The sequence below is a fragment of the Pelobates fuscus genome, chromosome 7, assembly GCF_036172605.1.
Source record: "Pelobates fuscus isolate aPelFus1 chromosome 7, aPelFus1.pri, whole genome shotgun sequence".
Lineage (NCBI taxonomy): Eukaryota > Metazoa > Chordata > Amphibia > Anura > Pelobatidae > Pelobates > Pelobates fuscus.
The window spans coordinates 22,965,602-23,037,690 of record NC_086323.1 but is presented as its reverse complement, the minus strand read 5'-3'; the positions used below and the strand labels follow the sequence as shown (position 1 = coordinate 23,037,690).

Sequence of the window (72,089 nt, the reverse complement as noted above, 5' to 3'; positions counted from 1 at the left end):
CTCAGTGATACTAAAAGGTTGCCTACCTCTGATATAAAATAATACTGTACTCCTTTAATACAATCAGAGACTGGGGATCCTGCGCTACACCTGCACTTGATATGCCCATTTGATGTTTTTAATACGTGAGTGAATAAATAGTTTTTTTTACTATATGATCTACACTATGTGTCTCCTTTCTCTTTCGTTACCTACTTGGAAGGAAGATCTGCCAATCTACATATCTGGTCTTCTGAGAAGGAAGCTTATTCACTCAGCACTCAGTGGTGAAGTCATGCTTTCCTTTTACCCTTAAAAGTACTATAATGGTGTGTGCATACGATTCAAGTTCCTACTACTTCTAACAGTCTCCCCATTGGTATCTCCTATACAGGCTGTGCTGCAGTCATGCACATTTAGCTTCATTCATTGAAAAACACAAATTAAAAGTTTTGTTCATGACATTTCATAAAACTAATACCAACTTGCCAGTTGATCATTTCCATATTCCATAAACCCTTGCTGTGGAAGAACTAAAGGATCCAGCTACTTCTTACACACCAACCACGGGAGAATGCTGTGCCCACAATCTGCAATTTAGGTCACTGATTAAATTGGCCAGGGTTTCACCAAAATAGTACATCATGCTCAATATAGCACATGATGCTCTTCAAAGACAGGGGACTGTCTAGCTCATTTAAAGGGAAAAGTACAAAGACCACTTCTACAAATTGATATTCTAGGTCTAATTATAGACCAATTTTAAACTTTCCCCTTTTACAACTAAAAATGGAAAGCCTCCTGGAAGTGTTAATGTCCCCTGCTTAAATTATCCTCTTTTTTTGGACAGCCTCTAATTAAAGTATTTTTTCTTTTCTTGATGTGCAAAGCCCTACTCGTGTGATCTACATGTTTGTGCCGCTCTGCGCAGAAATCCTGCCATGTCATGTAGTAACTCTTGCTGCATACTGTGTTTTTTAGAAGGAGGAGGACATATGTAAGAGGTGGAAATTCTACAGCCAGTTCTCTAATTTATCAGATACACTCTGCATCACCTTAAAACTATCTTACTCCTCCTGTACTGGATATCTGTAAAATGATGAATTCAGTACAGAGTTGGGTTGCTGCCCTTTGAAGACTTTACACAATAAGTAGTCCTGATGCAGTATGGTTTAATACACTGCCCAGTGATCCCTTCAATTAGCAAATTAATTACATCTCAGAGTCGTTAATAATTTGATGCAGAGTTTATGTTACACTGTTCCAGCTTTGTAGAACTCAATCATCTCACTAGTGATGTCCTGAACTGTTCGCCAGGAACCGTTCGCTGGCGAACATAGCTTGTTCGTGGCGAACGCGGCGGGCGAACATATGCGATGGTCGGTCCGCCCCCTATTCGTCATGGAGGTGGGAGGGTCTGGGAGGGAGGGTCTGCTGCTGATTGGCTGGAATGTGTCTGCTGACTGTGAGGTACAGGGTCAAAGTTTACTCAATGATGACGAATAGGGGGCGGACCGACCATCGCATATGTTTGCCCGCTGCGTTCACCACGAACAAGCTATGTTCGCCGGCGAACAGTTCGGGACATCACTACATCTCACAGTAAAAAGACACTGAAGGCTTTATGACCATCTACTATGACACAATAACAGAGGCCACATTGGGGGAAACGCGCCAAATGAATTGGAATAATGATTTTTAGGGATGTGCAACGGTGAAAATTTTGTTTTGTTTCATTAATTTTCGAATTTTGATTAATCTGAAATGTCGTAATTACCCATTCGGAACAAAATGAAATTCTGAAATAATTTGTTTGCTTCTGCAATTTGGAAGCGCTATGGAGGCACTGTTTAGGGGATAGTTCCCTAAATTGGCATCCTTAACATTGTAATCCCACTTAAGAGCACCCAATGAAGGAGCTATATACTTTAACAGCAGAAAAATAAAAAATAAAAAAATGGCTATTCTTAATTTCGGTCTTCCAGCTATTTAGTAGATAGCGCTCTAATTTGTTATCCAATGAAAGCATCTGAGGGTTAAGGTCCAAAAACCAGGCCGGGGTTATGATAACACTATGACAAAGTACCATAACAACTGAGCACAGGTGGTTGGATGGCAAAAGGTTTTCCCAGGAGTTACCATTGCAGGTGTGTCCCTGGATTATCCCAGGTCCTCGTCTATTCATGCAAGAAGTTAACGGTGTTCTTGGCCGATGCGCACGGATCCCAAGTTACACAATAAAAAATGATTATTTGGTTCTGCACAAACAACAAGTCTCTTATTCGAGCTGTGGTCACGTAGATAGGCAGCCAGGTACATGATGATGGATATAGACACAGGAATGACAGTTTATCTAAATTGGGCTTTACCAAGTTACAGAGATAAATAGAGTGAAAAAAAACCATACTAAGCATTCACAGAGCCCAGAAGATTACACGCAATGATAATTAATGATGTGATTTTGTTTTCTATGCAGATATGTTGCTTTGCAACGCTGGATATTGTGGTTGGCAGAACACATCTAGTATGAACAGCTGTGCAAAGAATGGCATAGAAAACCCACACCAATAAGGGTTTGTATTCAAGTCAAGCATGAGATTTTATGTTGCTGAAATGGATACGTATATGTATCATGCATTACAATGCAGAATAACAAGTGAATTAATTGGACTTTAACAGGGAAACATCCCAGGTCTAAATCCAAAATGGGAGAGAAGAAGAACTGGTGATACTTGTCTCATCGTGTGTGCTTGTGTTTGGTTAGGCTCCGTCCAAAAGAGAAGGAATGATATAGGATCTATCATATATTATCTAATCTACCGCTCTCTCATCTATCTGTCTGTCTGTCAATCTAAGAAGCTGTGATGGGGCATGATTAAAGGGATTCTATGGTGCCAGGAAAACAAACTCATTTTCCTGGCACTATAGATTTCCTCTTGGTAAAGGCCACCTCCACTTGAATCAACCCCTTCAGTCACTTACCTGGTCCAGCGCCGATGTCCCTCGGTGCTGGCTCAGCTCTGCCCATGCTCCTCCCCAGCCGACGTCCGCTGGCGGGGGAGACCTAATGTGCATGCGTTTGCATTAGGATCTCCCCATAGGAAAACATTATTCAATGCTTTCCTATGGTGAAAATCTAAAGCTGGAGGTCCTCATGCAAGGCGTTAGGACGTCCAGCATCAGATAATAGACGAAAAGTCCATTTCAATTCTGGAAGTCCCTCTAGTTGCTGTCTGGTAGACAGCCACTAAAGGGGGGGGGGTGAACCCTCAGAGGTAATTATTGCAGTTTATAAAAACTGCAATAATTACCACTGCAGGGTTAAGGGGGATGGGAGTTTGCACCCAGACCACTTCAATGAGCTGAAGTGGTCTGGGTGCCTACAGTGTCCCTTTAATACAGACAGGTGTATGCAACAGGTTGAACATGAAAAGTCTGTCAAGATTCAACAGTCTAGAAAGAGCTTGAGTATGATGAATAAAAGCAAACCGTATTGGATATTTGGATATATTGATGATCTCTTATAATTTAGTTGTCAACTTTTTTAGTACATAAAATCTAAATAGTGTTACATACCTTGTCAGTTCTGCCATAATTCGTCCGCATCAATGAAGAACCAAAGTATGAGTGAGCACAAGAGATATTCTCTTAACAATCCATATGTGATGATGTCATAAGACAAGTCCGACTGGAAATAATGACATCACTTCTGTTGCTAAGCAACACATTTTGTGTTTTAAGCAAAAGGTCAGTCTGGAATAAAAAAAAATATTACATATGTGGCGAAACCGACCTCGCCACGTGTTCTTGGAGGGGGCTGCTTGCCCGCCTCTTGCCTTTGGACTATGGACCCGACTTTATGTGAATGTGTTAACCCAGATAGCTATGCCATGGAGCCTATTCGTGTAGTTAAAGACTTCGGCTCCATGGCAATTGAACTGTGTGAATAGGATCTGAGTGCTATTTGGTAGTTTTGTGCGCTCAGATCCCACATGTCTGTGTTTTATGTATAAAATGTGACTTTGTATATTTTATAGTATTTTAATGCTTTGTGCTCACCATGTGCATAATGGAGTCTTGTCTCTGTCCTGGGAGATAATTTAATTACTTCTCAATTATTTCCAGGATAGAAGACTCTGAAACTGGTCTGGGCCGGAAAGCCATGCTGGCAGGGGTTTTTAAAAGATACTTTACTAACTTTTGAACCCCTGGTCTGATTCATGCCATTTTTTAATATGTTGTTCCCCTGAATGGATTGATTGTGAATTTTTATGTGAATGTGATGTATGGTTTTAGAGTTATGAAAGTTGGGTAAAAAGTATGTTTTAACTGTATGTGTAATTGAGTTTCCTCTCAGGATAAGGGGAGGGAATATGTGGGATGTAACTGATATGTGATTGGTTGTTTTATACCTCCTGTGGGCGGTCCTGTATTTGAGAAGACTGTAATAAAAACCAGGCTGGGTGTGCCAGCACAGTAGTTCCTGTTTAAACCCTCAAAGTGAAGTGTCGTCTCATTCTTGGGGGAGAATTTATTGCATGCTGTTTCAGTTTGACTGCTAGGAGTGCAAACCTATTCGTATGGTTCCTATTCAACTGTCTACAGCATTCAGAGGCTTGAGAGGATTTATCTGCTTCTCAGATTCGGTGATTGTGGTGTCTGCCAGAGTGCTTGGAGTCCTCAGGAAACGCTAGGAGCATCCTTTAACAGAGGTACCCAGTCGGGGTGCCAGGCGATCCGTTACAACATAGTCTTCTATGTAATATAAATAGACAAAAAGATTTAGCTGAATATCTGAATATTTTTTTTTCAGTGGGGCTTTTTTTACCCTAACCTTTTAAATTTCTTTGTCAGTTTCCAATATGTTACAATTTAGTGAATACAACCTTTGTATTTAGCAATAGATTAGTGTTTGTGAACATATTTATGAGATACTGCTCATCTCAAGACATTCTAAAATGCCAACAAACACAAATGGAAAATGACTAATTTAATTTTAGATCCACTTAATTCATTTTTGAATGGTGCTATGTTGGATCATTTTCGTTTAAACAGGTGATACACTCGGAGCTTCAGTTTAATAATAGTTTGGTGCTATATTAGACCTCTTTCAGCAATTATTCATAAGGTAATATATGAGAAGCTTCCTCTAAGTAACTTTGATGTTATACTCATTCCCTAGTTTATGGTGAAAGTAGATCCCCATCACTATCGCTGCACACATTAGCTTATAAATGCAGAAATTTGCAAAAACAATTTGCTGCAGCTATAAGACTGCCCATTCTGTACCCGACGTCCAAGGAGGTATCGTAAGTTGTGTGTTGTTTGTGTGTTCCTTTAAGAAACATGCCTCTACATTGATTCACACAAGGTTCCATGTAGTCAAGACTCAATGTCTTAGAAACTGATTTTCTTGTGTATTCATGCTTAATCCTTTTTAAATACAGAAGGTGCAAATAGCATCTTTAAGCTGTTTGGTGGAAATTATGTCCCAGGCCTTTTCAACACGGACAGGGGTTAGGCGTCTTTAGTGGGAAGAACAATTTGCGACCTGATAACTAATTAAAATAATCTAATTGAATCCTTCCCGCTCCCTGCTATAGCTCCGATAAGAAATATTGTAACGTAATTACAATAGGACGTAACATATGACACAAGGCCCGCAGAAACACAAATACTTAATGATCTCCGGATATTTTACTATTAGTTCTGGGGCCGTGGGGAAAAATAGAAGAATTACTAATTTGCGTTCTCTGACAGTCTCTGTGTATCCACCATCCCGCGAGGGTATTTAATTGCACTGTAAACTTCAGACTTAAGTATTTCTCAACAGCTAGAGTCAAGATGCTGTTTCAAATGTGAAGAAAAAAAGCGCAGTTGACATGTTTTTTAAATAGTTCTAACCACAAAGGATGCACGCGTTAATATTTTCTATATAAATTAACTCACAGACGAAATGTAACCGCGATACTCGTTTAGTAAGAGGGAAAAAAAAAAACATCTAATCACCCAGGCCATCCTGACACGATCATTACATATCAACTTAATTAGTCGATCTTGCATAAATTAATTTACATTTCAATTAATGTCCTTAGCAACCAAATGCTGCTATAATAGGGTAATTGCCTGCTAGGGAATTAGTAGAGAAAGAGCCACATTCTTGGGAAGAATTCATATTTTCAATTTTTTTTCCTATTACTATAAATTACCAAAGTAATGATTGTTCATTTGGGCAGGTCCTTACTCCCTTCTGGGTCTAATTACAAAGAGTTAGTACCCCATTAAGTAAAATGGTTTTGGAGTCACAGGAAAACATTACTCTGGCCGAGAATGATTACTTTGTGCAAAAGGGGGAATGTTGCATAAATCGACTCTTTTAGTTCCAAGGGTAAGGGAAGGAATCTGGAATATTTTATCATAGATTTCATAATCTGGTTGTTAACTCACCACAACCAACCGGTTTATAAAAAAGCACCTTAAAATATATATGTATTTATTTTTTAATAACAAAATATATAACTGATATTATTAGGATTCAACACATTTCCATGATTTGTGTTAAAAAATGTATTGTTGTTTCACTGTAAATTGTGTATATTATTATTTTTATGTGCCTCTCAATATTGCGTCAAAGATAATGTATGCCGGATTGTTGGATTATTGTTATAATCTGAACTGTTTTATGCATATTGTGCCCTCAGCGACGGTGTCGGGCGGCACTATTGGTATTGTTATTATTTTGCTGTAATCCATTTATAAAAATTAAATATATAAAAAAAATCTTTTTACATGCCCCTCACTCAAAATGGTGAGGCTCATTATGATGATAAAATAATGGTCATATATAATGAATGTAGAATTAATATATTTACAGGGAAAGTTAGGGTACAGTTGGATTTGGCGATAGATTAGGGAGATTCTGTAGTGTTGGGGGTTGTTAGGGTTAGGAAAGTTTACATTAGGGGGTCTTTATGGTTAGACACTAACATTTAGTCTCTATAGTCTTTCCTGCATGGTGCAGGGTAGTGAAGCAGGGAAAATCATAGAGATTAATGATTTTCAAACACTATATGACCCAACGTACATGTATATGGCTGAAGGGTCCTATCATATACTAAAAGAATGGAGAATGTTTTTCCTTTCAAAACTTGATGAAAGATTATTAGATTCAAAAATAGTTTTGAGGTGACGGTTGACATGTAAAGTTTGTATCAGAGGGTCACATGTATTATTTTTAAAATATAGACGTTTATATTCGCTAACGCTAAGGCAGTAACTGGGGAGTTGTTTAGGTCAATATAGCCAAAAAAGATAATTACATTTCCAGCTCAGCTATTTTGTCTTAAAATTTGAATTTAAGTAATTAACGGTTTAGTAAACAAAAAATATATAGTTTTTCAATGAGCAATACAATGTGTTTAAAAGCAGCATATGTTTGTTTTTGTTTTTTTTAAATATCCAGCCTACTAAACTAATCTAAATACTGCCTCTGTGCCTGGATGAAGAGCTCCAGACTTTTCCAATACACAGCAAAGAACATGTACCCAGCAGTAACTTGGTATACCAGATAATGTAGATTACATTTCCTGTGACACCTCGGCTGGCTATTAGCTCAGGCAGCCATTTTAGAACTCACGTTAATGTATCACGTCAATGTATCCTAATCTTTTCTACATTTTTATTTTGCTCTCTATTTCAATTTTGAGAAATGATAGCTAGAGGATAATTGTCACCTCAAAAATATTAATTAATATAAAAATACTTTCATCAAGTATTAGTTAGTCTCTATGGTCTTCCCTGCTTGTGTGCATGGAGTGAAGCAGGGAAGACCATACAGACTAACTATTGGTTTCAAACACTGTCTGACACAAGGTGCATCTCTGGGACACATTTTTTTCTCTCTCTCTCTCTCTCTCTCTCTTTTTTTTTTACATATACTTCATTATAAACAATCTATTTCCATACATGATAAAAGGATTATTATGTTAAAAATATTTTAATTGGACAAGGAACCCCAATTTTATTCTCGTGGAACCATAGGGTTCTGAAAACACAAAAATTGGGAACACTGCTTTAGTGAGACACTCCACTGCCCAAATACAAAACTTTAAAAACGACTATTTAGTAGATATACCACAATTTAAAACTTGCATGATATAATTATGCATATTTTCATTGGAGTTATATCTAAAAACAGCTTTTAAAAACTGCAGATTTCTTGTCTGCAGCGTTTGTAAGCCCTCCTCTTCTAACCCCGCCCAGACTTTCTGTGACTGTCCAATCACAGACTTCCCAATGCAGCTCAGTGAGAAATCTTTGCAAGGCTGGTGCTCTGGGCAATTGCTGCCTCTTGGGTTCAGTGCAAATAAGCCAACCAAACCTGGAAGTAACATGAACTGTTGTCTGCTCGAAATGCCAGGAGGGTATAACCAATATCATTTATAAAACTGTCAATTTCTATTGAAATGTGCACTATTTCCAAAACGAAAATAAAGAGTACACACTCTTCACACATAAAGCTTTTGAGCAAGTTAAAGTGCTTTAGAGATCTGGAGTGTCTCTTTAACACCTGTAACAAATGAAATCAGGCCGAGCAGCTAGAATTGTCATGGTGATCTAAAATTAACACGTCAAGGCTTTGCAATTTGTTATTTATTTCTAATATTTTTTGCAAGAACAAAACTGTGTGCTGATCCCTATTTTTGTATTTTGCATCAACAGCTGCCTGCCTGACATTTTTAAACCCCTAATACAAATCAACAGCAATGACTTTTTAAAATATAGAAATTGGCCTGGTATGCAAATGAAGCAATTCAATAGGAAAGAATGAATTTACATAATTAACATAGGAAATAATGAATTAATAGAATGTGTTGCCATCACCAGGAACTCGCCACAGCGGGCATGTCTGTTCAGTTCCCCTCCAGGGCAGCCCATACCCCGAGCCTTGCATAAGAAGTTTTGTGTGGGGAAAATGCAAAACAAGCAAATTAACTTACACGATGGACCTGTGTGACAGAAGCTCCCATGACACGACCTTTTGGAGAGTCTTAAAGGCCAGGCTCATGTCCACAGATAATTAAAAAATTGCTTCCTTCAAGTAGCAAGGATAAGCTGAAATATACACTACAAATAACTATTTACCTTACGTACAGTATGCAATACAAAATGATACATGCACACTATATAATACATGTAAACTTTTATTTCGATAATAAAAATTACAGTTTTGCTTTAATATGCTCAGCGTTACTGTACACGATGGGAAGACATTGGAAAAGTATGGTAAGTTTTAGCAATGCCTGCTTTTTAGTACATCTTAATAAATCCGTCCCAGAAACATTATACCTGTAAGGATGTTCTCACTGATTGATACATCTATGCTCTGGTCCTAAAGGGCAAAGACGAGAAGTATGAGATAAAGAGATGAGATTTTTTTTCATTTGACTTCCCTCGCATATATTTTCGGGCTGCATTGAAACGAAGGGACAGAGAGAAACAATGATATCTATTTTATCTGTGCCCTGGGATCATCTATTTCCTGAAGTATCATTAATTGCTACATTAACTCTGTGAATGTTCCAGCTACACACCAAAGATTCTCCCAATCGCTGCTTTAATTCAATGACAGCAAGTTATACTGTTTCCATGAACAATTAAAATGTGAATTCGATTTAAATAGTATTATATGTATAGCAAAAATAATACAGGGAAAGTAAATATATTGTGCATTGCATGTTTTTTACTTGGATCAATTCATTATGCTTTCAATTAAGGTCTACATATGCAGGAATCCAATAGTTTTAATAAAATATATTCAAAGTAAAATTCACTCTTGGCTAGAAACAATGGATAATGGACAATCTCAGGTGACGTCTCAGATCTCAAGCATAGCAAGGAACGTAGGAGATCTGGAGACATCCTTCCTCTGATGGGTAAAACAGCATATTGGTGAGATATGACTCATGCATCTAGTGGACAGAGACAGAGGAGGACTCTTTTCACTGAGCTATAGCTCTTCAGTATAAATTTCAAGTCCTCTACTATGCATCCCATCCTATCTGGTGGAACCAAGTGTATATCACTACAAGGTGTTCATTGGAGAAGATACTAGTGTCCCCAAAGTACCAAGCAGCCTGAGAAATTCATTCACATTCTTCTTGGTTCTCTAACACAAGGAAACATGGAGGCGTTGGTCAAGGCCACCCTCACACCAGAGTTATTAGGCAATTTTATTTTTCATCATGGAGCTTTTATAACTCCACTGGTAGCACTCTATGTTTCGTAAATTTACTAAAACTGTAGGCAAATCCATTACCATAGTTTGTCTGCTGACAACCTAACAACAGTTATAGTGAAATGCAGGCTGCTGCAATCTACATTAAAAATTATTTGAAGTTTGTTGAAAAAGAAAGCAGAAAAAGTAAGATCAATGACCATAAATAGAATAACACAAAAATAGAATATTTTTGAATAGATCAGTCAATGCAATCTAAGTTATCCTAAAAGTGGGATTGTTCCAAACATGTTATTCTTACTGAGCATCAAGTTGCTCTATCATACGGGAGTGTTATTTTTTTAGTGTCATATATCATTTTATAATCTGTGTTTAGTATCAAACCTAAAGGAACACCGTAGACACCATAACTGCTTCATCTAATTGAAGTGGTTATAGTGTCTGGAGCCCTTTAGCGCTGTCCTTCCAATCATTATTAAATTATTTTTAATGTTTAATGTTAACAATAGTCCCCAGCAGCCTATCCCCTCTTTGCTGCTTGGGCTAATAATGAAGCTATAGCCTAAGCAGCAATGGGTGTCTGTGATTGTCTGAGAGTGTCAGCTGAAAAAGAAAGCAGAAAACGTAAGATCAACGACCATAAATAGAATAACACAAAAAAAGAATATTTTTGAATAGATCAGTTAATGCAATCTAAGTTATCCTAAAAGTGGGATTGTTCCAAACATGTTATTCTTACTGAGCATTAAGTTGCTCTATCATACGTGAGTGTTATTTTTTAGTGTCATATATCATTTTATAATCTGTGTTTAGTATCAAACCTAAAGGAACACCGTAGACACCATAACTGCTTCATCTCATTGACCTGGTTATAGTGTCTGGAGCCATCTAGCACTTTCCTTCAATCCATTATGAAATCATTTTTAATGGTTTAATGTTAACAATACTGCTTGGGCTAATAATGAAGCAATAGTTTAAGCAGCAATTGGCGTGTGTATTTGTCTGAGAGTGTCAGCTGACTGCATTCAGGCTAGCACACAGCCTAAGCAGTTATGAATGAGTATGGTTACAAGGAAGTGTATGATCTCAACCTTAGCCACACCTCCAGTATGGGTCGAGCCTAGGGAAGCCATGGGCCCTCATTCAGTGCTAAACTGCTTGAAATTGGTTCAGTAGCGAATGGAGGGACAGTGCCCGCAGACTCCAGGCACCATAAACACTTCCATTAAGATTACATGGTTATAGTGTCACACTGTCCCTTTATAGGAATGCTACAGCCTTGATACCCCTTATCAATTTAGAAAGGAGATTTCATCTAAGGCAAAGGAAAGGTTTTTTTTTTACAGTAAGAACAATAAGGATGTGGAATTCTCTGCCTGAAGAGGTGGTTTTATCAGAGTCCATACAGATGTTTAAACAGCAATTGGATAAGTACTTGCATAAACATAATATTCAGGGATATTATTTTTAATTAGTGGGGTAATAGTTTCCTTATCCAATGAGATATCTTGTGGTGGAATCTCGGTAAAAATAAATTTAGTAGGCCGAGATTACCACGTGGCATGTGTACGTGCATATGCTGACGTATCGATCAGTTGGTTGCACGAGGCAAGATACGATCAGTAGTGTACGGAGCATGTGCAAGAATACAGGATGTAGTATTCCCCCTCCTCCATTGTGCTGGACAAGCCATGCGGTCAAACAGGAAGTTAATTCTTATTTGTATTGATTGGTTAAGAGAATGTGCGGGTGGAGCTTAATATGGGAGGAGTTATGTGCCTATATAAGGAGCCTGCACTATTGTCCGGGGCTCAGAACTTGCTGTATTTTGGTGACGTTAGTCCCTCTGAGTCCCGATCGGTGATCCAATAAAGAATCTCTTCCTTCCTGAAGAAACCTGTGTCCATCTCTCTGTGCTTCGCTTCCGTCAGTTTCTCCGGTATCATTTGGTGCATTGGCCGGGAAGCTCATCGTTCAACGGTAGCTGAGAGGCAGAGGCGTGAGACGGTCTATCTTTGCCCACGTTCTCTACGGCTGCACCCCTGAACTTCTGCGTGGACCTCCCTTCGTCTCGGCGCCACTGGTCTGTTGTCCAGGAGATCATCGGCCTCTACGTGAGAAGTGCTGGGGTGTCCCCGTCGATGAGTGTGAACTCAGGTTCAGGAACGAGGAGGTAAGACAACTGCTGTTTTAGACGGCAGAACCCACTAGGGGTATACCGATTGTGCGGTAGGCCCAAAGGGGTTTGAATCTGTGTATCTGCCCCCTCTGTCGGAGGGAAGGAGCGAAGGCGCACCGCTCGATCGAACGCTCTTTAGTCAGACCGTTTGATTTTGTTAGTCAGGCGGGGTCCTGGTGTAAATAGCCCTAGCCGGACACCGGTGTCTTGTCTAGACTAGCGTTCTAGGGTGTATATTACGTTCGCTAGGTCGGAGGGACCGGGAGACTAAGCGGTGCCTGTGTAAATTCGGTTCGCTAGCTCTCAACCTATCTGGGCTAAGTGGGAAGGCGTGTAAATTTGGAACCCACTAGACTTTTGATAGTGCGACTAAGAGGCGCCTGTGTAAATTCGGTTCTCTAGCTCGCTATATGTGGTGATTGGGCAGTGTGGCTAACCAAAACGGGTGTATATAGTTTTAGGTAGTCCATTCAAGGTACTGGCCAATAGTTTAGTTGGGAATTGTAAATGTGATAAAGATTGTTTAGTAAAGTGTATATCTTGTTAGATAGCGCGAGCTCAGCCGTCTAGCGAGAGTGTTAATAGTGTGTTGCTGTATCATAGTGCACGGTACCATAACCCTGTATATTTACTGACACTGTATATAAGTACTAATCATTGTCGTCCATTGCATGTTTAACACCATAACCACTAATAATTGTATTGTGACCTTAACTTGTGCTTTGACCTATGCTAACCGTACTGTAACCGCTATTTGTAAAAGACGATGTTACTGGGGTGTGTTATAGACGGGTAATTCGTATATAGAGAATTATAGCGTGGGTGACTGTATAGTTACGCCAAAGGGCATAATATTGATTAGCTAGTGACTGGTGTAACAGCTGTGTGTGTACGGGAATTCCCTGAGTGTTTATTGTGTTATTGTGTACGTTTCACTTGGTAACCGTACCACGTGGTGCTGTTGCCAGAGGAAACGGGTGTGACTGTTGAATAGTACGCGTGTATAGTATTCGTTGTCGACGACGTTCCATTGTTAAGTATGGGTGCGTCGCAGTCAACGATTCCGGATCCCTTAGGTTGTATGGTGAAGAATTTTAAAAAGGGATTCAAAACTTGTGATTTTGGGGTTAAAATGTCTCCTGTACGTTTGGTCACTTTGTGTACTAGGGAGTGGCCTACTTTGGTTGCGGCATGGCCGCCACGTGGCAGTTTGGATCCAACTCTGGTACAGCGCTTACACGTGGCTGTATCAGGTAGGCCTGAACTTTACGGCCAGTTTCCTTATATTGATTGTTGGAGACAGGCCGTAAATGACTCGCCAAAATGGCTCCAGACATGCCACGAGGAGCAGTGTCGCCTCATGGTAGCTAGGACTTGTTTGTCCACTAGGACTGGTGTTAGGCCCATTTTGGACACGCCCCCTGAGTCCGAGATCCCTTTGCCGCCCCCTTACTTTCCGTTAAGAGGAAGTGACGCAAATGCAGGAAGTCCTGCAACCCTCCCCTCATTACCCCATCCACTTCCGCTTCCTCCTCCAGTACAGGATCCACCCCCCCTCGTACTAAATCTCCCCTTCCGGAATCAGAACCAACCCCCATTAAAAACGAATATCCTGATTTGGCGCCACTTCAGACTTCCGGTCAAGCTTCATCTAGCTCGGCTCGAAGTGTTTTATTTACAACCTTTTCCCAAAACCAAGCTCCCACATCCCCATACCCTATTTCTCCCCGACTGGAACCTATGACTGACGCCCCTCCACGTAGCCCCATACAGACCCGACAGTTGACCGGTGCCCAACAATTAAAACACTATCAGATGCCTCTTCGTCTGAATCCTGGGTCAGCCTATATCGATGCCGCAGGCCAAATGGCACATGCTGACCCAGTCTTTGTATATGTCCCATTCACGACAACCGATCTCTTAAATTGGAAGACCCACAATTCCTCGTATACTGAGAAACCACAAGCTATGACTGATCTGTTCACCTCAATAGTACAGACACATAACCCGACATGGGCTGATTGCCAGCAGTTATTAATGACTTTATTCAACAATGAGGAAAGGACAAGAATTAATCAAGCGGCCATTAAAGCACTAGAGGATAAAGCCCGTACTTTAAACCAAGCCAATCCATCAGCATGGGCCGCAACACATTATCCCAACACCGATCCCGATTGGAATGTAAATGGTGCTGATATGGTTCAACTCAGAGCCTATAGAGACGCTATAATTGCTGGCATGAAAGCCGGAGGAAAGAAAGCCATTAACATGTCGAAGACAGTTGAGGTGATTCAGAAAAGTGATGAAGCGCCCAGTGTCTTTTATGACCGATTATTGGAGGCATACCGCTTGTATACCCCCTTTAATCCGGAAGACGCAGACAATTCCCGAATGGTGAACTCCGCCTTTGTCAGCCAAGCTTACGGAGATATTAAGCGCAAGCTACAAAAGTTAGAAGGGTTTGCAGGTATGTCCATCACCCAACTAATGGAGGTAGCGAATAAGGTTTATATGAATAGGGAAACAGAAAGTAAGAAAGAGGAGGAGCGCAAGATGCGTAGAAAGGCTGATATGCTAGCGGTAGCAATCGCAGGCGTAGATAGACGGGGCCCAGATAGAGGCGATAGTAGATGGAGTAGGGAGCCTTTGAGTAGGAATCAATGCGCGTATTGCAAGGAAGAAGGGCATTGGAGGAACGAATGTCCACAAAGAGAGCAGTACGAGAGAGACCAACCCAGGGCAGGCTACGGAAACTTTAGAGGCAGAGCGAGAGGTAGAGGAGGCCCCGGAGGGAGTAATGGTAATAGAGGGAGTAATGGGAACAGAGGAAGTGTTAGGGAAGACAGGTATATTCCAGCAGCGCAAAGGTCCCGCGATAGAGAAGGTAGGGACTTTGTAGGATTGGCTGACACGGTCATGGAGGACTATTGATACCGACCGGGCTCCATCCCCCTTGGTCGAGCGGAGCCTATGGTCGATGTATCAATAGGGGGAAAAAGGAGTGCGTTCATGATCGACACTGGTGCTGAACATTCAGTGGTGACTAATCTAGTTGCTCCTCCATCTGGAAGGACTATTACTGTGATAGGAGCAACTGGAAGAAGTGCTGAAAAACCGGTTCTTAAAAGTCGACTCTGTACATTGGGAGGCCACGTAGTAAAACATCAATTCCTTTATATGCCTGAATGTCCAGTCCAATTGCTGGGACGTGATATGCTATCTAAGTTACAAGCGCAGATTACGTTCCTACCAAATGGAACAACATCTTTAAAGTTTAATGGACCTTCAGGTATCATGACATTATCCGTACCAAAGGAAGAAGAGTGGCGACTTTATACAGCGTTGACTAGCCAAAACCCTAGGAGTGATGAGACATTATTTAACATACCAGGAGTTTGGGCAGAGAACAACCCACCAGGACTGGCCCGCAATATTCCACCTATAAAAATTGAACTAAAACTTGGGGTTTATCCAGTGAGCCTAAGACAATACTACATCCCGCAGAAGGCTAAGAAGAACATCCAATCCTATCTGGATAAGTTCATACGGTATGGTATCCTAAAATTCTGTACTTCCCCCTGGAACACCCCATTGCTGCCTGTTCAAAAGCCCGGTACAGATGAGTATCGACCTGTGCAGGACTTGAGAGCAGTCAATGATGCGGTTGTTAGTATACATCCAGTTGTACCCAATCCATATAACCTGCTTGCTTTAATTCCGGGCGGGGCTACCTACTTTACAGTCTTAGACCTCAAAGATGCCTTCTTTTGCCTCCGAATTGCCGCAGAAAGTCAATGTATTTTCGCTTTCCAATGGGAGAACGCTGTAACGGGCTCAAAACGCCAAATGACTTGGACAAGACTGCCCCAAGGGTTTAAAAATTCACCTACCCTATTTGGTTCAGCCCTAAGTCAAGATCTATTGGATTTCGAGTCCATCCCAGGAGAGTGTGTATTGTTACAATATGTAGATGACTTGTTGATAGCAGCAGTTACAAAAGAAATCTGTCAGCAAGCAACGCACGATCTACTACACATTCTATGGAAGGCAGGATACAAGGTGTCTAGAAAGAAGGCTCAGTTGTGTTTGCCAACTGTCAAATATCTGGGATTCCATATCTCTGAAGGTCAAAGAATTATGGGGCCAGAGAGAAAAGAAGCTGTCTGCCAAATACCGATACCCAAGAATAGAAGACAAGTGCGAGAATTCTTGGGGGCAGCAGGCTTCTGTAGGATATGGATTCCCAGCTACGCGATACTGGCAAAACCTCTGTACGCAGCTATAAAAGGTACAGAGCACGACTCCTTCTTATGGACCCAAGAACAGCAAACGGCATTTGAAGATGTGAAGAAGGCTTTGATGAGTGCCCCAGCATTAGGTCTACCTGATCACACACGACCATTCTACCTGTATGTACATGAGCAAAGAAGAATGGCTGTGGGAGTATTGACACAGTACTTGGGATCATGGCAAAGACCTGTTGCCTACATGTCTAAGCAATTGGATGCAGTGGCCAGCAGACTTCCACCTTGTCTAAGAGCCGTAGCTGCAGCCGCCCTGCTAGTAGCTGAAGCCGATAAACTCACTCTGGGTCAAGAACTTTATGTACGAGTCCCACATGCAGTACAGACGTTGTTGGATTACAAAGGAAATCATTGGTTTAGTAACAGCCGTATGACCAAGTACCAAGCAATGTTGTGTGAAAACCCCAGAGTGCATTTAGAGACTGTAAACACCTTAAATCCAGCTACCCTTTTGCCACAACCTACTGAAAGTCAACATGATTGTTTGGAAGTAATGGATGAAGTATTCTCAAGTAGACCAGATCTTCGTGATTTTCCCATCCAGAACCCCGATGTTCAATATTATACCGACGGCAGTAGTTATGTGAAAGAAGGGATCCGCTATGCAGGATATGCAGTAACAACAATAGACAAGGTGATAGAAGCTCGGCCACTGGCGAAAGGAACATCAGCACAAAAGGCAGAATTGATAGCACTGACACGAGCGTTACAATTGGCTGAAGGTTTAAGAGTGAACATCTACACGGACTCCAAATATGCGTTTTTAACCACTCATGCCCACGGAGCTTTGTATAAAGAAAGAGGACTACTGAATTCAGAAGGCAAAGAAATCAAATACGCAGCTGAAATCCTACAACTATTGGAAGCAGTGTGGGAGCCGAAAGAAGTCGGTATCATACATTGTCGAGCGCATCTGAGAGGAGATGGTGATGTAACCAAGGGAAATCGGATGGCAGATAGTGCAGCCAAGCGTGCTGCTGAATCAGGAAGACAGGAGTATGTGGGGCATATAGCTGCTCTTATACCAACTCCACTGTCCCAATGGACTCCAGTTTATACAGCTCAAGAAGAGGAGTGGTTAAAGACTGAACCAGGAAAGTATTTGGAGAACAAGTGGTATCAGCTAGAAGATGGAAGAATAGTCATACCAGCATCACTAGCGGTAGAAATTGTCCAAAATTATCATAACGGGACACATTCTGGGAGAGACAGTACTGAAGAATCTCTCAGAAAACATTTCTACATACCAAGATTGTCCAACTTGACTCAGGCCATTGTACGAAGATGTGTAACGTGTGCTAAAAATAATGCAAGACAAGGACCAGTAAAGCCACCAGGAGTCCAGTTTATGGGGGGACTCCCCATGTCCGATTTACAAATTGACTTTACAGTGATGCCTAAATCGGGTGGACATCGTTACCTGCTGGTAATTGTGTGCACCTATTCAGGCTGGGTAGAAGCATGTCCTACTCGTACAGAGAAAGCAGGAGAAGTTGTGAGATTCCTGCTACGAGAAATAATACCCCGATATGGACTACCCTGTTCTATAGGATCGGACAATGGTCCAGCTTTTGTTCATCAGTGCCTACAACAACTGACTCATATGCTTGGTATAAAGTGGAGGCTTCATACAGCATATAGACCCCAGAGTTCTGGTAAGGTAGAGAGAATGAATAGAACTATTAAGAACCAGTTGGCTAAAATGTGCCAGGAAACCCAACTTAAGTGGAACGTTCTCTTGCCCATAGCTCTATTGCGAATCCGCAGTACCCCTACCAGAAGGATGGGCCTCTCTCCTTTTGAAATCATGTATGGGCGACCACCTCCCGTACTTGGTAACTTAAGGGGGGATTTGAGTCAGTTGGGAGAAGGAATTACCCGGCAGCAGGTTGTAGAGTTGGGTAAGACTATGGAGGAGGTACAGAAATGGGTACAAGATAGATTACCTGTGAATATTTATCCCCCTGTTCATAGTTATCATCCAGGAGATCAAGTGTGGATTAAAGAGTGGAATAATGTACCGTTAGGGCCCAAGTGGAGAGGTCCTTATGTTGTTCTTTTGTCTACCCCTACAGCGATAAAAGTAGCCGAAGTGACTCCGTGAATACATCACTCCAGGGTTAAACCAGCAGCAGTCGATTCTTGGCAAGTTACAGCAGATCCAGAGAATCCCTGCAAGATCCGGTTAAAACGCACTACTCAGTCGGAGTAACGAGGAATTATTGTGGATTACAAATTTTATTAATTTTGGGATTTGGTGCGTGAGTGAGAAGGCCATAATAAAGCCTGTCCGCCCACCGACGTATAGTTTATAAGCCAGGGAAAGTCTCGAAGGGACTCCTGTGAAGACGAGCAGAACTCCATTCCCTGCAGCCCTTACATCCTGGAAGCTGAGGTGCCTTCGCACGGACGAAGACTGAGGATGACGGCGAAAGATGTGTTTTTGATAGTGTTTATTTATGTGTGTTTTTATATTCAGGAAGGTAGAGGTACCGACACTCCTAGCTGTGAGGTATGCATTAAGACTACGAGAACAGGTAACCATATTTCCCAAACCCTAATTTGGCATTCACAATACGAGTGTAAAGGAGATGTATCGAGATGTAGATACCTAAATATAGACTATAGTGTGTGCCATTTAGGAGTAGGAGAACCTAAGTGCTTCAGTCCGGAGTATCAACCTCGTACAATTTGGTTGACTCTCAGGAATGGAGATCCTCAGGGGACCCTAATTAATAAGACGGTGTTAGAATCCGTACATTCTTCGGGTGTTCTGCTATTTGATGCGTGTAAAGCGATATCGAGTGGTAGAAAGCCGTGGAATGTATGTGGGGATCTTAGATGGGAGAGGACGTATGGGTCTAATGATAAATATATTTGTCCCAGTAGTAAAAATAAATATGTGAGTCCTAGATGCCCAAATAAAGACTATAACTTTTGCCCATATTGGTCTTGTGTGGGGTGGGCGACTTGGGGACAGACAGTAGACAAAGACATGATAGTGACTAAGTTGCCGACTAGCCCATATTGTAAGTCTATAGAATGTAATCCCATCCATATACTTATAAATAACCCCGATAAGTTCTTAGACAAATATGGCAATTTATTTGGGTTTCAAATATACGGGACGGGTTTAGATCCTGGGACAGTATTATTTATAGGGATAGAGACTGATACAGTATCCTCCCAAACTCATCAAGTATACCATTCCTTTTATGAAGAGATGAGTATAGATAATAAGATCCCCCATAATGCTAAAAACCTGTTTATTGATTTAGCCGAAAGTATTGCCGGTAGTCTTAATGTTACCAACTGCTATGTGTGTGGAGGTACTAACATGGGAGACCAATGGCCTTGGGAAGCAAAGGAGGTAATGTCCGGTTCTGAGGCAGTTGACCAACTAATATCTACACAAGCCGATTATCATATGAGTGTTAGAGGTAAATCTGAGTGGAGATTAAAAACCTCCATCATAGGTTATGTTTGCATAGCAAGGAAAGGAATAATGTATGATACTTCTGTAGGAGAATTAACTTGTCTAGGGCAAAAAGCTTATGATGATGATACAAAGAATACAACTTGGTGGTCGGCTTCAAATGTCTCAGAACCATCTAACCCGTTTGCTAGATACGCCAATTTAAAGGATGTGTGGTTTGACCTATCCATCACATCTACCTGGAGAGCCCCAGCAAATTTATACTGGATCTGTGGTAAGAAAGCCTATTCGGAGTTGCCACAGGACTGGGAAGGGGCATGTGTGTTGGGTATGCTCAAACCATCCTTCTTCTTGTTACCGATTGAAACAGGTGAGACTTTAGGTGTTAAAGTGTATGATGTGAATCATAGGAAGAAAAGGGGGCCCATAGAGATAGGCGCCTGGGAAGATGATGAATGGCCTCCCCAGCGTATCATAGATTATTATGGGCCAGCCACGTGGGCAGAAGATGGTACCTTTGGTTATAGAACCCCTATTTATATGCTCAACCGAATTATAAGATTACAGGCGGTGGTTGAGATTATTACTAACGAAACATCACAAGCGCTCAATCTTCTAGCGAAGCATAACACCAGGATGAGGACAGCAGTCTACCAAAATAGATTAGCCTTGGATTACCTTTTGGCAGTAGAGGGAGGTGTATGTGGGAAGTTTAACCTGAGCAATTGCTGTCTTCAAATAGATGACGAAGGGCAAGCAATAGCTGAGCTTACTAGCCATATGGTTAAACTAGCGCATGTGCCTACTCAGGTATGGAAAGGGTATAATCCAAGTAGTTGGTTTGGTAGCTGGTATGAGTGGTTTGGAGGGCTTAAGGCAGTGGTAGGTGGAGTCCTACTGATTTTAATGTTGTGTCTACTCCTGCCGTGTCTTATACCCTTAGTAGTTAGGTCTGTGCAAAGCCTGATAGAAAATATAGCAGAGAGGAAGGCTGCTGCACAGATAATGGCGATTTATAAGTATAAGGCTCTAGATCAGGGAGAACCAATGCAGGAAGATGAGTGTTGAAGATTCACATCATAAGATAAGTCTGGTCTGGTTCAAGGTAACTTGCGGTGTATGCAAACCAAGGTTAAGTGATGCCTCAAGTAATTGTGAAATATCAAGAGGCATCAAAGGGGGGAATGTGGTGGAATCTCGGTAAAAATAAATTTAGTAGGCCGAGATTACCACGTGGCATGTGTACGTGCATATGCTGACGTATCGATCAGTTGGTTGCACGAGGCAAGATACGATCAGTAGTGTACGGAGCATGTGCAAGAATACAGGATGTAGTATTCCCCCTCCTCCATTGTGCTGGACAAGCCATGCGGTCAAACAGGAAGTTAATTCTTATTTGTATTGATTGGTTAAGAGAATGTGCGGGTGGAGCTTAATATGGGAGGAGTTATGTGCCTATATAAGGAGCCTGCACTATTGTCCGGGGCTCAGAACTTGCTGTATTTTGGTGACGTTAGTCCCTCTGAGTCCCGATCGGTGATCCAATAAAGAATCTCTTCCTTCCTGAAGAAACCTGTGTCCATCTCTCTGTGCTTCGCTTCCGTCAGTTTCTCCGGTATCAATCTGACTGCCATTTTGGATCAAGAAGGATTTTTTTCCTAGTTTGTTGTGAAATTGGAAAGCACTTTGTGGCGGACACCCAGGTAGGAACAAGGGTTTCGCCGCCAGAGATATTCTTTTCCCCCTAGTGTGAGTGATGCTGTAGTAATCCCAAGCAGAGTTTCCCAATAGCGATAATACAAAGCATATATATATATATATATATATAGCAGGTATAGTGTTCCCCCAATGACATTAGCCGAGACTGAATGCTGGGGTGAACTCATTTATTGAAAGCCGCACACTGCCTTTTATGCATTTATGCAACAGCCCCTGCAAGGGGTTTCCAAAGCAACATAACAGGGTAATCCACCCCCTCCCAAAGCAACATAACAGGGTAATACCCCTGGGTATAATAAAAAAAGTGAATTAAATTAAAAGAAAATTACTGATTCGCTTTTTTCTCCAGAGCCGAGTCTTCTGTTTTTGGGAGGAGCGGTGGGGAGGGGGGTAGGACTGCAGGCACAATAACAACTTCTATAAAAAAAAGTTGTTAAAGTGTCAACAGTGTCCCTTTAATACTAAACACCACCTCCGTATGCCTATTTCCTCAATATATATGATCCCATCTATCTGATTATGAAGACATGGACTATTCTTTTTATATAGATCCATTTGAAAATGAAAAAATTATACCATCCACTATACCGAGCTCTGAGTTGCTCTAAAAGTTGTGGCTATTTGGAGCTTCATTTGGAATGCCAACATTTTGAACAAAAGCTTTAGACATGGAGATAGTTTAGATTCATAGCTGGTGTTCCTAAATAAAAAGTAGAAAGCAATCACCATGGGAACCAGCATAGCCATGGTAATTGCTCCACGTTTACAACTTTTTTTACTTGAAATATTTCTTATAAATGTCCCTATAGTGTGAGCCGTGCACCAATGGAATTCATTTTTCCAGTGCCATCCACAGTAGTTTTCATCATATTCTCACTAAGGAATAGCAAGACTTTGTCATCACACATCTAAAATATTAATTTCTTCCGGTGGCGAAAAAGTCACCTTCAGCCCCCACCATCTAAAATTCGCCTTTGAGCCTAAAGTGTATTTATTTTTCAGTGACAGAATCTACGATCTGCAAATACTTCTGCATCTCAAGTGGGCTTTGTCGATATTTAATTTGTAAATCTGGCAGCCTGACCTTAGCACAGCAACCAACGTCTCAAAGTTCTTAGAAAGGACATTTTAAATGACAGGACTTAAAGATCAATTACAGTATTGTTTCTGAAATGTCATGTGTTAACCAATTTCTGATGTCCAGACCTTATATTGCTCTGACTTTCCTGCCTGCTGGCTGTGTTTCTGTGATTTATACTCGTACAATCTCATAGTGTTGCTAACCTTTTTACTGTGTATTTTTGAGCTTAAAATAATGTCTCGAATGGCTTAACCACAGCTTTTAAACATGGCAAAAAATAACATGTTTTCCAGGAGTATTGAAATAACTAGTGCAAATTATGCAAGCATACAATTTTGTGCACGGTTAAATTATGTTTCACCCACACTGAAAGTATTTATATTAAATGAGGAAAATAATGCCATTCCATGTTGGACTGTGTGTCCTAAACAGGGACACTTGGTTAGTGTTAATTTTACAAACTCTAAAGAGGGACTGTGTGTCCTAAACAGGGACACTTGGTTAGTATTAATGTTACAAACCCTAAAGAGGGACTGTGTGTCCTAAACAGGGACACTTGGTTAGTGTTAATGTTACAAACCCTAAAGAGGGACTGTGTGTCCTAAACAGGGACACTTGGTTAGTGTTCATTTTGCAATTCATGGTGTAGAGATATAAATGAAGTGCTGAGAATGTAGAAAGGGAGGCATGTCCCATACATTTAATAAATATAAACAATATAGTATGATTGGCAGCCATGGAGGGCCTGATTAACCCATTTCCTGCCGGTTGTGGACCGCTGTATGGCCCATCCCCTGGTTACTCCCCATCCTGTCTCTGATCGGGCTGTCTGTGTCCCAGACTCGGGTCTCAGCCGAGGGTATAACGGATTTACCGGTCCCTGTGGTGTCAGCCCGTCCGCCCCGCTGTGGGTGGAGGCCGAGGCCTGCTACATCCCGCAAGCCGGGGCCTCGAGTACACCCAGTCCCCGGGATCCTGCACGGGTAAGCCCGCCTGACCTGGGGGCAATGCAGACCCCACCACCATGTAAGGAAAGCAACAGAGAGTAGGCCAAAGAGGATACCCCGCTGACACCAGTCTGTAGGCGGGAATAACGCCATCATTCCCATCATCCTCAGCCACCCACGACATGATGGGAATTGTAGTCCCCCATACCTAGACTGACTGCAGTTACAGTTAGCATCACCTGAGCAGGTATATCAGGATTCATTTCAGGTATCTGTGCAGGCCACAACTAGTACAATTTATATTATTATTATTATTATTATTATTATTATTATTATTATTATTATTCTATCCCAGGTCCTTACTTGTGTTTGTCTTGCTTTAAATAAGGTATGTAAGAGCTACTTGTCTCTTTTTTTTTTTCTTAGGTAAACCTGAATGGACTTTATGTTATAGCCGCTGATAATCTTCCTCCCAGTATAAAATGTATTTATTTTAAAAGACCATCTTTGGGAGTGAGAGTTAATGAGCTGTAGATGAGCTGATTGATGTGTTATGGCGTGATTTAATGGCATAGGATACATGTGATGAGCCTACCAGTGGCATGAAACACTACATGATATAGATATGTCCCTAATACGGTAAAAGTGTATTTTATTATTTGCCGTTTCGTTCAGGTGTGATTAAGTGGCAAAATAACTAACTCTAAATAATAAAATACACTTTACCCCCACATTCTAGGTAAGACAAATATTATATGAGTTAGTTATTTTGCTCAAATCACACCTGAACGAAACGGCAAATAATAATAAAATACACTTTAATCCCTAATGCTATCTTTTTAATAATAATAATAATAATAATAATAATAATAATAATAATGAACTTTTTTCAAAACATATCTTTATTTATGGGCTGAAGTTGGGTGTTTATCAACTGGAATTAGAAATTCCCATTTCCACTGGACACACATTTTATGCCCCACAGTATAAGTAAAGTAAATATTGCCATAAGAAAATGATCACAGAGGAATTCTGCAATGCATAGTACAGGGCATCACATTTCATGCACTGCCCCAATGTGTATCCAGCAAAGCAGACCGGTTTGGCAATCCTACATGGGATAGTGTTTTAGCACCTTCATTGTACTTCCTGTAACAAATGTGTAGACCGGAATACATTTTATTTAACAGATTACCAATTCGATAGCTTGAGCAGTTCCAAAATGTTACCCATTATTTTATGAGCGTATGACAGGATCAGACAAAAACAAACACTGCTGTTAAATGTTAATCTGAATGTTATCTTTGATTATCCAGCAGGGGAAAGCAAAAGCCACCTCCAAGGCAACAAGACAGAATTAAACAGAGTCTGTAGCAACCGTCACATATGTACTACTAAGGCAAAATGAGGAGTGACTGACTACTTGTGATCTGCCCTTGTAGCCTGACTTCTACCTCCATGCTATGACCTGTAAGTACATTCATTATTTAGGGCTTGATATCTTTTTGGTGCTCATTGAATGTACTGCATATACAGGGGAGAAGGGGAGACTGTCCTGGATGTAAGAGGGGCACCTATCTTCTGTCCAGTTCTGCTTTTTCCTATTTTGGCTACTTATTCCCTTATTTGAGCCAAAATATTTATTGTTAATAATAGTTATAAAGCGCCAACAAGTTCTGCAGGGCTGTTCAATGGCTGGACTAACAGACACATATTTGTAACCAGATGAGTTGGAAGCACAGGAACAGAGAGGTTTGAGGACCCTGTTCAAATGAGCTTACTTTCTAGAGCAGGGGTAGTAACCTTTTAATACTTACCACCCACTTTTGTATCTTTGTTTATGGTAACATTTTCTTATCACCCACCAGTGCTGCAGTAGCCAATTTTATATTGCAAGGTGGATAAAAAAAATACAAATAAAATATTTTTTCTATTCTACGTTGTGTGTGAGAGGAACTGTGTTAGTGGCAGTGTGTGAGTGTGTTTGTGATGGAGGCTGTGTGTGTGGGGGGCAGTGTGTGTGTGTGTGTGTGTGTGTGTGTGTGTGTGTGTAGAGTGCATAGGGTCTATGCTGTGTGTAGGTGGGTGAGATGTGAAGATGTGTGCTATGTTTTTGAGATAGAAGTGGCAGGATTTGGCAAGCAACTAGACATGAGAGGTTGAAGAAAACACCTAGTTAGCGGGCCTGCGAGATAGAACTTATGGTAGTGCCATTGACATTAGAGGGAGACGGGGACAGAGCCAGCATGATTCAAACACAGCCCTGGCCAATCAGCATCTCCTCATAGAGATGAATTGAATCAATGAATCTCTATGAGGAAAGTTCAGTGTCTGCATGCAGAGGGAGGAGATACTGAATGTTTAGATGCATTTTAGGCAGCTATGACCCAGGAAGGATCTCTAACAGCCATCTGAGGAGTGGCCAGTGAAGTTATCACTAGGCTGTAATGTAAACACTGCATTTTCTCTCAAAAGACAGTGTTTACAGCAAAAAGCCTGAAGGTAATGATTCTACTCACCAGAACAAATTCAATAAGCTGCACTTGTTCTGGTGACTATAGTGTCCCTTTAAGGAAGTGAACAGCCATCCTGTTAGAAATAGCTTAGAGACGAGAGAGAAACAAGTCACTGCGAGAGATTAGGAGAGGAAATATAGAAGTTGTTGATGATCAAAAGTGTCGAAAGCAGCAGAACGGTCCAGGAGAATTAGGATAGAGTAGTGACCACCAGATTATGCAGCAATCAAATCATGGAATACTTTGGTCAGGGCCATTTCGATAGAGTGACGAGCACAGAATCCAGACTGAAGTGAGTCAGCGAGTTGGATTCAGGGAAGTTAGTTAATGCCACATACACAACTCTCTCAAGGATCTTGGTGGTTAATTGGGTATTTGGGGTCAAGGTTGGGCTTTTTTAGACTTGGGGTTACAGTCACCTGCTTGAAGGATGACAGAAATGGGCCAGAGGAGAAGGAGACAGAGCATGAATAAGATGTGAGGGAATAGGTGGTGGGGCGTGAGGAGCAGACCAGACTGGAAACCTCTTCTGTCATAGCTGGTTCGAGTGAGCATAGAGTGAGTGGGGTTGGGGGAAGTATTGATGGGGGAAGGTGAGAGATTTGAAATCTCTTGTCATTTTTTTTTCCTGTTAAATTTTTTGTTTTTCTTGTTCACAAACTTGTTGCTTCCAGTCTATTAAACATAAAAAACAAAACAAAAACAAAAAAACGATGTAGAAGTGCCTTTTTCTTTCCTAAGTAATTGTCCACTACTGTTAGAGTAGCAGTATTGTTGTAACCGGTAAACCCTTTTAATAAGCTTCTTCTTTATTGTTTAAGAAATAAAAATCTTTCAAATTGCAAATACTACTAATAATAATTTGACTTATTTGTGGATGTAATGGTGATCTCATAAAAAAGTAATATAAAGTAACAGAACGATGGATTATTTTGTTGTGTGAAATAAAAAGTCACCAATGTGTGAAGGGTAGATTAGCATTTCTATATGTAAGAAAATGGTAAACGCGCACGTAACGGACACACAAGTGGAAGCAAATGCGGCAGTTTTCATACATGACGTCCATTGTGTTCAGAGCTCATTTTGAGCTAGGTTGAGGCACAGGTTTAAAACCATTGCCTTGGGTTACAGACAGAATGTCTAACAAACATTGATTTGGGATATTAATACTTTATAGTCTAGAGCAGGTGTCAGGATGGAGAGTCTATCTTTCTGTGTGTGTGGATGGCTCTGTGCAAAAAATCCGGGACTTTGCATTTACTCGTATGACCTTTTTCTGCAGACACCCATCCACATATCAGTTCTCCCCGAGTATTGTGGGGTGGCGATATCGCCCTGGACTTGATAGTAACGTAGAGGTTCTGCGTACCTCCAGTAAACAAGACATTTTCTTGTCTATTGGAAATCCTCATAGCGATATCACGTGCTTTTTGCTATTAGGATGTCTTAATAGTGTTTCTCTAACAGGACTTTTCAATCTGTTGGCCAGTGTTGATACATACATATCTCAAAAGCAGATTTTATTTGCCAAATATATTTGTCATATCGGGGTTCTGCCTGTTTTTTCTAATTTCATGGAGTTTTCAAGTATGGATGCAAAAGGCATACACTCATTACTATCATAACTCTTGGTGTCGATTTTGATCAACCTTCTCTGACGTTCCTCCAGCATTTACTTTTTATTTTTTTTTATCTCTAATGTTCTTTAGTAACTTTGTAACTATCAATATGTATTTCTACTATTTTGTTGCAGCATTTATCATGAATTAATTTGCCTCAGCCTTTAGATGATTAAGTAGATTTTGATTTACCTGCAACATGATTGGTAGTGAAGCATAAAGATGTGCACCATTTAGGAAGTCACTCAATCCATCCATCCACCCCCTACTTCTCACCAACACCCCTTTGGCTTTAGAAAGTTAATATTGTATGATTTGTATCTCTGTTCAAGCTGGGAATAAGCAGCTATATACGTTTCTAACTGCAGCTTGAGACATAATTTGTCCTAAGCAAAAAGTCCTTGAATAAAATTTTGGAATGCATCCCATTAAGCCTGGTGCTCATAAATACAATTTGTACTGAATAAAATGGCACTTGAATTAAGTGCTGTTATAGATATATATGCATATGTCATTATCAGTAAATGCAAGATTTATGGTCTAAGAACCCATTACTGGATTATACAGAAAGTTTTACGGGGTTTTCAGTGACATTACAGAATCTAAAGTTTGATATAATACTTCCTTGGCGTGTATTAATATTAATATTAATATTGCTTTTATTTATGTTTAAACATTTCATTGGTAAAGATATGAGCATTTAAAGGGACACTATAGTCACCAGAACAACTACAGCTTATTGAATTTGTTCTGGTGAGTAGAAACATTCCCTTCAGGCTTTTTGCTGTAAACACTGTCTTTTCAGAGAAAATGCAGTGTTTACATTTCAGCCTAGTGATAACTTCACTGGACACTCCTCAGATGGCTGTTAGAGATCATTCCTGGGTCATGGCTGCCTAAAATGCATCTAAAACATTCAGTATCTCCTCCCTCTGCATGCAGACACTGAACTTTCCTCATAGAGATTCATTGATTCAATTCATCTCTATGAGGAGATGCTGATTGGCCAGGGCTGTGTTTGAATCATGCTGGCTCTGCCCCTGATCTGCCTCCTTGACAGTCTCAGCCAATCCTATGGGGAAGCACTGTGATTGGATCAGGCTACCACTTTTGATGATGTCAGCAGACTGTTTGTTTTTCTAGGCAAACAGCATGTAGATCTACTGCTTCTGACTTGAATACAGTAAGATGTTGCTATATTTATGGAGGCATCAGGGGCAAGATGGTGGTTTTAACACTATAGGTTTAGGAATACATGTTTGTGTTCCTGACCCTATAGTGATCCTTTAAAAATGTATGCATCTTAAAGGGACACTGTAGGCACTGTAACTGCTTCATTTAATTGAAGTGGTTATAGTATTAGGTGTCACCTGGCACTGTACTTTAATTCAGTCTTAAGCCATTTTCTAATATTTTTCAGATTTAAGTTTTGTTTATTTTGTTGTATGTGCATAAACATGGGTGATGGGGAAGGGTACAGAAGGAAAAGGGGAAGGGGGGTAGGGGGTATACATATTTTTCCACATAAACAGTCTCGAGTCGCAGCTCGCAAGTACCAATAACCGTATGCTCTTTCACATGAGGCTATCTAATACATCCGGCACTCCTGTTCTGCATGTCCCATAAATTCAGTCAATAATAGCATTGTAGAATTACAGCGTGTACCTCACATCTAGTTACATTCACACTCCTATGTATCGGACTGATCAGTGTATGCTTAATGGGTGTCGGCGATATAATGCTGTTGTTGTGCTTATATATGGCCGTCCAACTGTTTCTCCCAAAGGCTTGTCCATTGTGCCCATGAAACTTGGAAGGCTATTCTTTGTGGGGCAGTGGTAATGGACATATATTCGTAAGTATAATATTGGTGTATTTTGGTTAGGAGTTGGGATTTAGACGGGCATTGGGGTTGTTTCCACTGAGTTGCGATAAGATTCCTTACTGCTAGTATGATTAAAGCCAACTTGCGTTTGACATGTTTTGGGGTCATTCTTGGGAATGAAAGGAATAATCCCGTGTGTATGTCTAAGGGAGGTGTTGTGATGTCTATGGACTCTAGTACATTTTGTGCCGCCTTCCAGAGGGGTCTGATCCGTGGATATGTCCACCATATATGCAGCATTGTACCCGTCGCCGCGCTACACCTCCAACAATGTGGTGGGACGGTTCTGTATATCGTGTGTAGCTTTTGGGGTGTTAGATACCACCTGTAGATCAGTTTTTTGTGGGCTTCAATGTGTGAGTGGCATTGTGTGAGGCCTTTCAGTGCCTGCGTGGATGCAAGTATTTCTACATCAGTTAGCAGTGTTCCCTCGTCTGAGAGCCATTGGGTGACATAAGCAGGAGTGTGTGGTGGCATCGATTTTAAGAGAGTATGATAACATAGCGCAAGGGTTTTGGGTTTAGTTGGTGTTTGCCAACATCTGTCATACAGCAGATCTATTTCTTTGGAACCCATGCTGTTAGCCGCTGGTGTATGTGCTACATGGGATGGGATCACGCTCTGGAGTTGCATGTAGGGAAAGATTGAGGAGTTGGACAACTGAAATTCCCTCTGTAAATCTGGGAATGGTTTGATAGTGCTGTTCTGTAAAATTTGGTCCATTGAAGTGATACCCAGTTTCGTCCAGGACTTCATTGAGAGCCAGGGTGATATTGCCCTCAAGGCTGTCAAAGGAGTGCGGGGGTGGAATTTGTGTGTGGCATTCTGTGTGCGCCGTAACATGTCCCACTGAGAGATGGTGAGCAATGTGGTCGGGAAAAGGTTCCCTTTTGTGGGGCGAAGCGACTTTGGAGTCCATAAGATATCTGTTAGAGGCGTTGAGCCTGCTTGGGTTGTTTCCATATCTACCCATTGGAATACACCTTTGGGTGTGTGTAATTTAACCGCGGTTTCTAAGATAGCCGCTTTGTAGTAACTGTATAAATCCGGTAGGCCTACACCTCCATCTGCAGTGCGTTGTTGTAGGAGGCGGCGGGCTAGTCTGGGTTTACGAGATTCCCAGATGTATGAGGATAGGGTCTGTTGGAGCTTTTTAAAGAATGCGAGTGGAGCCTTCAGTTGCAAGAGGCGGAATACATAGAGCAATTTTGGGAGTAGGGTCATTTTAATGGTGTTTATTCTACCTAACCAAGACAGTTTGACTGGCTTCCATTGGAGGCATATCGACTTACAAAGAGGGAGCAGTGGTTGGTAGTTGTAGGCGCTATTTTGATCCCTAAGTAGGTAATGTGATCCTTTCTCCAGTCGAAGGTATATGTTTGAGTGAGGTCTTGGATCAAAGAGTGTGGTAGACCTATAGGTAGGGCTTGTGTTTTAGATTGGTTTAGTTTGTAGTATGCGAGTGTGCCATATGTGTCTAATAGTTGTATTAGTGTTGGTAGGGATGTTGGTACATCACTTAGTGTTAGGAGAATATCGTCCGCAAACATAGAGAGTTTGTATTCGGTGGAACCTATCGACATTCCTTTAATATTTGGGTGGTGCCTGATGATGTGTGCCAGGGGTTCCAGGGAGAGGACGAACAACAGGGGAGAGATGGGGCAGGCCTGCCTAGTTCCATTGGTGATGTTAAGAGGCGTGGATATGAACCCGGCGTTTGCCACCTGTGCTGTGGGGTTATTGTACAGAGCCATTATGCCCGATATGATTGGTAGGGTGAAACCAAACGATTGCAGGACATGCTGCATATAATCCCAGTTGAGCCTATCAAAGGCCTTCTCGGCATCTAGTGCCAGGAGAAGACCCTTGGTTTGGTGGATGTTCGTATGGGCAAGGATATTCAAAATTTTCCTGGTGTTGTCCGAGCCCTGTCTTGTTTTAACAAAGCCAGATTGGTCGTTATGGATTAGTGTAGGGAGGATTTCGGATAGTCTGTTCGCAATTAACTTGGCATAGAGTTTGGTGTCTGTGTTGAGTAAGGAGATTGGCCGAAAATTAGGGCAGTGTGTGGGCGCTTTTCCCGGTTTTGGGAGTATAGATATGTGAGCTGTCAACATCTCAGGTGGCAGCGATCCCTCAGAGAAGCAGTGGTTAAACAGTGTAGCTATATGTGGGGAGAGGATCGGTGCAAAAGATTGGTAATAGAGATTTGTGTATCCGTCTGGGCCCGGTGCTTTGTGTTTGGGTAGTTGTGCAATAGTTTTTTCTATTTCTTGTATGGTGAATGGTGCAGATAGGGCCTTAATGTCTGCAGGAGTGAGTTTGGGCAGGTTTGCTTTGGCTAAAAAGGCCTGAATAGCGGGGGATTGGGGTGGGGTGATCCCAGGGTCATCCTTAAGGTTATAAAGGGTACTATAGTACGAGGCGAATGCCTCTACTATATCCTGTGGGTCGGTAAGTTTTCGCTTGGAGCTCGTACATAAGTAGGCTATCTTTGAGTGTGCGACACGTGTTTTTATCTGCGCTGCTAGGAGCGCCCCTGCTTTGTTGCCTTGCACGAAAAAGTTATGTTTATAGCGTCTGAGCATAAAAGTCGTTTTTCGTAGTTCCAGGTCGCGGAGTTTGATTTGTAGTGTCAGAATTTGGCGTTGGAGGGATTGTGTTGGGGCCATTTTATTTTTGTGAGTAAGGGTTGTTAGGTCTGAGATTAGAGCGGTATATTCTCTAAGTCGTTCTTTTTTGGCGAAGCTACCTGCTCTAATGAGCAGGCCTCTAATGACCGTTTTGTGCGCTTGCCATACAGTGGAAATGTTCACTTCGGGGGTCATGTTTGTTTGGAAGTAGGAGATCAGGTCCGCTTTTATTTGATCATTAATTTTGGGGTCCGTTAGGAGGCAGTCATTTAGCCGCCATGACCCTTTCCCTGTAGAGGGGAAGTGTTCTTCTAAAGAGATCGTGATCGGTGCATGGTCCGACCAAGTGATCAGGCCTATTTGGGCTGAGAGGACCTTATGCATTGTCAATGCCGGTAGAAGAAATCTGTCAATTCTTGTATAGGTATTGTGAGCTGGGGAGTGAAAGGTGTAGTCTCGTTCTAATGGATGTAGGATTCTCCAGGGATCTAGAAAGTTGTTTTGTAGTATATGGTTACATAGCGCTGTTGTGGTTTTATTTTGCTTGCGGGCTGACGCAGAGGTGAGTTTGTGGGTTGATGTTGTATCTAATGAGCAGTCTAAAAGGAAATTGGTGTCGCCTCCTAAAATGAGTTCCCCAAATTTATATCTGTTGGTTAAGGCAAAAATATTGTCCATAAATTCCGTTTGATTTGTGTGTGGGCCATAAAAGTTAAGGAGAGTATAAGGCTCATTATTAATGTAGCATTGTATCAAGAGGAATCTCCCTTGTTTATCTCCCACTTTTTTGACTAATGAGAATGCCACAGCTTTGCTGATGAGGATGGAAACACCTCGTTTCTTTTTCTTGTAGCAGGAGTGATAATCGTGGGGGAACGTTGCGGAGTGGAATTTGGGGCGGTTTCCCCACTGAAAGTGGGTTTCTTGGAAGAAAGCGATGTGGGATTTGTGTTTTTTCGCTTCTTCTAATGCCAATCTCCTTTTGTGTGGGGAGTTAAGGCCTTTGGTGTTCAAAGATAATATCGTAAGTGTCATTTATATTGGTGGGGCCAGATAGCTATTTGTGAGGCGGGATAACCTGGTTTGAGCCTCTTACTTTGCAGATTTGTATTTGTCTTCAAATATCTCCGTGAGATATGAGGGTTTGTACTCCTAAACGACCCTGTGTTTGGATTTCCAGTTGCGACTCCACAGCCGTGCGCGCTCTTAAACTGAGCCGCATGTGGTAGTGTGTGCTTTATGCGGTTGGGTAGGTGTGTAACCAGGGATGGGTAACAAATACATCGGGTATAGTGGGGTAACTGGGTGGGGAGAACTATGTACAGGTGTCTGTCTCGGCAAGAGCCTGGGGGGGGTTAGCAAGTATCGAGACATTTGACCCTCTATGTCTGGGCATAATCGGATTTGCCCTAGGTTTCTCCATCTCCCTAGCTGTGGATCACCCAAGTCCATGTTGCAGTTTCAGTAAGCTGCCTTGAAAGGTGATTCACCCATATGTACATGTAGTTCCCCCTTCTTTTATTTATGTATTTATTTATATATATATATATATATATATATATATATATATATATATATATATATATATATATATATATATTTTTTTTTTTTTTTTTTTTTTTGGCAGTTTTATTTATTATTTATTTTTTTTTTTTGTCAATCTTTCTTTTATTGAGGCAGGAGTTAAATGGGGTACAGAATAAAGAAGAGGGGATGCACAGTATTTGTACAGAGTGGGATTGCTTTAACACAGTAGTACATCTCCTTCGAATGACAGCCTCATCTTATATTTTATATTAAGCAAACTTTTCAATAGGTTAATAGCACGCATAAAGTAACAGTTATCAAGGTAGTTTTAACTAAACGATTGTATCATCAAGAGTTAAATGAATTAAACAAATGTAAAACAAATGAAAAACCATCTACGCTTGTCGTTGCTAGACTAGTTATGAGAAGTAATTAAATCTAAATATGTAGGTACATTCCAGCTTAACAGTGTTGTCAGCTGCATATTTAAAGTAATAAGATCGATATTTCGACAGCTTATGTTCTCGTTTGGTTTAGATGAGTTAACAGGACGTACAGATCAGGTAAGAGTATGCAGAAGAGTGACAAAGAAGGACACCCTGAGATGTACATTTCAAATATAAACAAGGCTATGCAGTGCATGGTAAACTATATGTGTGTCCAGAGTGTGACAGGAGATCAGTGCACGTGTTATATTGTAAAATAATGCATAATACGGCAGATTTTTAAACCCCTGGCAACGGTTATAAACAAAAAGGTAAACGTTACGTAAAGCGCAAGTGTGTTTAGGAGAGTCCAGGTATGGTTTAAGCATTACAGCCCCACTGCGTGTAAGGCCAATTCAGCTGCATCTCTCCTGCAGGTCGATCATCCGATCCCTATACGCAGCTGGGTGTAGGAGCAGTTGAAGAGGCTTATCTGGTCAGCCATGCAGGCCTTCGTAGGCCTGGCGCCTCCTCGGCCCTGGATCAGTGTGAGGGCTGGTACCTTCAGGCCACGAGCCTGGGGTCCACTTGGGTCCAGGGTCTTTCCCGACGAGCGGGTGCGGCGGGCCTTGCGTGTATCTGGCGCGGGCCGTCGTGTGGGTTCTGTAGCCCTCCGTTTGTGTGGCCGGTACCTGCGGGTTGGTCCCCCCGTTGCCCTCTGTCCAGGCAGGCGCTTCATTTTGGTTACTGTGGATTGGCGTTTTTTTGCGCCCATCAGAGGTTTCCCGGTCCTCCCAGGGCTGCTGGTTTGCCTTTTAGGTGGGTCAGGGAGTGGTATGACTGTAGCTGGTCGTATATGGGCCATTAGCTGGGCCCAAAACTTATCAAAAATGATGTCCAGAGAGTCTCTCGCTTTAGGAGTGGGGTAATGTGATGCATGCTGCTGCTGCATGTCACGAGTGCAGTCGTCGCTTTTGGCCGCCATTTTCAAGGCCTTCCCCTCTGGTCCGTCTGCTTGAACCGTCGTTTGCAATAGCAGGTCAGTGACCGGGTTGGGTCTGTGTGGCGGGGACCGGGATGTCCCCCACCGGTCCAAAGGGGGGGGGGGGATGTTCCGTGCGTGCTTGTGGCTCGGAGTGTTGAGCGGGAAGCGGCCGCCTTCCCAACTCCCCTTCTCTCACTTGCCTCGTTCCGCCGTTTCGGGTCCCGAGCACCTATTCGGGTTCCTCCATCTATTGAGCCCCCGTTTGTGGATTTTCCCGGTATGTGCGCCCTGATTTTCAGCGTTAAATTTCCCGTTCAGCGGGAGCTCGAGCTAGGCGAACGGGAGTGACTCAGAGTGGGTCATGAATATATACATGCATTAAACAAACATTTTGTTAAATATAATTAGAAAACATATAAGAGGTGGAACTAAGATCGGTTCTCGTAAAATAGAAAGGTGGGTTATCGTGCCCATTATCGAGTAAACAGGCGCCAGTGTGGACAGTGTCACTTAGCTGTAGCGACTGCGTTCCAGTCGCTTTGGACCTTCTGCGGCGGTCTGCGTTGCTCTTTGCGCTCTCCCTGTGGGTGTTCTCGCGGCAGAGCAATGTCCCATTCAGCGAGAATCTTCCTGCCGTCGTCTTCGTTGGTGATGTGCCGGTCTGTGCCGTTGCGCCTGACAATCAGCCTAGCTGGGAAGCCCCATCTGTAGAGCACATTAGCTTCGCGCAGGGCTCTTGTTATCAGGGAGAGCTCTTTCCTCTTCAGGAGAGTGGATGCAGAAAGGTCAGTGTATAATTGAACCCCTTTGAATTTCTCCGGTAAGATTAGTGCTTGCCTGGATGCTCTCATGATCTTTTCTTTTGTTGTGTAATAGTTTGGCAATTGCATCTCTTGGTGTTGATGCTGGCAGGGCTTTCGGTTTTGGCAGCCTGTGGATCCGGTCAATGAGGAAATCTGACTGGGCGAGATCGGGGACCAAGTGCTGGAAAAGGTCAGTGGCATAGGCCTGGAGGTCTTGGGGGAGAACCTCCTCTGAGATGCCGCGGAGGCGGATATTGCTGCGCCGGTCTCTATCTTCGTGGTCAGCGACTTTTTCCGTCAGGCGGCTTAGCTGGGTTTGCATGTCTGCATAGGCATCCGCCAGGGTGTTGTGAGCGGAGATGATTTCCTCTGCTTTGTCCTCTAGGCGCGACGTGCGATCTCCGAGCGCCTGGATATCGGCCCTGATGTCTCTCGCCATTCTAGACAGATCAGCTTGTAAGGAGGTCTGCATGGTTTGTAGCATTTTGTGGACCGAGAGGTCCGTAGCTGGAGCCATCGACGGTTCCGAGACTGAGGTGGTGTCGCTGGCGTCAGAGTAGGCCGCTGGTGAGCGCTGCAGGTCGGCGCCATCTTGGGCCTGCGAACGTGGCGTCGTCAGCGCTTGTATTTGCAGCACGGATTGCTTCTGTTTATTTTTTTTGGCAGATTTGGATGCCATTCTTGTGGGAAACCTGATGCAGGTTTAGTTAGTGAATTTGGGCAAAATAAGCTCTATCTATTAGCTGTCTAGGGTCAGTTCATGGAGGAGCTAACAGCTCATGCGACCGTCCGGTTGAGCAGTCAGGCTAATATTTTAATGTTAAACAAGAGTCCCCAGCAGCTCCTCTCCTCCGTGCAACTTGGAGTAGTGAGAATGCATTAGCCTGAGCTAGAATGTGTGGCTGTGATTGGCTGGAAGAGTCTGCTGATGGTTTGAGCCTGTCAAAGTGCCCACTGCTATGAATCGGTATGGCTAAAAGGAAGTGCGTAATCTCTGCCTTCGCCATACCTCCACAAGGGACTCTCATTCAGTGTGAAAAATTCTTGAAAATGGTTTAACACTGAATGGAATGGAAGGACTTAAGGCACTATAACCAATTCAATCAGATGAAAAATGCCTACAGTGTCCATTATTACTGATAAAAATCCAAAAATCATTGATCTTTGGCAACATAGGCTCTCCATTCTTGTATTCAATATAGTGTCAATTATAGTGTTGGTTAGTGCGGCCGGTATCCTGTGTGCAAAATGGTGGTACAGAAGAGATTTGAACAAATGGCATGGCCTTAATGGGAGTTGCTGCTATGGCTATTTTATTTCAAACTGTATTCATCCATTTACTAACGTTGCATATATTGGTGTAGTCTTATTCATTTCACCTTTTGTGGAGGCTTAATCACAGTCCATCACATTTTTTTTTTTTTTTTTTATTAGTTGGGCAGTCTAGACTTTTAACTCCATATTTAACCCCTTAAGGACCAAACTTCTGGAATAAAAGGAAATCATGACATGTCACACATGTCATGTATCCTTAAGGGGTTAAATCAATATCCACCCTTTTGATCATAATTGTCTGTTTGAAGCATTATGAAAAACTGCGCTGTTTGGAATGTACACATTTAAATACATTTTCTGTTCGTTTTTAAAATGTAAGGTATACTCAGCAAAAGCATAATAGGACATTCTAAGAATCCTGTCTACCAGAACTTATTACTGTGTTTATGGTGCAAGGAGGTTTACGTAGAGGCCTGCATTTAAAAAAAAAAAAAAAATTCTTTCACCAAATAGCGATTTTTACAACATTCAGGTCTCGCAGGCTATCATTGCCATTTAAATTTGGATGAACTATGATTAATTCCTGGTTATATCTGTAGCAGCAATAGGTCCTTTTCGGTTCCTGTAGAGTCGTGGTTTTTGTTGTTTCACTCAAATATTGTTTAGACAGAAACCAAAACGACTGTACCCATATCATCCTGTCACTAACTAGTACACTAAGTGGTAAGGGTAACGGTGTTTAGAGTGTACCTTTAAATTACTGTGTATTTGATGGTATGCAGCTTTTGCATTATTTGGGACGTGGTGTAACTTTAAGTAGAATTTGTATTCTCCATAAGTGTTAGCTAGGTTGCTTCTAAAACTATATTAAAAAAAAAAAAGTTAGAATCCTAGAAGGGTTTCCATGGATGCTTTATAAACAACCATGCAGTGTGGGATTAGAAACCTCTATTTGTGGCATATAGACATCCTGGTTGTCTATGTATGGCTGCCATTTTTATTCTAGCCATTCATTCATTCATTCTGTAATCTGTTATGCATGGTATCACATTGTTGCCCAGGAGGATGTGCAATTAATATTGTTCTATGTTGTATCGTGGAACGTATAGCAGTATCCATATCTCGAAATGCCTGCGCCTTTTGGTGTAAATACTACAAAATATTTAACTTGTCAATCCTGAGTTTTGTTCCGTTATATTCATTCTTTCAATTGTTTGTTAAATTCTCATTCTATGTTAAACATGTTTATTTTGTATAATTTGTTTATAAAGGGTGGCCAAGCAGATGATTATATGGTGTAACATATTTGTACTCTGCTGACAACACGCTAGTGCCTTTATTTTGAATAGTCTACTATTATTTTTTTTTTATAAATCAGCAAAAATGCGTTTTTGGCATGGAAATTTGAAAACACCTGGATCTGTTGTAGGGTGATTACTTTTCCGCCCCAGTGTTTTTTTTTATTTTTTTATTCTGATAATCCATGCTACTTAGACTCTTCACTCCTGTCAAACACATGCTTCGAAATAAAAGTCAGAACTTAATTGTTGTACAAAGCAATGTAATCATTTGTAATTGAATTGTCACAAATGCAAATGTTATCTGCTTGACATTTTCTACCAGTCCTGTGTCTTTTCTAATTATCTTTATTAAAGTCAGGAGTTTACAAAGGGAATGTTTTACAATTAAACCCCAGTTTGTTACACTGCATGGCATTTACCTCTGATAGCCTTTTCTCCTAGATCTTGAAGTGTAATTATTGTTTTTTTTTTGTGTATCCCCTCTAGAGAGTTGTTCAAGAACATACGTTTGAACAAGTGACCCAGCTACAGTCAGAGAATGCAAGAACAGGTTAGAGATCACATATTCTGCTGCTATCGTTGTTTAATGACAAACTACGGTAGATTATGTAAAAGAAAGTCCAAGGGAAAGAAAAATGACTTCTTTTTTTTTTTTCTATTGAATGAGAAGTGGTCCGGATTATGTTTATTTCCTCATGTTTACGGCCACAGACACCTCCTGTACTAAGGAAAGTAGACAGCTCAATTAGACTTTAATTAACAGTAAGTGGTTTTATTGCAAAGAGTTTAAAACGTGTAAATGGTTGATGTAATTGAAGTGGTCAGCTGTTTGCACTGGGATGCGGCAATCTTCATTATTTTTCAGGTATTTAGTTTGTATAATCCTTTACAGCCTCAGAGATCTCACCTATTTATTTATTTTTTTTTAATTGTTTTTCTTTGTAGAATCACTTGGGACGCTCTCGGAATACAGTGCTGTTGCGAAATAACACTTCCTACATGACCACTAAGAATTACGAGCGGCCCACCATAGCCTCGAAATCTCGTTCTCCATCCCCGTATACGAGGAGGCGTATGTGTGAGCTGTCTGAAGATGCACGGCAAAGGCTGGCCCATCTTAATCTCGGTCCATACGAATTTAAGAAGGAGACTGATAGCAAACCGCCATTTGTGGTCAGACATGTATGTTTATCAAGTGTTTGTTCTGTTCCTCGTGAGATCTGTTTGTTAGTGCATGTGTTAAAGATTGCATATTTTTTTCCTGTCCATGTACAAATTCAACATTCTGTTGAGTAATGACTGCAGCCACCATGATCAAATTTGTTAATTTTTTTTTCTTGGCTGGCTTATGCAGGGCACATCTCGGTGAGCAGAACTTTTCTAACAAGTTAAAAAATCCTAACTCTGGTTCTTACACACGTCATTCTCGCTTGTGCAAGACTCCATATTAATGCTGATGCAATATAAACATTGTGTTCCATATTGGCACAGGTGCATTTATGGGAAAAAGGGCTAACGATATATATGTGTGAAAATAGTGTCCCAAAAAAGGACTATTGGTGTGTACAAGCGATCCTGAAAAGGGGATAACCCTTAATTTTGACAATTAGAGAAAGTACACAGGTGTCCAGAGAAAAAAAAAATCCAATGGCCAGAAAAGGCTCTTTTAAAAATATAGAGCTAGTATAATGTTAAAAATTATATAATTTTATTAATTGTAAGGAGAAAAGACATATAACGTAGACCCATTATAAAGAGCCACAAACAAATAAAGGCTCAGTTTATACAGATAAGTTGGGGGATACTCTATATTAGACTGGATGGGATGTTGACTGAGGATGATGGGGATGGGAGTTGAAAAACCTAAAACGGTTTATATGTCCATTGCAGTAAGCCACTTGTGGCTATAATAAAAGGGAATATAAAACCATGTAAATCAACACCACTTTTATGGGTAAAGCTGCATTGAATCTAAATGTATACACACAAACTGACAACTGTTTGTAAAGTGCAATTGACCATTCTTTAAACTCTGTTGTGAAACAAATGATTTGCACCCCTATGCTATAAAAAAGGTATTGCATCTCACTGTCTTGGACCTTAGAAGTACATAGGCAAGATAGAGCTAAACTCAAGAGGCAGCAATTGCCCAGAGCACCTGCCTTGCAAAGACTTCTTATTGAGCTGCATTGGGAGTCTGTGATTGGACAGCCACAGAAAGTATGGGGTAGGGAAGAAAAGGAAGGGCTTGCAGTAAGCCAATATTTCATATACTTCCAAAGAAAAAATGCAGAATTAAAGGACATGCATATTTTCTTTGGGGCTATATCTACTAAATTTGGTGCCTTAAAAAAATAAAAATGTATTTATTTATGTATTGGAGGACAGCTGAAAGTGAGGCGAGGGGGGTGTGAGGGTGCTGGAGGGGAGGAGGTTGGAGAATGCCCTAAAGAGTAAAGATTTTGAAGGATTTTTATCTAAATGTTGGATGATCTTCTGGTAACAAAGCCCTATGATAAATAGGGAACATGATCAACCAAGCGTGCATACATTTCTTAATACACACAGATAAATCTGTGAGTTATACACATACAATACAGCATAAAAGCAAGCATTGTGTGTGTGCGCACAGCTTTCTGATCGGAACACAGACATTTCCTACATTTACTGTCCAGACAAGATTTTCACCAACCCTTAGTTCTATCCGTCTGTCAATGTATCTTTTTATAATTTGTATTTCTTCTCTCAATAGACCTTTTTTTACTCCAATAACATACTGTTATTTGTATGTTTTTTTTAAGATGAAAACATTCAGTATTCCTCATGACACTTCATTTACCTTGCACTCACCCAAAGGAAGTAGAAGACCAGAAGAATGGGACGTAGAGTACAACGGTGAGTGCTTTCTCGCATGTTTTGATGTTGTGCTTATAATACATTTTACACAGAGGCTCACATCAAAATGCAAGGTCATTCCATGCCGTCCTAACTGCTTGAAAGCCCACTATGGCTAGGATGCCATGGAATGTCCTAGTCTCGTTATATGATTAAGGCGCCCCAATCTCCATGCTGGATGATCGTTTTTGTACCCCCTTTGACTGCCGCCACAATTTGGTTATGGGGGAGGTGATGGAAAATAGATGTTTAGGTGGTGCACTCACTGGTGTCTGGTGACATTGAAATAGCTCTGTCTGTTCTTCTCTTACCTGTTCTATTAATATTGGCAGACGCCACTGTTATATAATGGTGCATGGTATTAGCAGGAATGGGAGATCTTCTACTCGCTGTGAACTCAAGGTATTTGTGGTTTTGCGCTGGGCCCATAGGTACTTTGTTACCAATAGGTTCCTGGGAAGAGCATAAGGGCTGATTGGCCATTGTTACTATGAACTGTGATATATCCATTTCTTTAAACATCTATTTTTACACCCCTGTTGTGAAACCCTTCAGTAAGCTGTGAAATTGGTGTTGAAAGGATCTTTAATTGCGTTGTTTTCCAGTGAAGTGAAAAGGCATGTTTCTGTGATAATTCTTCCCTTGCTAGACTGATGCACACTGGATGGATGAAAATAATCACCAGCTATCCAATATGATTGTTAACGAATGCTCACTAATAATATGTTGCAATTTCAAAGGCTATGAGAAGGATACAGGTTTTATTATGAATCAGAACATGTGAGCTTACAAGATCAATCTCTCATTGACATTTATTTTTTTTTTTTCTCTGAATAAATTCCCTACACATCCACATTCTTACAAAATAAATAAAAAGTAGATTGCAGCTTCTCTCCTGAAGTGAGTCATAACTACAGTAAGTAGTCAATAAATGTCACTTTCCTCCTTTTTTTTTGTTTTTTTTTTGTGTTTATTTATTTTTCTTCCCTTTTGTGTGACACCTTAGAATGAAATAAAGTTTTTTGGGGACAGTTCCTTGGTAATTCCCAAGCGGGACACCAGCGAACAAAATTGGGATGTCGGAACAGGTCTCTGACTAAATGCTGCTAAACTACGAAATGCATTAGCACCATCTGTCTGTGCTACTCTCCGTGCTGTGTCCAAGGTGACTGTCCAACCAATAAAGATACTTTTTGACTTTTTAAAGCTAGTATGAGTTGGAATTTTTTATTTTTTATTTTCTTCTTCACCTATTTATACTTAACTCCCAGCACAAGTGTTTTGCTCCAGCAAATTATTATTTATAAAGCGCCAACAAATTCTGCAGCGTTGTACAATGGGTGGACTAACAGACACGTATATGTAACCAGACGAGTTGGATTCACAGGAACAGAGGGATTGAGGGCTCTGCTCAATGAGCTTACATGTTAGAGGGAGTGGGGTATAGTGACACAGTAACAGAGGGATTGAGGGCCTGCTCAATGAGCTTACATGTTAGAGGGAGTGGGGTATAGTGACACAGTAACAGAGGGATTGAGGCCCTGCTCAGTGAGTTTACATGTTAGAGGGAGTGGGGTATAGTGACACAGTAACAGAGGGATTGAGGGCCCCGCTCAGTGAGTTTACATGTTAGAGGGAGTGGGGTATAGTGACACAGTAACAGAGGGATTGAGGGCCCTGCTCAGTGAGTTTACATGCTATAGGGAGTGGGGTAAAGGGACACAAAAGGTAAGCATAGGGTAGGAAAGTAGGTTGTTAGGATAGTATTCATTGAGGGCCTAGTGTTTTGTTTTGATGACTGTTGCAGGAGGGGAATCAGGGTGCAGGGAGAGAAAGCTGTTGACAGTTTAATTGATATGCTTTCCTGAAGAAGTGAGATTTCAAAGATTTTTTTGAAAGAATGGAGACAGAGAGGGGAAGGGCATTCCATAGGAAAGGTGCAGCCCTTGAGAAGTCTTTAAAGGGATCCTATAGTGTCAGGAAAACAAAGCAGTTTTCCTGGCACTTTAGGGTTAATAGGTCCCCCCCTCTCTCGCCCGCCCCCCCCCCCCCCCCCCCACCTCCCACGGGGCTGAAGGGTATAAAACCCCTTCAGCCACTTACCTAAATCCAGCGCCACTGTTCCTCAGCGCTGGGTCAGGCTTCGCCCACGCTCCTCCCCACCAACATCAACTGACTAGGAAGACCTAATGCGCATGCGCGGCAATGACCTTAGACTTAGAGCTGCAATTTAAACATTTCAGTTCTCTGGAATTGCAGTGTTTAACATTGCAGCACTAAGTTCAAAAGGGTCACAGCACCCAGACCACTTCAATGAGCAGAAGTGGTCTGGGTGCCTACATTGTCCCTTTAAGGCGATAATCTGAGGTAGGAGTACGAACAGAGGTTAGACGTAGGTCTCTGACAGAGGATAGGAGCCTAGGCGTGATAACTCCAGCATTAATAACAATTATCCTCTAGCAGTGATAAATATCTTTCTTATGGCGAACAGGACTCTATAAACGGGACTGTTCTAACAAAATCGGGACTGTTAAGAGGCCTGAAACCAGGAAGTGACACCGCACATTTAAATATTTATAGTTGAAGTTCCTCCTTGTCTCTAATCATTCTGACCGAATATAAATAGATTGCAAAGAATACGTTTGTTTGTTCTTGTCGCTGGTGGGTGGAGCTAATTCTTGTAATAACCATAGTGTGCAATAAAAGGAATGTCTGTGTTATTTCGTATCGAGACTCTTTCCCTCCAACCCTCTCACTCAGGATGTAGAAGTACAAACGAAGATGCTTGTTCTCCACTTCAGCAACAACTATCACACATGTCAACATGACTTGCCCATTTATATAGAATATAAGAAGGGAAATAAAACGAGCCATTGCAGGAAATTTAACAAGTCCTTTAGTCCTGGGATTCCGCTTCATGTATATTTTAAAATGAATTGTGAAGGTGCTTCTAAAGAAATGTAAAATATAAAGCATCTCAAACATAAGGCACTAGTAGACCTACTTGGCATTCGCACAGATCATGAGGTTTGAGAAGGTAATGTATTATTTTAGAAGGATATGATTTCATAAATCAACTCAAGCGAGTTGAAGCACACCATGAAGGCCATGTTGCAGTCCATCCTTGTGAAGTTGTTGCATGTCAATACTTTTTAGGTATCCTTATGTTACATACTCTATCTGTGTGAGCCGAGGACGTCATGTTGCTTGGTAGAAATCTATGGCAATACTTTTTTCTCAGAAATCTATCTTTTACTGTACACAAGACAAAAAGTGTTACCAATACTGAAATTCTATTAAATAACCAAAAACCTTTCTTTGCAGATCCGTCTTTAATTGGCAGCTACAGGCCTGTGTTCTCTAAAGTAAGTATTGCATCGTTTATCTTGTGTATTCTTGATATGTGTTTTTTTTTTTTTGTTTGTTTTTTTATATCCTTGAGATTAGATTGTAAACTGCCAAAAGAGGGCACAACATCCTCTTTTGACAATGTGCACCTTGGAAAATGTTGAAGCAGTTTGACAAAACTCAGGGCTACCATCCTATGGCTAGGCCCCTTTGTTGCAGTTTGGTTAATCCTGAAGTGGACTTCTACATTAGTTTTTAAATATTAAAACGTATTGGAGTGCACCCGCCAGATCCAAAACTGCGCTGCATCAGAGCACTGCCTGCGGGCGCCGTGACGCTGTATAAAGTTGTCCAAGCTGCAGCAGAGCGCCTGTGCCTTGACTCTCGGGACCTGTAAGATCTGGATTTTGTCAAACTGCTGAAAGGCAGCTTGACACGAATATAGGAGATGGCACCAAATACTCTTACATTGGCAAAATAACCTCTGCAGTCAGCTGTAATGGTTATGGTGTTTCCATTGCCCCTTGAAGTTCACTTTATACACATTACTATTTTCTGCTTTGCAAATGATTGGACGGATTGACTATAAATATAAAGTGGGAGCACGACCATTCCTCTTTAAGCTAAAAAAAAAAAACGAATTAAAAAAAAAAAAAACCTTTGGGGCTACCAGTGTTGCCTTCAATATAAGCAGTCCCACCGACTGTTAACTCAAGCACTTGTAATAAAATTAATTCTCTCCGCCCTGGAACCACACGTGTCTAACACAATTCAGAATTTTTGTTTTTTAGTACTTAGTCCTGTTTTATTTCTTTCTGTGTTGTACCTGTTTCACCTTAGAAGCATCATATCTCACCAAACTGAACAGCCCATGATGCGTCATGTAAGACCAAATGTAAATGTGTAAATGTCTCATTATAAAAGTGACTGTTTGAACATATATCATTCCGTGAATTCCACGGTCACATGGCTTTATTTTTTTTTCTTCCTTTGCTGTGAGTGTGTCTTATAATTTACTTTCCTTACACTGTCCTGATGATTCACAACAGTTTTATCAAGGAGATTTTAATTAAAATTGATTTGTTTGAAGGGGGGAAAAAAATGATATTAGCAATAGGAACTTTTAGGCTCTGTAAGACAGCAATGGTTGGTCTTTAATTCATCACTCCCTGGATGCCCCAGAGCCGCTCCGCTTCCCAGCAAACTAAGTAGAGATTGAAATCTACCTTTATTAACAGCTGAAAACACTGCACAGCTTTGAAATTAAACGAAAACGTGTTTGGAATGAACTCTGTACCAAGAAAATTCACAGAATCAACAAATACACATAATATTTGGCGACATCAAGATATGGATGAAATTTTTTCCCGAAGCAGTAAAATGCCAGATATCGATACACTGATGCTGGGTGATTAATGGATATTTTTGGATTCTTTTATCAGAACGCAGAATCACAAAGAACATGAAAATCTAAATTACTTTTCTTATAATTTCCATTAATCTTACCCAGTCACTGCCTTTAGTCAGAGATTAATATATATTATTTTTATTATTAATATAAAGTTACTTTGCTATAGTAGTCATCTGCAGTGCATTTCTCAAAGATCATATTGCACCCCATATTTCCACGAAATAACAAAATCTAGATTTTTTTTTTTTTTTTTTAAGATGGAATCAGAAACCGGTTTTACTGTGAACTGGGTTCAGCTGTGAATTGTCAGGAATTCAAAGTGAATTTCACATATTAGGATAAATCTGCGGAGCTGAAAACATCTGTGATTTGGAGGATATTGCCAAGACTGGCTATTATTGCTTAAAATGTGAATTTTATTATATAATTTATACTTCATTCTCCACATATCATGCTTTCAGAGGATAACCCTGCCAGATGGTTTGTGTCAGACAAATATAATTTACTGGCAAAACCATGAGCAAACGTGTTTATTAATGGGATACTATGGCATACAATACAGCTTTATTTTGAATAAATTTTTCATATAATAAATAAAAAAAAAAATATATATAGAAAATAAAAAAGGTACTCCATTATAATTTGAATCTCATAATGAAGCTGTCGGTAGACCCATCCTACACCTGGATTAAACTCTCCAGTCAGGAACATCTGGAATCTGATCTTATCCCGTAAACTCTTGGCCATTAGCGGTTTATGGGATACCTAGCACATCCTCAAATATCAGTTCCACTCATCGGTAAGGATAGCAGCCATACCGCAGCTGCTAACCGTTTATACATAACCCAGCTCACTCTTCACTACTTTCAGCCCAAGCTGTATGTACAGAATGTAAACACTGCACGCAATATTCGGACAAAATTCGCCCTGAACAACCAGAACTTTGAGACCCATTAGTTTAGAGCAACGAAATAGGTTAATAGACATGTTTACCCAAAAGATCATATGTGCCTCTTCCTAGATTGCTGCCTGAAATGATCAGATACATACGCAAACTGTTTGACCACTAATGTATCACGTCCTGTTCCATTTCCAGTGATAATGTATCTAGTTTGCATGGTGCAGAGATGATTTCACACTTGGCTGGAGCATGTTTTTTTTAGTTACAAAAATTGAAATACTTTTTATTTATTTTGTTTTGTTTTGTTTTTCGGGCATCTGAATAAGTGCATTGCCAAAATTAGCATCCGTATAAAATAAGACCTATTGTAACGGTGTCTAATCGTGGTGTCGCAGGTCACTGTGCACTACATTTCTTTAGGTAGGTGGAGCATCGTGGGAAATGTAGAGTAAAAAATGGGTCGCAAGAGAATACTGAGAACGGGCAGCAACTGAAATAGCCTGCCCTTCGGTCGGTCACCGCTCAGTTCTCAAGCTGTTTTTTGCTCATCTTGTGCCATTACAGAGAGAACTTCTCTGAAACATATCAGACTGGTCCCACCCATACGGGCAGTCCAGATCCGAAATGCCAGCAAGTTCCCTCTGCACGAGAGACACAGCAACCCCAGACGATCGTTTCAGCCTTGTGAGGCATAGCTGATATCTCCCTAGGCACCGTGAGCAAGGGGTCCACGTCTGGATTATCCCTTAAACTTGTGGAGAGTAAAAAATGGGTCGCAAGAGAATACTGAGAACGGGCAGCAACTGAAATAGCCTGCCCTTCGGTCGGTCACCGCTCAGTTCTCAAGCTGTTTTTTGCTCATCTTGTGCCATTACAGAGAGAACTTCTCTGAAACATATCAGACTGGTCCCACCCATACGGGCAGTCCAGATCCGAAATGCCAGCAAATGTAGTTCAATTAAACCTGCTGTGCTGTCTTTGGGCATTGCTGTCTCCTACTGTGTCATTATCATACCAGTCTTTAGTACATTTACTACCTCTCTACAACGAGCCTGTTTCTTCTCCAGTTTAATGCTAGAGTAATTCTAATAATAATACAAAAAAATATTTTTCAATAGGTATTTGTTTATTTTATTTTCACAAAGGACTTCCGTTTCTATATAATATATGAAATTGTGATGCCTTTACAGTAAAGTGTAGCCCACGATCAATAAACATATAAAATACCTAACGTATTGGTATTGTACAGCACTACAGAGTTTGTTGGCGCTTTATATATAATAATAATCTGCTGTAAATATGGTTCAACATGTGTGGAACTTGGTTCCACGAACCTTTTATATAAACCTCCGCACTCTAAAAATCCCAAGTGCGTTGTATTAAAAGAAAAAGAAAATATTTATGGCGTGCTGTCAGATTTAAAAGCAGCTGATTAATGTTTCTGTCGCACAGCTCTGTGCTACTCCTCTTATTGATCTCAGTAGGCTGAAAGGGAGAGTTAACACTCCCAGTAACAGAACCCATGGCCCTAAATTTGTACCCATTGTTAGGATTAGAGTCTGGGTGTTATAACTCCAACGCCCAATTTACACAACTATATTTATTTAAAACAATAACAAGTTTGAGTGTTAAATAAAAAGATTATAGTTTGGCTGAAAAAGAGAGGTATAGAAATGCAGCCAGGATGAAGATGAAAAGGAATTGGCTTTTCTGTCAAGACTAAGTGATGTGGATTATGGTCCAGAGCTTCTCTAGTGTCTCCATTAGATTAGACTGCTATTCACGGAGGTTCAGGATTACACCGTTAGACCCCCAAACCTGTAGATTGTAACTACACTCCCGTCTTATACATACAGAGTAGTAGTCGCATCTTTCGAACGGCGCTCAGCATTTTGAACGCAAAGTTTTGATGGGGAACCGTGGGGTTTTACTGCAAGTCTCATGGCCAGACTTCTGTGACCCTATTTCACAGCTTCATTAAGCAGAACGTTTGATGTGCAATGTGTGGTGTTTCCAGGTGCATTCTTGTCTTTGAAAGCCCAGTTTTAACTACTGCAGGTGAATTGCAGCGCGTGTTGTGGCAGATGTTTAAATTTTATAAGTCAGAAAGGCTCCACATGCCTAATTAAATTTCTGCTTGCATTTCCTTTTTCTTAATGGCTTCTAGTTCTAAACCATTTCTTCCTGTTTACAGATTAATACGAAGCAACACATGGATGACCTTGAGGGGTCCTTGGATAGCTTAAATGACCATCTGCTTTCAGAGCCAGCTGGCAAGATGTCTCTTTCTTCGAGGCTTTCACTGTCTCACTCTGCGCCATCATCCATGCAGAAACGCCCACCAAGCCCAGTCCTAAGCCGATCCTCACTCAGGGACAGGTAACTTATAAAGGTGCCCCTAATGATAACATGCCTTCTGCTAGCACGCTAAAATGTTCAAAGCAACTACTGCGCTACCGGCATTGTGAATAAATCACTCTAAATGTCTTGTTCCCAATAGATTTAAATTTGTATTAAGAATGTTTAATACGCATATTTTCTAGAGATCTTGTTAAAGGGACATGCTGTAGTGGTTATCGTGCCAGCAGTCCCCAGGCACCAGGCAAACCGTTTACATACGGCATGACACTTACCTTGCTGTGTCGGTGCCTGACGTCCTTTTTGTTTTGAGTTGCTCTGGTATCATACTCTATCACATACTGTTCAAGACTCTAGGTTGTGAAAAAGCACAAAAAAGAGCCATGTGAAATGGCAAGGGCCATACAAAGATACCGCTGTGTGTTTTTTCTTTACCCTCTCTGGCTATTCCATCATATATAATGGTAATAAACATGCACTGCCCAGGCTGGTAATTACCCTCTTAATCCGTAGTTTATTCCGCTCACACACATTTTACAGAGTAGAACGAAGTATCCATTTGTTTAATATCAGTTCCTTTGTTATACGTGTAGCTATATATACCTTTTCACTCCTTTACATCAGCACTGGTTTTTTTCCACACATTTCTGCTACAAATCTTCGGTCTTCTCATTACCCACCCTCTATTTACACTCCCGTCTGTCGTTCTTCTCCCCAGCCTTTGTAAAGGTGAAGTGAATAAGAAAGGCAATTTCCCCTAGAATTCTGTCTTACACTTCCCCAGCTACCAAGATGTATCTGTGTGGCAGGTCAGGAAATTGACTTTTAGCTCATCCAACCAAGCACTGCTATAAAAATTCAAATTATTGTGTGTTAGAACTAGTGCTTGTGTATGTGTAATCTCTATTTAAAGAATAAGTGTATGTGTGGCATATATACATATTATTTTTCAAATGTGTTGGATGCGGTTAAAGAGACAGATTATGTCCTGAATGTCAGGGTTTCTGCTGAATAAGAATCAGGAAAACAATGTAAAATGTTTTGTATGTTTTATCAATACAAATATTTTTTTATTAACTGTTAAATATTCTGCTAGTTGCGACATATTTAATGTTTTTATATTTTGTTAGTGATGTTTTTATTTTTATGTTGCCAACTGTCAACATTTGCTTGGTGATCCAAAAAATCTTGTTTGAAACCTGATCCAGAGACTCCATTTTATAACTAACACAGATTGTAATTGTATGGGCATGGCTGATGGTGAATGCAGCAAGGAAAGGTATGAAGTCTGTTAGATATGCCAGGGTTGGATATTTATGGAGCGGGTAAATGAACAACGTAGGCTGGAAAATGTAACAGGAACAAGCTGTTTGGATACAGCAAGAGGTGCAACCTGGCCTGGACAGCGGGACAGGCCGAGCTGAGTACATGGATAGGAACAGGCTGGGCTAGGCACAGATAGGGGAACACCCTGTGCTGGGTAGAGGCAGGGGAACACCCTGTGCTGGGTAGAGGCAGGGGAACACCCTGTGCTGGGTAGAGGCGCGGGAACACCCTGTGCTGGGTAGAGGCGCGGGAACACCCTGTGCTGGGTAGAGGCGCGGGAACACCCTGTGCTGGGTAGAGGCGCGGGAACACCCTGTGCTGGGTAGAGGCGCGGGAACACCCTGTGCTGGGTAGAGGCGCGGGAACACCCTGTGCTGGGTAGAGGCGCGGGAACACCCTGTGCTGGGTAGAGGCGCGGGAACACCCTGTGCTGGGTAGAGGCGCGGGAACACCCTGTGCTGGGTAGAGGCGCGGGAACACCCTGTGCTGGGTAGAGGCGCGGGAACACCCTGTGCTGGGTAGAGGCGCGGGAACACCCTGTGCTGGGTAGAGGCGCGGGAACACCCTGTGCTGGGTAGAGGCGCGGGAACACCCTGTGCTGGGTAGAGGCGCGGGAACACCCTGTGCTGGGTAGAGGCGCGGGAACACCCTGTGCTGGGTAGAGGCGCGGGAACACCCTGTGCTGGGTAGAGGCGCGGGAACACCCTGTGCTGGGTAGAGGCGCGGGAACACCCTGTGCTGGGTAGAGGCGCGGGAACACCCTGTGCTGGGTAGAGGCGCGGGAACACCCTGTGCTGGGTAGAGGCGCGGGAACACCCTGTGCTGGGTAGAGGCGCGGGAACACCCTGTGCTGGGTAGAGGCGCGGGAACACCCTGTGCTGGGTAGAGGCGCGGGAACACCCTGTGCTGGGCACAGGCGCGGGAACACCCTGTGCTGGGTAGAGGCGCGGGAACACCCTGTGCTGGGCACAGGCGCGGGAACACCCTGTGCTGGGTACAGGCGCGGGAACACCCTGTGCTGGGTACAGGCGCGGGAACACCCTGTGCTGGGTACAGGCGCGGGAACACCCTGTGCTGGGTACAGGCGCGGGAACACCCTGTGCTGGGTACAGGCGCGGGAACACCCTGTGCTGGGTACAGGCGCGGGAACACCCTGTGCTGGGTACAGGCGCGGGAACACGATCTTGAAAAAGACTTACTGAGGTTGAAACATCAATCATGTACACTCACTGTTCTGAAGACGTGAGTGCACCGCGTTGTTTTCATCATTGTTTGCATTTTAACACAATCTTAACGGGAACATATCGATCTTTGAAACATTTTAATTTTTTCTAAGGAAGAGTGCTGAGCATCTTTTGGAGTCCTATATAATCACTAAGTAGAAATAGTGTAGATCCGTGGTTTGTGTTGCGGCTACATTTTATAATTGTCTTTCAGCCAATGTATTTACTCCACTTTCAATTCACTTTCAACATGCTTCTCCTCCCATTTATATGGATATGTATAATATATGCAGTTTCAGCTGTGGTCAATCTCTATGGACACATTGCGAAATCATTGCTCGTGCCAGTGTCCTTGTAAAACCTGCTGAAAGTGACCCTGAATAAGGTACAGAATTCACATCATTTATTGGGCTCATGGTGCACTCTGACTCCTTGCTTGTTTTGCTATTCCGTCTCTGCCGATTCTGAAATGGTAAACTTAGTATGGCCAGTAATAAATAAAGCAATAAAGAAATGAGCAAAAAATAATAATGGATTGATGGAGACTCGGCTATTAGATTGTGTTTTTTTTTTTTTTATTTCTCCTCCATTCTCTGACTGCTCTCTTGTATTCACAGATCTTTAAAGTCACCTTGATCTCTACATTGCTTCCAATCTAAAAGTACATCCATAAGCATAAATATGGCATGTTGTGTGCAATCAGGAGCTGTCACAGGCATTCAGGCTAAGTCCATACACTTCAAAGGGAACAGTTATCACAAAGCTCCTCATTCTCCCATGTCCCAGAGAGCTGGATATAAGGCTAATTCTGTGTTGCTCACTCCCAACAGCCATGCAATTGATGCTTCCATGCTTTTGATGCATGCGTTATTACATGCTTAGTCGGCTAACTTTGTTGTTCCAATGCAGATTCCTGTGGGTTAGTCCCTGCCTCCCCATTGTGAATCTTTAGCTATTTGTATTGATTTCTCTGCTGTGATAGTTTGTCCTTGCAAGTCTTCACTTTTTTTTTTTCTTTTTACCTCTTGCTCGGCACGTGGACTAAGCCGTTGAACAGAGAGAATCCATGATGGCGAACATCTTTTCGCAAATATGCACCCCCCTAGGGAGAGTGAAAAATGTACTGATATATTTGCAAAGATTATGTCTTTTTATTTTTTTATTTTTTTTTATTTTTTTGCAATGCTTCCAAGCAGTCCCTACAGATGTTGCCAGCATGTCTTTGTTTTAAACAGATAATTGTTTGACATTTCAGACAGGGCTTTGTATCGAGTGATAAACTGACGGAGCGTGAACCTGTCTATGAATTTTATGTTTGAGCTTGTATCAACCAGTCCTTAATCCCGTTGAGAGTTTTGCCATTGTCACATTGGCTAATCAAGAAATCTTGCTGTCGAGAGACAGAGAGAGAATTATTTGCTTTTCTTATTTTTCCCTTTTTGCTGTCTTTATCGCGGCGCAAACACGAATGAAACGTGCTTTCCAGCGTCTTGGGGAGGAGGGCAGTTTGATCACACTTGACAGAGCTTCTTTGAAATGAATTATGAGAAGGTCTTCCATTGATCTGGCTTTTTTTCAGGTCACTGAGCAATAATTCCTAAGTGTTTATACAATCTATTGAAATCAATAAACAATTTAAACTAGTGTAGCAGCACAATGTCTGCCTGGGCCGGAGAAAATTGAAAGTATGACAATGAATACAGCTGAAAAAGTGCATTTTTATCATCAACCGAAATGGCTTATCTAATAAAATATATATTTTTTTGTCCCTTTGCGTCTCGACACCACAATATCCACCTCTTAACCTCTTGTGAACGTTGTCCCATACTTTATGGGATATTTTTTTTCTCCACTGTCGTCTTTTTTTCCCCGTTAACAATATAGCTGTAGATCTTTATTGTTTATGACCGTTCCTCTGTCTATTGAAGCATTTACTGGAGTGAGCGGTGCAGTGGAGGTAGGTATAAACTTGCCTGTGCTGCACTTACAGCTTCTGGCATTTTCCCATGATGCTCTAGGTAGGCTTGTATGCTCTCATGCATCTGGTCCAGGCATTCCATTTATAGTGTCATAGGAAGATATCCACTTTCAAGGTCTTCACGCACACATCACTGTGAAGATCAAGGTAATTTGTATCATGAACCCAGGTTGTACCTTGAAACAACCCACAGCTATTACTTTAATATTAAGGTTCGCAAATACTCTATATGTGACCGTTCTTTAATTGCAGAATACAATTGCAAATTGTTTATAGGAAACCTATAGTCTCGAAAATAATCATTATTTTAAGACTATAGTTTCCCTTCTGTACACCCCATGTTGGATCTAAAAAAAATAATGTTAAGGAATGATTGCTTACCTTCTTTACAGCGCCGGCACTCCTCTGTTGCAGTTTGCGGTGATGTCCACATCCATGCTGACATCACTCGCAATCTCCTCCAATCCATTGCCTCTGATAGAAAAACAATAGCTTGGATCTAGGCATGTGCATGTAAACGCCGCACTCTAGCAATCAAATGCTGCTATCTGCAGCATTCGATTCCTAGACAGAGTTTTACTTGGTTTGGATGAGAAAGCGCCTCTAGTGGCTGTCAGAAGACAACTACTAGAGGTGGATACAACCCTGCACTGCAAACATTTCAGTTTATTTATATATATATATATATATATATATATATATAAAATTAGTGTCCCTTTCGGTGAAAATCTTGAACTCCCATGCCTCACACTTCTGTCAGTCCCTACATTGGGACTATAAAATATAGAGCTCAATTTAAAATTCTGGTTCTTGCTTTCAAATGTCTACATAATGCTGCTCCCACCTATCTATCCTCCCTTATACACAAGTATGTCCCGTCTAGGCCCTTACGATCTGCTGAAGACTTCCGTCTATCTTCTGTCCGTACTCCCACCTCTGATGCTCGCCTTCAAGACTTCTCGAGGGCTGCACCGTTCCTGTGGAACTCGCTTCCCTCCTCCGTTAGATGCTCACTTAGTCTCCACTCCTTCAAAAAATCATTAAAAACCCACTTCTTCATAAAAGCGTATCAATTAAACTGTTAATAGCTCCCGACTGATTCCTCTCTTGCAACTGTCATTGGTCTAATACTATCCTTACCTTTTGTGTCGTTTTACCCCACTCCCTCTAGCATGTAAGCTCATTGAGCAGGGCCTTCAACCCTCTGTTCCTGTGTGTCCAACTTGTCTGGTTACAACTACATGTCTGTTCGTCCACCCATTGTAAAGCGCTGCAGAATTTGACGGCGCTCTATAAATAATATAATAATAATAGCAGCTGCTATAACTACAGCCTATGCCTGGTTTTATGTCTCAACCCATGGGACGAACCCTGTCCCATTCTTTTCATGCATAACATGCCACATTTCAGATTTAATCAGTTATAACTTTACCCATCGTTTTGATAACTGAATGGCCTTTTCAATATCTACATTTGACATTTATACTTTTATTATTCCAGTGACCATACAATGTTTAGTGATCGCTTTTTTTAAAAGTAAAACCGCTTATTAAGAATACTGGGAAAGGTGCATGCATGGAAATTGAGGTGAAATCAATTGCTGAAAATATATTTTTATTTATTTATTTGCTAGTAGTTGTAATGTGCAGATAGAAATATTACGGTAGCAGTCAAATAACATGTTATATTGCCTATTCATAAAAGGGACATTCTAAGAACCAAACCCACTTCATCTTAATGTACTGGTTTTGGTGGACAAACCCTGCCCCATTCCTATGGCAATGTAAAGCCTTGCTGTTTCAGAGATCTGAAATTAAATTATTTAAATTCACCAGAGAACATGCCTGTAGTGCCTGTCAGATTGATCACTAGAGAGACATCCCATAATGTAATGACACCCGTATGGTGCTAATGCTTCTCTATTTATTGGATTGGATCGAGATCGTGACAACTGAAGGGTGGAGGACAGGAACATGTCCCAATGCTGAATTACAGTATAGTTATATTGTGTTTATTTTTTATTTATTTTTTTTGCAACGTTCTAAATCTTGTAAAGAGGGCATGAATCGTGTGTGTTTTTTTTTTATTGTTACTCCCCATGTCTGAAACATTAGCACAAACATGCATTATTTATTTTTTAACTTCTTAAGTCATGTGCCCATAAGAGCAACTCTTCCCCCTCGATGCTCAGGACAAATTAATGCCTTTAAGGTATTTTAATACTTTCTTCGATAGGTTTACTTACACAAACCATTCACCCACTTTTACAAATTGATATTCAATGCTAATTACTACTAAAAATGTATAAATAATTTTGTTTTGATTTTTGAAAATGTGCGCTTGTGTCTTGATCGTAGGACTAAAAGGAGATTTGTTCATGCAGCAGGAAAAGCACTGTCTGCCTGTGTATCTAAAAGCCCCTTCCAATTCCCTCTGTAAGGCAGCGGTGGGCAAGCTTCCGCACTCCAGATGTGGTGGACTACATCACCCATAGAGCTGGCAAAGCATCAGGGGGTCACTTTTCCCTTGCCTGTGTGCGAATGCAGATTTTCAGCCCTGTATCACCTCGTCACACTGGACTTTTCCACCTCCCATGGATATTGCTGCTGATATTAAATGTATATTTTAGGGATTATTCTAAACATCGCATGGTAAAGATACTGGTGAGGTGAGGCCAACTAAGTTTAACTGTATGTCAGCATGTTTGTCATCCGGTACAGTGCCGTGGCATTCACTGGCGTTTTTACAATGGTAAATAACAGAAAATCAGAATATCAGAAATGCAGCTTAGAATCCCTTGCAATCATTGTCACAATAGGTGCTGTGTCTCCATTAGTTTGTGCACAGCACAGACTAGTGGTTTCCATGTAATGCAATTTGACAGCACAAACCAGAGGAACAGGCAATAATATATAAATTAGAAATCTCAAATAAAAAAAAAAAATTAATTAAATGATCTTCGTCTTTGGGACAATACTTGACACCTTTAGTTTAATTTCACGATTTCCTCCTGAGACACATGCCTACTACAGTACTTATTTTAATAAAATATAAATTCTCCGTGGCAGACATATCACACAATACAGTCGCACTGTGTGATGATGCCCATTTTATCGTAGTCTTCAAGCTCCCAAATACTCTTTTATTCCATTAAGGTGTATTTAAGCACATATGCCAGTGCTACAGTAGTGCTTGGCGCATTGGCAGCCTGGACCGGCATGTTGTCCATGACACGAATTGTGTTGACAAACCCACTCGCCATGTCTGCAGCAGGCACATTATTAAATATATTTTTTTATATTTACATGATATTCTGTGTACCATGGATTCAATATGGCGATCAAAACATATATATATATATATATATATATATTTTATTATTCATTCAATGCTGACTTGATTGTATCACAATGTGAGTTTTTTTTTTTTCTTTCTTTTTTGTCTACACGCTGGGTCATTAGGGTTATGATGTCTGTGAAACACATTGGGATAGGTGGGCAGAGGGCATGCATGGTCAGCAAGACTGCTTTGATACACTGTGCTATTAAAGTTCTGCTTAGTATTAAAGAGTCAAATGAACGCTATAAATGCATTTATCACAGGGATGTCCATTAGCTAAGGTTACCTGGGCTAAGTGACATTTTTCCAGTATTCAGTTGCCCAGTTTTGGTGATTACTTGCCCACAGAGTAGCCAACATGAGGGCTACTCTGTTTCAATCTTCATTGTGGCAGGCAGTTGAAGATGCCCTTTTGACTACTGCTGCTGCAAATTGTGCTGCTAAGAGTTATTGTTGCTATTTTGTGGTCCTTTTGCCGAATCCTTTGACTTCTTTCATTAGCCAGATGTTTTTTGTACACCGCTCACTGAATTTGCCCTTTAGCTATTTGTGTTTATGATTTGTAACAAATATAATGGTCACGGAATGTATTTATTATAAACTTTTTTATTTATAAACATTGCGTAATAGATATCACTAATAAGAGAGAATAAAATAATTAAACAGTTGCAGGTGTACTTGGAGAAATATTTTAATGTTGCTTAGCTGCTATTCCTAGATTCATTTATTCACACAAGGCCCTTCCCTGTCTCTTTAGGGAAATTCATGGACAAAATATGTAAGTGGAAAAACAGATGTCTTCATCTATCAGCCCAAGCATATAGACATCGGAGACACAGAAGGAGAATATCTTTCAATGTCTAGATCTAGATTTGAAGGGAACAAAATAGGCTCTGGATATAACAGACAAGAATTTCAGTTTTGAAGGACATTGTTGTAAACTGTACTCTTATGTATTTTACCATCTGCGGATCTGGATACTCTCCGTAAGGAGTGTAATTACAGAGCATTGATGGACAAACTGAGCATTAACGTGATGATTTTGACATTGTTTCTCCCTAGGCTTGCAAAAAAAAATAGTAAGGCTCACATCAGTGAGAGGGTGTACTGTGTGGGAGCCTAATTAAAAGTAACTTATTCATGTATGGTGGGCTTATTAGAAGGGTTTGCAAGCTGCTTTTAAGAAATACATTTTTTTAGGGAATGTTTGAAGATGGGGCTAGAGAGTCCGAGATTACGTTTAAATTTAGATGTGTGCACAGCTCAGAAAAAAGAGGTTTGGAAAATTAATGGTGGGGAGGGGAGCCTTTAGTCATGTATAGAGCATTGAGGGAAGAGTAAGGATGTGCTTAGTAAAATGGTAATCTTGCTGGGTGTTTTAAGGACTTGACCAGACAAGGAGCAAATAAAGGCTTTTTACTGTGGCTCAACGGAAGAGGAACATTTTGTGACGATATGCCAGGAAAGGTAGCATTTTTTTTTATTGGAGTCAGGAAGACTAATTAAGATAGAAAGTTACAGTTATCAAATCTGGGTCTATTATATAGATTAGCGTTTTGATTTGTCAATGGTTGGTTTCAAGAGAGATTTGGTAGTTTACCAATTTGAAACCTGCTCAGATCAGTATATGCAAACTTATTTTTTTACTTATTTAAATTTCAGTATCATAGAGAAGCAATGGATGGGAACTAGGCATGAGCGGGCCAAACGCTGCGTTCCTCCATTCAAATGCTGCTGTCATTCTACTCTGTCTGGGAGAGGAAGCGCCTCTAGTACCTGTCAGGGAGACAGCCGCTCAAAGTGGATTTAACCCTGCAACATAACATTGCAGTTTCTAAAAAAACAAACAAAAAACACTTTCTTTTACATTGCAGGGTTAAAATGTCTTGACCACGGCACCCAAACCATTTAATTGAGATCAAGTGGTCCGGTTGACTATAGTGTTCTTTTACTTAACCAACAATCTCTATTTAGCTTATCCATTGACTTAGAAAGGTATTGTCCCTATGTAAGGGGGGGAGCATGGATAACTCTGTTACTTAAAGTGGGCAGACAGCAGTTAAGCAGGTATGAGCCCACTGTATATTGTAAATGACCTCACAGACTATGGTTCTTTCTGTTTACGATGGAACGTTAAAAAAAGCTCTCTGGACATTTAGAACATTATATTTTGAGAAACATAACCCAACAGAGCATTTAAACATTGTTATCCTTTTCACCTTTCTGATGCTCTGAAATGTATTTGTTTTAGGAATGCAAAAATTAAATTCTAATTGTACCATCTCTTACAGATTTCAATCTGAAAGTAGATCGACGGCCAACTGGGAGGAGATTCATGATCGGGTAAAAAATATGTTAAAGACTCACGGTGCCAGGCAGCGACTTCATTTTGTAAGTTCTCTTTATGATGATTCTTTACTGAGAGTAATTTTGGAAATCAATGTTACGTGTTGTTTGAACACATAATACATGTGGACAAATCATGTTAAGATGCAGATCGGTGTGGGACATCACCACAGCTAGTTTTGCGTCCCAGCTGAAACAGAAGAGGCATACATATTTCATTGTATACATTTTCAGCTATTCAGAATGCTTATTGTATGGATCAAGAAATTAAAATAAGTGCGTCAGGTTGTTTGTAGATCAAAAAGAGTCCGGGGCACACAGTAGTTCAAAAGGTGCCAGAGTTTATTGAAGCGAAGTACAACAACAATGTTTTGACCTCACCAAGAGTTCTTTGTCCTGTTATTTCTGAAATGGTCTATTTAAATCCTGTACAATAATGGCAAGTTGTTTTCCCTAAGATCACCTATCACATATTGGTTGTCACAGCTTGGCCCACTTGGTATATCCAACAGAATGCTTAGGCCAAATCAATGAACGTGCATTATTACAGAATTGTGATCCCATTTATTTCCTATTAAATAATTCCGAATAACCATATGGAGGATAATGACATTTTAAACCATGCATCATTTAAATTTTCACTTAAAAAAAAAAAAAAAAATTGTTCACATTGTTTCAGTTGAGTTTTTTTTCTGCAAAATACCCAAAACCAGCTACAGTGAGCTTCCCTATGTTTCTGTTACTGATGCACTTTAGTTGAGCGATTCTTCACCTTTTTTTTATAGACACCCAGTTTAGGAACACTGCAATAAAATTAGCTTTTTTTTTTTTTTTTACTAGCATAAAATGTCTTAAGTAGACTCTACCCAGCATCAAAAGGGTCTGGACGGTGCACTGGAGAAGGAAACTATTTATTGTTAGCAGCTGCCTAGCGATCAGACTAATGCCTGCATGTTTGAGGTCCAATTAATTTAGAGGCAATCTCCTGGAGAGAGCTAAATACAGAGGTGCGGCTTTTTAAATTTTCTTTTCTTTTGCAAACCTTAAAAAAAAAAAAATGCATAAATTTGATAACTGAACTCCTGATAAGTGACAGCAGCCCTTTAAGATACATACTCATGCATGCAAAGTATTGTGATTTTCTTTACTGAAAAATACAAATAAAACAAAGGCATTGGAGAAAATACAGGTGATTCAATTCTGCAGCTAAAAATAAGTAATTTGCTTTTAATGACTCATACATTATGCTTTTTATGACCAACACAAGATAATTGCTTGCACTCTCTTTGTGACTTCTGTTGTCTGAGCAGAGTCTATATTTATTTTAATGTCATTCTTTCTATCCTGAAAAATAATGAATTTTTAAAGGAAAAAAAGTTTTAGAGTATCATTGTTCACCAGAAGTTCCTGCAGACCCAGCATTTCTGATATTTCTAAATGCATGCAAAGAGCCTTTTATTCCTATAGAGAACGGCTCCCTCCTTCGACTATGATGCATAAAAAAAACACCATATTGATTCTTATTTTGCATTTTGTTTAATTCAGTGCTCAATCATCTTCCGTTACAGAAAGGCTGAACAAACCCCTTTTTGTTTCACTGTTCACGGATTGTATTGTTATATTGTCAAAGTAGTTTTATATAAAGAATTAAAAAAGTAAAGAAATGAAAAATCTAGCAGAAATGGGGAAAAAAAAAGCTTACAGCTTTAAGAGTCGGGTAATTACAGCTAACCAGTACAAATGATCAGATGTCTAACAAGAACATATTACCATGGGAGCTCGCTGAGCTTTGAAATTTGACTCTGATGTGCCGTTTTACAAATGTTCTGCTGCCACAGGAGTTTAAAGGCTGAACTGTGAATGGTAGGCACCAATGATTTCCAAGGACTTCATATATGCTCTGAATTTATAACCCACTGGAATTATTCCTTCCCTTTCTCAATTCTGCAGCATTTAATTAAAAATGTTTATCAATTTGTGGCTCATTACTTCACATTTCTCTTTGTTAAAAAAACAGACAAAAAAAAAAACCTGAAAAAAACACAACGTAATCCTCCAGTTGATTTAAAGAATTAGGGGCATTTTATAATAGTTCACATGAAATAAATATTTAACTAGATAATACTTGGTGTGCATTATCTAAACCTACAAAGCCTACGTACCTTACCATTGTCAGGAATATCCAGCTGTGTACAATGAATCAAATTGTACTTTAGCTAACCATGTGTCTACCTGTCATGGTTAAACATTTATTTTTGGTTGGTAAATTCACTTCGTATAAATGTCCACTTAATAATAATACATTTTCAAATATTTTTTGTTTTACTTTTTCAGCCAGCGTATACATGTGGAAGGTTTTGCTGTGCTTACATTCATTGTTTAGCTCATCTCTGTCTGCTAACTTTTGCCGTTGGGCTGGGTCTATTCATACATTGGCATATATCGTTCACAGGTTGACAATCTTGACCAAAGTCACCACTTTCTATAGTTGGCATGTACTATAGCAAATATATGTATGTAATTTAGTGATATAACTCCCATGCACAAATGGGTAAATTTAGGGAGACTCCAGTAGTCGGGTCTTAAAGTTACGGTTATAGAGTTAGAAATCCAAATCTGTTTTCCTAACGCTATGATCTTCATGTCTTTAGTTCGTTTAGCTCCTACCCCAGTTTGTACTGTAAAGAAATGAATAAACTTTACTTAACTTTCCTCCAGTGCCGAGTCTCTCTCTGCGCTTCGGACGCCATTCTGGCTTAATGTCACCGGGCTCACTAGTGTGTTGATAGTTTGCTGGACACAGATCACCTAAAATGTTGTTCAATATTCTTAAAGATGCAAGAACTCAACCTAGAGGAAATTGGTTTTTAGGTGTCTTATAATGGTGTAACTTTCCAGAGTCAAAACTCAGGTTTTCCATAGACTCCCCAACTTTTTTAATCTGACCTCTATATTGCATTAAAACTGCCGTTTTTTGCTTTTTATTTTTATTTTTTTTATCCAGGACAAGAGCGTGTTCGATAAAAACCATCATAGTCGTGATTCTTTGTGCAATGACTCTCTTTGCGTCAGTGACCTGCAGACCAGGTGAGGAAGTCACGTTGATTATTATGAATCTGGATAGTGAGTGGTCAGTGCATTAGTAATATGCCTTAAAGGGACCTTCTAAGTACCAAAACCACTACATCTTAATGCAGTGGTTTTGGTTTATAGACACGATCTATGGAATCTGACAAAGTACACGTTGCCATAACTGTTTACATGTGTCAGTCAGCATGCCGCTATTGGCTGTCAATCAGGCAATGAACTTTTTAAATGTTTTGGGAAACCACGTGGAATACAGATGACGACAAAATTTGCACATCCTTTTGCTACTACCGTACAGCTAGCATTGTTTAAAATATTGTGCCAAAACACAAGGCTTGTATATAACCATCAGCACAACTTTTGTGTATGTCTGATATATATTCACAGAGTTAGTTAGAAAGTCGACAACTTTCTTTGCTTAACGCACTTGTTGGAGTGGTTTTATAATCTTTAATGTTCATTTTCCACAAATTTTTGCATTCTAAAATATTTTAAAAACAATCCTCAATGGAAGCCTAAAGAACCAGCCTAGATGCAAGTGTAATTCAAAAACATTATTTGATAAAGTGCCATCGACATTTGGCATGTTACACCAAGATGCATCCTGGGATTCTGCAGTTTTAAACTCTATCAAGTTGATTTTAGCTAATAGACTGCTCTCAATGAGTAAAGAAACCGCATCGTTTTCACGTGACTATTGCCATATAAAGAACTATGCAATTGATATCCGTAAAGGCTATTATTTTCTTAATGTGGTTTTTGTCACTTTTCGCAGTCAGTCGTCTCCGGTGGAGAAGTTAGTTCACCTGGACAATGGGGAATACTGGTCTAAAAGAGCAGCCGTGTACAGAGGAAAGACTCACAGAGAAGTGTTTGAAGAGAGCATGGAGAAGATATATAGGAACATGTACAAGAAAGCCTCGGAGTCTAGTGCATGTATGAAGAACCAATATTCCCTGTAACTCCTTTCGCATTGGCTCTGTGTCGCAAAATGTCACTTCACTAATCATTCCTTGCCATGAGCAGGTTGATCCTGTATCTATGGCTTTATAAACCTATATAGTATTGAGTTTTGTCTTTTTTACATTGGGGTGGATTAGCTTAACATTGGAGGATGTTTTTGAATTCTTCTTATTTATTATAAATGCTCAGATACCGTTCCAGAGTCCTTTCATTACAGGACTCCTATCATTTTAATTGGATAGCCGTGATGTGAGTTGTAGAAAATGATACTAATTGAACATTCCTGCTGTGGTACGAGTTATACTGTATTCATTGACCTGTGTCTTTTCTGTCATGGCAGTCCTGCTTTGAAGTACAGATCAGAGTTCAATTTTACTGTTTACTTTTATATAGACCTTATGGTAGCCCAAGGGTAGGCAACATTCGGCACTCCAGATGTTGTGGACTACATTTCCCATAATGCTCTTACAGCCATAATGCTGGCAATGCATCTGGGGAGATATAGTCTACGGCATTTGGAATATAGATCTCTTCTGCTCATAAAACACATGAATAATAGCCAATTCTGGTAGTGAAGCTAAGCCACCATTCAATTATGCAAGTGTTTAGCATAATATTTTATAATATGTGTCTTTGCGCATTTTCTACCTGAAATTAGCCTTAAAGAAACGCTAGGCAGGAATGATGGGCGAGAATGATGGAGGTAAATGCAGTGGATGGGCGAATGATGGAGGTAAATGCAGTGGATGGGCGAATGATGGAGGTAAATGCAGTGGATGGGCAAATGATGGAGGTAAATGCAGTGGATGGGCGAATGATGGATGTAAATGCAGTGGATGGGCGAATGATGGAGGTAAATGATGGAGGTAAATGCAGTGGGTGGGCGAATAATGGAGGTAAATGCAGTGGGTGGGCGAATAATGGAGGTAAATGCAGTGGGTGGGCGAATAATGGAGGTAAATGCAGTGAGTGGACGAATGATGGAGGTAAATGCAGTGGGTGGGTAAATGATGGAGGTAAATGCAGTGGGTGGGCGAATAATGGAGGTAAATGCAGTGGGTGGGCAAATGATGGCAGTAAATGCAGTGGGTGGGCAAATGATGGAAGAAAATGCACGGGGCAGAAAGAGCCTGCTGGGGGTTCAAAATACTCCTAAACCATAGTCTCCTAAAGTCACTTACTTAAAGATTTAATAATGCATTTGCTTTGTAATAATAAAGATATTCCTTAAAGTGGCTCTGTCACAGTCTTTGCATCATTTTTGGGGAGGGAGAAGTGACAGAGCCACTTTAATATGTCCTAAATGCACAGCCATCTAACCCCATCTAATGTTTCTATTTTTTTTAAAGAAAAGTTTTTACCTTCATATTACCTACTATTTTATTATGTATTTGTACTGTATTTTAAATATTGTTAAATGTTTTAATAACTGATGAAAACGCAGTCCCTCTGGTTTCAAGTATTAAGCATATTTAAGCATAATCTATATTGTTACACTGTTTAAATATCACGTGCACTGTACTTACCAATGGTGGAAATTAAATGGACACTTTAGTTCTAACTACAGATTCATCGTTTTTGGAAGGAGCTTAATTTCCTTGTCTTTATCATACAGCAGTGGTGGTAATATTTGGAACATATTATAGCTTTGTTCCCACCCCTTCCATTCATGCTGTACTAGTCTTAATGTCTTAATGGGACACTCCAAATCGCTTAGGTGCTAACTGCACACCATCTTTGTCCCAATTCATAAAAGTGCTAAGTTGAAGAGAAATTAGAGACTGTTTTGGAACACCCCCATGCAGTCAAGCTTTCCTTGGGAAGCAGTGACTAATGCACCAGTGGTGCATTCATTTGGTTATCTCTGTACTTGATTGCAGTCAAGTCTTGCGCACACACCAATTTTCTCTGAACATGAAGGAGGGAGACTATCATTGCTGACAGTCTTCCTGTGCAGAGAGGAGCACTTGAGAGAGTGAGAGAGATTACTCTCCCCTGGAGTAAATGGTGAGTAATCTTTATTTGTAGTTTTGGAGAGTACCCCTGGCACGGATGTGATTAAAGCAAGCAGCACTCCAAATGTTAAAAGTGAATATCCGTTTTAACATTGGAGTGTTCCTTTCAATCATTTCTAGGTTAAATGTCATGGTTACTGTAACGGACCGTTTCACTTACAAGAGGATAAAACCCAGTTTAGGCGATAATCCCCTTTCCAGATGCACAGGCAGCTACTGCAAACACCATTCTCCCGACTGGAACCACACGAACACTGGAACAGCTGAACAAGAAAAGCAGACATCGGCTTACACTCTTGGCAGTCAGCTTACAATCCCATTCCCCCAAAGACCGAGACGACACATCGCTTTGAGGGTTAAGCAAGAACTGAGGACTGGGACACCCAGTCTGGCTTTTATTACAACCAAGTACATACAGGACACTCCCAGGGGGAGGATGAATTTAACCAATCACATGGATGTACCTCCCACACATTTCCTCCCCTTAGATTAGCACTTAACATAATTAACAGGGACACATTTTTACCCAAGTTTTGGATGTACCCTAAATACTTGGGGTACATCCACAAATCCAATATCTCCAGATAGCCCTAGTCTGGAGGGACAACATATGTTAAAATCAGCCCATTCGGATAAACGGTTCGGGAGTTATGGGACTTTAAAGTATTGACCGACCGCATGGGTAAAGTATCCGAAAACAGTTCCATGCATTTTGGCCCTGCGGTCGGTCACAAACAAGGGAACGCAAACAGACGAATTACTTGGGTTATAGAGACTAAGGGGGATTCGCATGAATCCCCTAGTTCGTATGGTTCTTTCTACCGAACGACGGGTCATTCGGTAGTTTCTATACGAAATCCTGAAAGTCTGGAGGTCTCAGCGGTGTTTGCCTAGTCGAGTGTCCGATTTCAGTTCCAGACACTCGACGGCAAAACACCGCTGTTCGGCAGTTAAAGATGGCCGCCGCCACGTGGTTGTTTCCCGAATGGCGGCCACCCAGAGGACACATAATACATTACATGGATTGCCAATTACCTGTTTGCAACATTGTTGCAAACGGTAATTGGAGGCACACTTAGTCCTGGGTGGTCTGGTTGTTCGGTAGTTTCCTCCATACAATGAATGGAGTGTTTCTACCGAACAATCAGATGAATGCTGTACATATATATATAACCCAGGTTAACTGCATACAACAATACATACATGACATTAAAGTATTAAAGGCAGGATTACTGTGCTACGCTCCACAGTCTTAAAGGTACAGTAGTCCCAAAAGTTCCAATATGTCCCTCGCTGCTTTTAAAGGGCCAGCAGCAGCAATACAAATTATTACCTGCCCAAATATAGTCTTTAAAGTGCAATATGTCCAGGGGCCATAGTCAGCGGGCAGGAGGCCAGCAGCCAGGCCTCTCCAGTTCACAGTGCCGAAGCTGGTTTCGCCACAGTTACAGCTTCTGTTAGCTTCGTGAGTAGTTTCATTCATACCTTTTTGAATCATGAATCTAGAATTGAATGTCCATTAGAGCTTTGCAGAGCAGGGGCTTGTGAGATCTGTCTAGCACTGTAATTAAAAATAACGAGCGGAAAACTATTGGCATTTCAGACATTACCTAATACCTACATTAGCTGTAGATCTGCATCTTGCTAGTGAACACTGGATGTTGAGAATGTTTTTATATATATTTTATATCATTTATGAAGATGTCTGTAATGTCTTTTAAAAGAGAGGTTCAACTTCAGCCTTGACCATCCATTTCAAGCAGAATACACTTCTTTAATCAATGAAACACTGCTAATTAAAAAAAAAAAAAAATCACATTCAAATTGTGTTTTACATTGTACAAGTCAGGGTATATATTTGCAAGACTTTGTAAAATGCAACTTCCAATCTAAAAAAAAATGTTTGGACATCAAACATTGATCTTAGATCAATGAAACGTTTTCCTGCAAATACTTTTCTTTTGGAGCATTTGGATAGCTAAGCAACAGTTGTAAGTCTTTGTTTAAACACATGGATTGGCAGGCAATGCTAATATAAAATCTTAGCATCTCAGCAGCCTTTGATGGAACTAGTACTCCATTAAATGAGACTTACATTTTATACATACAGCACCCCCTTTTCCCCTCCCCCCCAATGTACAGGTGTTAGGTTGTCATGTAAAGTTACAGGGTAAAATACAGTGCTGGCAAATTAAATTCTCTGGACTTTCAGCCTGGGTTGTCAGGCAGGTCCCTCAAATTGCAATCATTAAAATTACTTGGTTATGTAAAAATATTATATAAATATACATATTTATATATTTGAAGTCTACGTGTATATTTATGTAATTATGTATATAAAGAATTGGGGAATAAACTGAAAAAAGGGCTTGCAAGGAGTTATAAAGGCAATAGGCGATGCAGGAAGGTTAATGCATTTCTTTAGTCATGATGTAGGAAGGAGGGTTTTGGCTTTTAAGAAACCTACAAAATAGAGAGGACATAAATGACATGGGCTTTAGCTCAGCACAAGAGGGGTGGAGGCGGAGGGAGTGACACTATCAGAACACGGTAGGTTACAAAATGGGGGAACTAGAGGCAATAGCATACAATAAGCAATATGAGATAAACATGGTGGGACTAGACACATGACGTAAATTGTTACACATTATTATAATATTATTTAAGAAGGATAGAAACAAAACAGGAAAGGTGGGGTATGTTTGTATGTCAACCGTGAGTTAAAAGCAAGAAAAGGGTGAAAGCTTTATGGGTAGATAGCTGCTTGGACAAAAGAAGGGAAATAGATTATTGGTTGAGATAGGTTTATAAACCACCTAATGTTGACATTGATGAGAAAGAACAGCAACATGTTATGTGTTGGAGATTTTAATTAACCGGACATAAATTGGGATTGAGGTGCTAGTAGTTCAGCAAGGGGTTTTAGGTTTTTGAACTTGGTAAATGACAGCAATTAGAAAGGATGTTTGTCTGAATCTGGTTATAACAATGTTGATCTTTTGACAAACATTCAAGTAGGGCAGTACTTGGGAAATAGAGATCACAACATGGTGTCTTTTGAAATAAACTCAAAAAAGCAAATGTAGATTGTAATAAAACATATAGTTTTGAAAAAGCCAATTTCAATACAATTAGGGCAGCTATGCAACATACTAACTTTAGTGAAAATAACACTGAGGATGGTGTCGGGGCCTGCTTTTCATGGTGGCTGGATGCACATTGTGTGAGCTCCAAGCCAGATCTTCACATTTAGTGAGATAATTGATTCCCAGCTTGCCAAAAAGCCCTAATCTGAGACTTACCTGCTCCAGGAGCCGACCGGAGTGCCTCATATCATTTTAATTGATCATGTTGAGCGTATTTATCAGAGGCTTCTGTGAGGCCTGTGCCAGATGGGTGAGGCGGCCGCTCCCCCGTTCGATGTGAAGCAGTGCTCCTTTAGCCCCGTTTCCTCCCCTCTGGACCGGTGGGGGTTATCCCGTTCCCCACTGGACACCTATACACACCAGCGTGATTCATTGGTACAATACCTTTCTCGACTCGGGAGGCAGTTCGCTCCAACACGATGGCGGCTACGCTTTCTGGTCATACCGAGCCCCTGCAGATGGGAAGGGAGTGCACTAACCCTGTTGAGCACTTTTTGAAGCAACTGGATGCACATTTTAACTATTTCTGGGCTTCACTAGCTGCACATCAAGCCCAAGTGACATCTATCCCTCAAACAAACAACCAAAGAAGGGGGGGGGACGGGTGGCGACAGGTTCCTCCTAACAGAACGCAAGACCTTTTGCGGTCCGCCCACCTAGACCAGGGACCGCAGGGGGAAAGACCCCTCAGCGTCAACGATGCAGACAGAGGACCGGCTGCAAGTAGCGGCTTTCCACTATCACGGCCTTCTGTCTCGCCCCATCGGAGAAGGACTGGGCCTCTGTGAGCCTGCAAGCCCACGGTTTGAAAATGCCATCCAGGAAACCGATCTGGGGCTTGAGAGGTGCCCAGTGTCATGCCCGCAATACTGCTACTCCCAACACTCCTAGGAAGCACAACACATGTATTCGTGACCAAGGCATCGGCTAAACTGACATTTGCAATTGAGGACTAAGCTTTGGATTAAAAGCTTACCTTGCACCTTGCAGAAACCTCAGAGATTTATTATCATTTGTGTCCCATTTATTTGTATTTCTATTCTCCTTGCCTTACTGAATTCCCTTATATCATGTTTTGTTCTCCTTGCCTTAATGAGGTTTTGTGCCAGTGTAGAGAAGTGTGACCCAGTGGTTCCCTGAGTAAATTTTACTCATAACGAGATGCTACTTTTGTTTAAGCTACCATTCATCTACTATACCTTCACATGCATATACATCCTGGATACTCACCTTCGCTAAACACTCCCATGCTGTCAGAGTACTTTGAGCTCAGACTGTTATTTCATTATTGTTTACAGACATATGTTTATCATGTTCTCTCTTCACTATATACCTAAAAATTGTGCCGACATCTCCATTGCCTCTCAGTTCAGAATCTAATATATGCTTTATCGATCTTGCTTCTGCTGTTGGGGCTAAGCAAGCTTGTTTGTTTGTTACCTGCGCACAACAAAAAATAGAATATAAAAAAATATATATTAAAAAAAAATAATAACACTTAGGATAAATGGAATGTCTTCAAAAACATATTACAAAGGTATATTTCTCAGTATGTGCCAGTAAGTAATAAGTATAAAAGAAACAGACTGAAACCAATGTTGCTAAGTGGAGAGACAAACCAATAAATGAAAAATAAGCAAAGGGCATCTAAAGCATTTTAATAAGGCAAATCAGAGGCATCCTTTATAAGATATAAGTTAGCCAATAATGCTTGCAAAAAAGGTGATTAGATGGGTAAGCTAGAAATGAGAATGTGATGGCCAAAAAGAGCAAAACCAACCTAAAATAATAAAAATACAATAAAAAAATGTAAGTATAGGTATACACAGAACAGAGATGAGCATGTTAGTTAATGAAGATCGATATTTTTCCTCTGTATATATTAAAGAGGAACATATGGCAAGAGATATGCAATGGTTGCTGCAAAAAACTTGCAGAAAACTTGTGATTGGATGACTCAAGACAAGGTGCTGCAGCAACTAAAGAAAGTTAATGTAAACAATGATGTGGGACCTGACAGTATTCACCCAAGAGTATTTAAGGAAAATAAAGTGTGGAAATAAAAGAACCTCTGTTTTTAATGTTTTTAGGATTTTTGTTTCTTACAGCAATTGTATAGAAGAATTGGAGGAAGGATGTGGTTCCTATATTCAATGTGGGTTTTAAATCTTTGCATGGGAATTATACACCTGTGAGCTTAAAGGGACACTCCAGGCACCCAGACCACTTCTGCCCATTGGAGTGGTCTGGGTGCCAACTCCCACTACTCTTAACTACTCTTTTTATAAACTGCAATAATTACCTTGCAGGGTTAACTCCACCTCTCGTGGCTGTCTAATAGACAGCCACTAGAGGGCACTTTGTGGTTTCTAGCACAGGAAACCTGTGCTAGAGCATTGCTGAACGTCCTCACGCTGTGTGAGGACCTCCAGCGTCGCTCATTTTCCCATAGGAAAGCATTGAAATGCGCATTAGGTCTCCCCGGCTGGTGGGCGGGATCAGTCTCGCCCACCGGCCGATGCAATCAGAGGGAGGAGCGTCGCGGAGGAAGAACCAGCGACGTGGCACATTGTCGCTGCCTCTGGTAAGTAACTGAAGGGGTTTTCACTCCTTCAGCAAACGGGGAGTGGGAGGTGGGAGGGAGAGGGGACCTGCAGTCATTTTTAGTGTTTTCACTAGACACAAAAATCTGTAAAGTAATACAATGTGAGCAAGATATAACTTTGCTGCAGACAGATTTCGATAGATTGGGGGACTGGACACTCAAATCGCAGATGTAATTTAATGTAGATTTGCAAAGTTATGCACTTTGGGGTAAAGAATACACTCTAAAGCAACTTACACTCTAAATCAAGCATGCAACTGATTCTTGTCTTCCCTCTCACGGCCGTCCGCATGCTGC

The 72,089-nt window shown here is 40.9% G+C and overlaps 1 protein-coding gene across 4 annotated transcripts; it reads left to right on the top strand.

Moving 5' to 3' along the window:
• The first annotated feature begins 23,731 nt into the window (after nt 1–23,731).
• SPATA6 (spermatogenesis associated 6) lies at nt 23,732–65,587 on the top strand. Of its 4 annotated transcripts, none has more exons than XM_063427783.1 (11): nt 23,732–23,918; nt 25,199–25,352; nt 39,338–39,401; nt 39,797–40,033; nt 41,653–41,746; nt 45,071–45,111; nt 49,601–49,785; nt 59,922–60,021; nt 62,981–63,063; nt 63,839–64,879; nt 64,923–65,587. In XM_063427783.1, the coding sequence occupies exons 3-10, from the start codon at nt 39,390–39,392 to the stop codon at nt 64,023–64,025; spliced, it is 939 nt and encodes a 312-aa protein (XP_063283853.1). In that variant the 5' UTR covers nt 23,732–23,918; nt 25,199–25,352; nt 39,338–39,389; the 3' UTR covers nt 64,026–64,879; nt 64,923–65,587. The 4 variants fall into 4 exon arrangements, with proteins under 4 accessions (XP_063283853.1, XP_063283854.1, XP_063283857.1 ...); XM_063427784.1 differs by having other exon boundaries at nt 23,732–23,961; nt 25,202–25,352; XM_063427785.1 differs by lacking the exon at nt 23,732–23,918 and adding an exon at nt 23,945–23,961.
• Nucleotides 65,588–72,089: the final 6,502 nt, after the last annotated feature.

Coding starts and splice junctions, on each gene's coding strand:
- SPATA6 (XM_063427783.1), top strand. Junction 40,034..41,652: donor CGCCATTTGTGGTCAGACAT/GTATGTTTATCA, acceptor GTTTTTTTTAAG/ATGAAAACATTCAGTATTCC. Junction 60,022..62,980: donor CCAGGCAGCGACTTCATTTT/GTAAGTTCTCTT, acceptor TTTTTTATCCAG/GACAAGAGCGTGTTCGATAA.